Below are 72,089 nucleotides of genomic sequence, written 5' to 3'. Positions count from 1 at the left end.
GTTTCTGGTCGGACTGGTGGTTGTGACACCACAGTCACATGGGGTTTTTTGGGAGCCGCATGGGGTGGCGATAAATGTTGCAGAGGAAATTGGCAGGATTCGGTATGTTAGAATTACTAAAGGTGGAATGGTTATGATTGCGTGTATGTCTGAGAGTCAGAGGGAGAGAGCTTTGGAGATGAATGAGTATCAAGTGATCGTGTGAGTGTGAAATGCTGCCGACTTGGGCCGGTAACCAGGAAGAGACGAGTGGTGAGTGATGTTGATTTGCGGGTAGATGAAGAAGATTTTTTGGAAGTGGAAGGTGTGTGTGAGGTGAGGATGATGAGAGTTAGGGATGGGAGGAAGGAGAAGAGTAGGTGCATGTGTTTGACTTTTGAAGAAGTACGTGCCATCGAGAATATACAGTATATGGATCATGTGTGTTATAGAGTGAGACCTTTCGTAAGGAGCAAGCCATGTGCTTGCATTGCGAGGGTAATCATGATGTGGGGGATGTTCAGTGTCCGAGAAGAAAGAAAGGAGAAGTGAGTAGGATCAGAGAGGAACAGAGATTGTCGTATGCCGAGGCTGCTAAGAGAGGGGAAAGGAATGAGGAAAGGGTAGCTATGCCAAAGGATCCAGAGAAGGAAAAAAAGGACAGATCAAGAGAGAGTGACGTTTGTATGGACAAGAGACGATTCCTGGCCTTCATGGCAATGGTCCTAAACTGTGCTACTAGCATGACTGGGAGGACGGAGAGGATGGAAATGGTGGTTGATGCTGCTAAGAGGTTCCTGGATATGGTGGACGTAACTGGAGCAGAAATAGATAAAATGCTGCGGGACGCATTTGCGCAGACTCAGGCAACTGCATCTGAGTAATAGTATGGACAATGATTTTGAATTGGAGCACTTTGGGTAGACTTTTTTTTTCACTGAATTTTGAAAACTACGAAATTGCAGTTGGTGGCGGTATGCACCTTAATAGCTGGATTGCAATCTGCCAATAAACGCAAAGAAGAAGAAGAAGAAGAAGATCGGGGGTTCACGCTCCGGTCACGTGACGGTGTTGAGAAGAGGATGGATTGCATTTTCCGCGCTTCGGTGGTTTAGGTTTTCTTTTTGTATACAGATGTTACTATGTGTCCCCATGAACATTGATAGCATGTGCATCAGCACGGGACTCTTTCATATCAACCGGCTTGGGCTGGCGGAGAGAAGCCAGAGCGTCACCTGGGCCCTTGCACAGCAGCGAGCCAGGTAAGCTAGCCACTCCTCTCTCTCTCTCTCTGATGACAGCATTTTCCTTACTTTCTGTTCTCATGCTACAGATCATAATACCAGTCAACCCTAGACATGGTAAAATATGAGCTATAGAACATAGGACTGGACCGACCTTTAACATTTGGGCCGCTCATCTGGGATTGAGCTAACAAACACTGCGGCTAGCTTTGGGAGCTCACGTCTGGGATATGAGCAAACGTTAGCTGCGGCCTAGTGCTAACAGTAGCTGCGTCACGTAGCAGTGGTTTATCAATGTTGATCACCATTTAACCGAGTAGCTTGGAGGCTAAATGCGGTTTAGCTTCCCCCCCCCCCCTGCTATACCAAAGTAAGAGTACAGCGCAGGAGTCTGGCAGGTGAGAATATTTTCATGTTAGCTTGTCAGGAAGTGGGGTAAATAACACCCAAAACCTAGGCAAAATGTAAAGCTAGGCAAAATTTTGGCCAAGGAAAATCTATTGTAAAAGGGGTCCCTTGACCTCTCACATCAGGATAAAACTGTAATACAGTTCTGGACGGCTCGGCCTGGTGGCCAGGTTACTACTATAGTGATGTTATATATCACTGGTGATGTCACAGGATTCTTCGCAGCCATTGGAAAAGCCCAATTTTAGGAAAGTGTCTGCCCTGCACCGAGTTGACTTTTGAAAGCCGGAGCCAATCAAACTGCATGACATCGTCTCAATTTGTGGAATGCTGGAAAATTGTGGGAAACGCTGTGTGTAGTCCCGCAGAAAGCTGGTCACCCTAACGTCCAGGGCACTGGGGGTTCAATCATGGCAAGCTTGTGTGCACGCATGTGCTTAGGGGCCTCGGGAGCCTTGTACTGCACCGGGGTAAAGTCCACTACGCCGTATTTGGAGCGGTAGAAATCTTTGGTGAAGTCGTCACAGTCACAGATGACCACTCTCCGGCCCCACACATTCACCTCCCCGCCTATCACCAGATCACAGTCCTTATAAAACTCCTCGTGGACGGCGCCTGTTTTGAGGCTGTCCAGAATGTAGCGCTCCCCCTTCCCCGAGGAGCCGAACACATTGAGCACGGTGCGGTCCGTGATCTCTCCAGGCTGCTTCTTGGGGGTGGGGGCCCACTTAGGCAGTTTGCCGCGGGCAACGAACTTGGCCGGGCCATCGTGTCCCGGTTTCGGATGCATCGCCTCCCGGATCTCGATGGTGTCGTCGGCGAGGAAGTAGTGCAGAATGAGGTCGCGTAGTTCACCAAACATGTTCCCGGTGTCGTCCCAGTAGCAGTAGAAACGCAGGACTTGGGGGTCATGGTCCAGGAACTGCTTCAATGTGTCGTGCCTCTCATACGGCCGAAGCGGCTTCATACTTCTCTCCATCTGTTCCCGCAGGTTACTGTAGGGGTCATCAGGAATGGCGGTAGAGGAATTGAGGCGCACCCCAAGCTTTGTGAGAAAGTTCCTTGTGAAAGGGTCGCAGCTGGTTATAGTGAAGGTCCGTGTGTACAGCACTATCTTCTGGTTAATGTTGAAATGGTAAACGTTGTAGAACTGGTCATCATCTGGCGGAGGCAGTGGGATGCGATCGCGATGAATATGTGTTCCTTGAGGGATGCCGCTGTTCTTGTACTCTGGCTCCACCACCTTTATGGTATTATCCTCGAGGTAGAAGTAGATCTTACACTTCCTGATTCTGTATGTCTCCTCCCGTTTTTCAGGCACTGACTCCTGGAAGTACGCTTCAAAACACAGAGCAAGTTTGTCAAAGGCCACCCATGATGGTGGGAAGACAGAATATTTTGGTTGGATCTTCTGGCCGACTAACAACTCTCCGCCGATGCCTGGCTTCTCAGCCCCCACCATCATGGGGACCCTGTTGGCATAGCCAACATTGGGATAGCCAAAATGTTGGGACTTGTGGAATCTTTCCTTCCCCAAATGTTTGTTTCGAGAATTTCCAGGTAGAAATGGTAGAGTCATGAAATTGTACGCAATTGGATTATGTCTGCCAGTCCTATTTATAGTCTGAGCGACATCACTGATGACATCACAATTGCTTAAGTGACATGAATGATGATTGATATGCCGGTGCATCAGTGATGACATCACTCACTGGATAACATCACTCACTTTGACATCCCTGATGACATCACAATTGTTCGAGCGACATCACTCACTGTCACTGATTTGTGTTTATTGTTATTGTGATGATGTCATACAGTCCTTCACATTAAAAGACTAACACTTCACACAAGTGTATGTGTGAAGTGTGTGTTCGAAGTATACGGCTCATGTTTTTATGGCATGGCCACTAGGGGCCAAAGTGTCTAGAAGAAGGTCTTTCTGTCTGTCTGTCCCCATGAAAGAAAGAAAGAAAGGCCAGGTCACTGATGATGTCATACAGTTCTAGACGGCTCGGTCTAGTGGCCAGGTCACAAGTTATAGTGACATCATATGTCAGCACGTTGATGAATCACTGACCCACTGGCCACTCAACGATTGTGGGACATGACATCACTCGACGGGTATGACAAAATCAGTTGAGGGCATTGTCATGGGGGCGTTGTCCAGTGTTGGGCAAGTGACTTTCAAAATCCTTAAATGTTATCCTTTTCTTTGTTATTGTGATTTATATTGGTTATTTGCATAAAAACACACAATTTGATTAGGAAATTATTTGTGTATCTTATTTAAATCTCTTTAAATGATGTCACAATGTCTGTCACACATCATTTATGCAGAGAGCCATTGTGACAACATGACAATGCCAGTGTTGGGGGTAACCTCATTACAAAAGTAACATATCGCATGTAATATATTTGTTTTAGCAGTAACTCAGTAATATAACTTATTACCAATAGGATTTCAGTAATATTGTACCAGGCAGTTACTTTGTCAAGTAAAACAAGTTACGGAATGTAACTAAATCCGTAACTTGTTTTACTTGACAAAGTAACTGCCTGGTACAATATTACTGAAATCCTATTGGTAATAAGTTATATTACTGAGTTACTGCTAAAACAAATATATTACATGCGATATGTTACTTTTGTAATGAGGTTACCCCCAACACTGGCATTGTCATGTTGTCACAATGGCTCTCTGCATAAATGATGTGTGACAGACATTGTGACATCATCAATGTTGATGTCATCAATGACAATGTCTGATGTCACACGTGCCATAACGGATGGACAGACTGTCTCATAGAAATTGGGCATCATCATTGATGATGTCATCAGTTATGTCACTTGACTTGAGCAATATTCTCAATCACCACTGGAAAACAATAGAATGCCAAGTAATGTACTTGTGAGGTTGGGGCCTTGCATCAACTGATCATTTAGTGATGTCCCTTGGTAGGATGCCTTTTCTTGGGTGTCGAACACCATGGTGAGGAGGTAAGTAACACACTTTACCTTCTTCTTGAATTTGTTCATCATGTGGCATCTTCTGCATGCCCTTTAGCAATCACATTCTCCAGAAAAGCAGTATTCCCTTTGAAAGTTTCTTTTTACAGAAAGCACTTGTCCAGCTGCCGATTTGTCAGCCAGAACTGCAGAGAAAATCATGTGACAACCTGTCCTCCATCCAAGACTTGTACTCCAGAGTCAAGAAAAGGGCAGCAAAGATCATCGCTATCCCATCGCACCCTGGCTATGACCTGTTTGAACTCCTCCCCTCCGGCAGGCACTACAGAGCACTGTAGTGTATGCCAAAACCACCAGACACAAAAACTGTTTCTACCCAAAGGCCATCACTCTGATTCACACTTAAACCAGCCACTTGAACACTTGGCTTGTGCACGCACGCACGCACGCACGCACGCACACACACACACACACACACACACACACACACACACACACACACACACACACACACACACACACACACACACACACACACACACACACACACACTCCAGATATTGCACAGGTAAACCAGCTGGTCACGTGAACTGAACTCACATTCTACAGATACTTTATATGCTGTTCAATGTGAATCAAGGCTTTGAGTCATCAGATATTGCACAGTTATTCCCCAGTAAACATCAAATTGTGTGTGTGTGTGTGTGTGTGTGTGTGTGTGTGTGTGTGTGTATGTGGCCTTTGTTTACAATCCAGTGTGGCTTATTTACATATACTACATTCGTTCATATATATGTATTTAAAATAGACACTTTACACCACACTTATAGAGTACCGCACGGATGACGTATTTTTGTAGTCGGAAGGCGGAAGTCCCAGACTTCCTGGATCTTACGGGGAAAAGTCAATGGGGTTTTAGAATGAGGATTTCACTTCAATGCATAAAATAAGGTCTGTGCTTAACAAAGGTTTATAAGAGTGGTAATTTGGCTTCAGCAGGATAATCTCCACGAACGTGAATCACTTTTATGCCTTTTGAAGCCTTTTCTAAAAATCGCGTTAAAAAAACATTCATGTTTCAAAAGTCATCAAAGTGATTCGCGTTTGTGAAGATTACCCTGCTGGACCCAAATTCCTGCTCCCATAAACTGTTATTACCACAGACCTTATTTTATGCATTTGAGTGAAATCCCCATTCTAAAATCCCATTGACTTTTCCCAGTAAGATCCAGGAAGTCAGGGACTTCCACCTTCCATGCTACTTCCCAGACTCATTCCTGCGGTGCTCTATTGTATACTGCAGGGATACTCAACTTGCTTTCCCCGGGGGCACTTTTGCAAAATGGCAGGAGGCCAGGGGCCAGTTAATAAAAAAACATGAATGTTCATTTTTCTGTAGCGGATTGTAGGTTTTTGGGGTGTCAGCCGGAGTTTTAGTCTCACAATTTTTTGCACACAGATAGATAGTTATAGTTAAGTACATATACTTACTGTAAGTGCCCAGCCGGTGAGCAGATGTCCATATTTTACAATTTAGCTGGAGCTCAGTCAAACTTTATTTAACATTCGTTTTCAATGTGAATTAGAAAATGTCGGGGGGCCGCTCTGCACCCTTTCGAGGGCCGCATCTGGCCCCCGGGCCGCAAGTTGAGTATCATTGGTAGTATAGTACTGTAGTTAACTGTACATTTTTGCAAATGTTTAAAAGGTACCCGTGTCTTCCTTGTTTGTTTCAACTTGTATACCTTTTTCTGTGTGCGAGTACTTTGAGAGCAACGCAAAACTGAGTCAAATTCCTTGTATGCGTTCATACTTCGCCAATAAAGTTGATTCTGATTCTATAGGTTGAGGCCACGTCTCGTCTTAGACAGTCCGCTTGTCTGGGAACGCCCACAAAATGTTAAACGGCTGGCGCGCGAGTGGGGTAAAACCGCCCATATATCTCATGGGCTGACTCACCAAAAGACGTGCGTTGACGTGCGTTGACTCACCAAAAGATGTGCGTTTACTGCGGCGGTTAAATCCCCGATCATGTCTGCCTGGGCTGGGCTATCAGCTAAATTCTAACTTTGCTGAATGGATAGAACGGGGGAATTTACCCCACCCTGACCCCGCCCCCAGGCTAACCCAGCGTCTATTGTGGGCGTTCCCAGAGCCTGTATGGGCGTTCCCAGACATGCGGACTGTCTCTATACCCAATGATATTCAACTCTACTCTGTCTCTCTATGCAGCCAGCAGATGGAGCTGTTTTCTCACAATTCTCAACACCTCTGAGCATCATTTTCATCTAACAGCATTCAGCAGGTCAGTAGAATAGAACAGAACATTAGGTCTCAGCAGATGCTGTTGAAAGTGTCGCGCCTCCTGCTGTTTATCGACTACTGAAAATAAAACGTATAAAAAAGTCAACGTTTTTAGTTTTGGCCAGAGTGAAATGTTGGTCTCTCCTGGTTCAAAATATAGTTTATTGACTCATTGATGTGCGAGTGTGTGTTTAAGAGAGAATAAAGCCGGTTGTGAGACTGCGTTTGTGGACTTGCAGGGTCCAGGGATTCTCCTGGTGAAATATCTTGAAATGTGTGATCCCCTGTCATAGTTCAGCCATAGTGTGAAAACCAAAACGACTCAAAGACTCCCGATTACAAGACAGACAGTTGTAGAGTGTGAAAGGAAGAGAGACTGACGACTGACGAGGATCTTGTAGTCAGTACGTGCCATTAATCGTCCAAATTGCTAATAGTCGTACGCAGTGGCAACACGGTCATATATTTTAACATAGACTATATACTGTAAATATGAATTGACTTGTCCAACTCCAAGCCCCTGGTCATTGGTGTAATCCATCCCTGGTCATTGGTGTAATCAGTCACATTTCAGCGTGTCATTTTTCAAAACAGGAAGACATTTTCAAGTTATGAAACTATTCATTAACCATAACCATAAATATTCAAAAAGAGTCAGACATTTGCCACAAGGGACAACTCCAGACTTAAATCCATGCTACATGTAGGATCAAGAATTATAGTCTGTCCCATAGTTAGGCTACTTAAGTCAGTAAATTATTGGTACATTATTCAATTTGCCATTGCCATCCTATACCCCCTCCCCTCAGTTTTTTTTCTCTCTCTCTTTCTCTCTCTATCTCTCTCTCTCTCCCTCTCTCTCGTGTGGGTGATGGATGGTCTGTTGAGCAGGGCAGGACTTTGAGTTAAATCAGCCAGTGGCAGCACCAAGTGTTGCTGGAGAGATGGGCTTAAATAGAACCACCTGAGCAAACAGTTAGCTAATGCCTGCCTCCCTTTCTCTCTACTCCGACTGTCTGCAGTTTATTCAAAGATCCTCTCTGAATGGAAGTGATGAGCACATTCGGCCGTCGCTGGTGGCAAATGAGGACAAAACTCCAACCAGCAAGATGGAGAGTGAGTCAGTAAGACAATGTCTAAATAAGTAAAAAAACAAAAACAAAAAAAACACAAATACGCAATAGCTGCGACCAGATATGTGATTTTTTGTAGACCAATTCCAAACAGATAAACCAACAACAAGGAGTGAATTTAGACTGTAACTAGAGGGTAACAAGATCTGTACTTATAGTATAACTACGGGGTACCACACTGTAGTTATAGTATAACTACGGGGTACACGGAGTGAATTCACTCCTTGTACCCCATAGTTATACTATAACTACAGTCCTTGTACCCCGTAGTTACACTATAACTACAGTCCTTGTACCCCGTAGTTATACTATAACTACACTCCTTGTACCCCATAGTTATACTATAACTACAGTCCTTAAACCCCGTAGTTATACTATAACTACAGTCCTTGTACCCCGTAGTTATACTATAAGTACAGATCTTGTTGCCCTCTAGTTAAAGTCTAAATTCACTCCTTGTACCCCGTAGTTATACTATAACTACACTCCTTAAACCCCATAGTTATACTATAACTACACTCCTTGTACCCCGTAGTTATACTATAACTACACTCCTTAAACCCCATAGTTATACTATAACTACACTCCTTGTACCCCGTAGTTATACTATAACTACAGTCCTTGTACCCCGTAGTTATACTATACAGTGTGGTACCCCGTAGTTATACTATAAGTACAGATCTTGTTCCCCTGTAGTTGCAGTCTAAATTCACTCCTTGTACCCCGTAGTTACACTATAAGTACAGTGTGGTACCCCGTAATTAGCCTATAAGTACAGAATTGGTCCCCTGCTTTAGAATACAGCCCGCGACCCCGTAGTTACCCTGTAAGTACAGTGTGGTACCCCATAGTTATACAGTACAGATCTTGTTACCCTCTAGTTACAGTCTAAATTCACTCCTTGTACCCCATAGTTATACTATAACTACAGTGTGGTACCCCGTAGTTATACTATAAGTACAGATCTTGTTGCCCTCTAGTTAAAGTCTAAATTCACTCCTTGTACCCCGTAGTTATACTATAACTACACTCCTTGTACCCCGTAGTTATACTATAAGTACAGATCTTGTTGCCCTCTAGTTAAAGTCTAAATTCACTCCTTGTACCCCGTAGTTATACTATAACTACACTCCTTGTACCCCGTAGTTATACTATAAGTACAGATCTTGTTACCCTCTAGTTAAAGTTTAAATTCACTCCTTGTACCCCGTAGTTATACTATAACTACACTCCTTGTACCCCGTAGTTATACTATAAGTACACTCCTTGTACCCCATAGTTATACTATAACTACCGTACATGCTTATTTGCGGGCTGTATTCTAAAGCGTTACCCAAGTGCTTATTCACTATAATGCCAGGCAGCATGTGTGCTAGTGATGACATCACTGATGACGTCATTCATCTGGCTGACTGGCAAAAATATTGCCAGGCAGTTTGGCTGCCGGCCACTGATGAAGTCATTTGTCCTCATGGTTGTGAGTCTGTCAGCCTTCCGAGTGATGTCACTCGAGCAACCGTGATGTCATCAGTGAGTGATGTAATCAGCGATATCACTGCCTGACAATAGGCAGCCAGATGATAGATGACATCATTTGTAAAGCACTTTAAATTCCCTCTGTGTATGACATGTGCTATACAAATAAACTTCCCTTAATTCCCTTGCCTTGCTTAGAAGAACGAACCTGAGCAAGTATCCGATTAGATACTGGTTCAGCTTGATCATCTTCAGACATAGCCAGATGTAGGCCAGCAGTAAGCTCGCAAAACGTGCGCACATGGCGCATCGTCTCCACCCTAGAAATGAGCAACTCATGCGCTTAGCACGCCGTTGCTTTCGCGACGCCGTGCCCCTTCTGCGGTCTTCTGCATGTGCAGCAGCCCAGGCATCATTTGAACTAATCCCATTTTCAAATGGACATTTTGCTCACACTCTGATGACATATAGACGGTTTTCAACAGCTAAGACGGCTTTATGGCACATTGCGTTGCAGCGTGCTGTAAAGCCCTCTTAACTGTTTTAAAATCACTGTAAACCATTGGCCTCTTGGGGCTTATTGCTTCATTTGAAACCTAGCTTATTTCCTGTCACTGCAACAGGAAGTAAGCTAGGGTCCATTTAGAATGTCTATGTTGTCAAGCAGGGGCGGACTGGGATCATAATTCAGGCCGGGCATTAGATACCAAGCAGGCCAGGCCGATACGGGCCGACGCGCGTCCCGGCGACCTTTGGCGAAAAATTTGGCCCGTTTGAAGCCCGATTTGGGCCGTTTGAAGCCAAATTTGGGTCGTTTGAAGCCAGATTTGGGCCGTTTGAAGCCCAATTTGGTGCAGAGATTATACAGTCCGCGCCTGTTGTCAAGTTAAAACCGTCTATATGTGTCTAAGCATCTCATCCAGTGCACTGTGCAGATTGTGCCTGGCGTCCTGCCTGCAGTCAGACAGACACCCAAACACTGGCCCTGCCGAGGCTCCCACTGCAGCCTCTGGATCAGGCGGGACTCAGCCAATGGCGCGGGCCCGCCTTCCCCCCCCCCATGAGCTGCTGCGGGCCTCAGCCAATAGGGAGTGCCCTTCCTCTCCACATGACCCAGTTTGCCGCTGTCTGTCAACTGGGTCATATATAGTTCAACTCAAGTGGGGCAAAGCCGGGCTGGGTGGACAGCGTGGAGAGTCTAGCCTGGGAGAGAGAGAGTGTGTGTGTGGGCGCGCGGCAGTTTTGTGTGTGTTCCCTCTCTTGAGCTGGAGCTTTAATCCGTGGATACGACATCCTGACCGGGAAGCAAAGGGGGAGGGGAGGGGGGGGGGGGCATGTGAAGCGGAGACAGAAGCACATCCTCCATTCTCACTGTGGCTCTCTCTCTCTCTCTCTCTCTCTCTCTCTCTCCTCTTCCTCCCTTGCCTCTTTCCCCCTATTCCGCCTTCCTATTTTAGTGCATTTCCTTCCACTTGCCTGATATTGACTTGTTTGACAGCCCCCCCCCCCCCCCTCCAAGAAGACCTCCCACCCAGCTACCCTCCCTCACCCCCTATGACACGGGGGAAGAAGTTTCACGGGACCTTCCTCTTGTCGGTAAGCAGAAAACATTCTCTTTACCTCTAAATCTCTTTTGTCTGTCGCTGTGTTGGTTCAGACATGTGTGCGTGTGTGCGTAATAGTAATGTGTCATGATTTCCCTGACACGTGTCCTCTTCTATGTTTCTGCACATCTACACTTTTCGCCTTTGTTGCCACACTAGTTTTCATTTGATTTGCAGACCGGCGTAGTCTCCGCATCACCGGGGGCTTTGGCTGCCATGGAGAGAGACACGCTGTACTCTCCATCGCCTGCAGGCAGCAGGGTGAGGTCGCTTGAAAGCCCCCATGGCACACCAATGAAACATTGTAGAACAAACACAGATGTTTCTTTGGTGTGTGTGTGCCATGGCTGTCCACATGTTCAATCCTTTAGCATGGCACGTCAATGAAACATCCAACAACTATCGCTGTGGCTCCACTGGAACTAAGAAGCTATGCTGCACAGGTGGACCGATTTTTGCAAATGGATGAGCCGTCTTTCTAACTCGTTGTTTTGCAAAGGTTGAGACGAGAGAAGTTGGTGATACGGAACGGAGGGAGGTGCAGACAGAGAGCGTGCAGCCAGCTTAGCTTTCGGCGCTTCTAGTTAAGGAGGGGGGGAGGAGTGTCACCGGGCTAGACAGCGGACAACAACAGAAGGGCCCCCCTCTCTCTCTGCTGCAGCCAGACAGAGTACTATAGGTCATTAAAAGGCTGACTGAGGCAGGACAGCCAGCTGTTGAGGTGGGGGGATGTTGGGAGAAATGGGACCTGGTGCAAGGGTCAGGGGTCAGGGGGCAGGGGGGAGGTGGGGGGTGTGGAGGGGTAGCGGTGCATCGCTCAAAATTTGGGAAAGAAGCAAGTCACGCCTCAGGCTTTTTGGAAGAGGTTCGAAAGTGTCAAATGCAGAAAAACACCATTTTGTCTCATGCAGTGTGGTTGTTTTATTTATCCAGGGAAAGGGGCTGCTGGAATGTGGCGAGCGATAGGCAATGTAGTATTTCTGAACTTATGCTTGGAGACGTTGACAGCTGAAAGAATGATGGCAACGATAAATTAGACATCCTAAATATTAAGGAAAGAGCGAGGCAGTGGAAACGACCTTAAATCATTTACAGATTCAATTTACTCTGAAGAGGAAAAACAGGAGAGAAAAAATACTGAAATAGCTTAATCTAAACCAGTGGTTCTCAACGTGGGGCCCGGAGACCACCAGCGGTCCTCGAGAGAGTTCCAGGAGGTCTCCAGCAAATTGAATGTTAAACTTCACGATTACTTAATTTACAAGACGTTAAAACAATGATAGAATGTAGAAGAATGACTTGATCATAGTTTTGATCATAGTTTCACTGTTATCTCTCTACAATACAATACAATAAAAGTCGATATCAAGTCATTTTTAATTACCTGTTTGTATTCATTTAAAAAACCTCTATCGCGACATATATTGCTATCGTTTTATCACCCAGCCCTAGGACGTTATGTCAATAACCGATAAATCTATGGTTCAAGTTTTGTTTTTGTTGTAGTTTCATGTTCATTTGGCCGACCTGAACGTAGCATTAATGTAGCACGACTCCTCACGACTGACGCTGCTTTCCGGACACTGTTGGGTTTAGCCTGGATGCAACCACAGGTAGGCTCGCTGTTAGCCATCTGGAAGTAGCATGTAGCTTGAGCTTGTTGGCCTCGGTCATTAGCTTATAGCTTCGAGCTAGGGTGGGCATGTTTGTCAGCTCGGGACGGAGGCTCACCCCATAGGCTACGCTCATCTCATGCACCTCCCCAGCTCCATCCCGCTCAGGCCTCTCAACCCATTCCCTCCCACTCTGCTGACGAAATACCAAGATGGTGACACCCACCACTTCAACTCAAGACGGGAGCTCAAAATCAATGGGATAGCTCTGTCCATATTTTTATACAGTCAATGGTCAAAGCCCTCGACGAATGCGCCGAGGGGTGTGGCGGAGCTGGCGTGCAGCTCCTCAAAAATGTGACTCGACGCAGCTGACGCAAACAGCGCAAGTATAATATAATGTAGATGGGGAGATAACGGGGGAGACTGAAATATATTACCAAGTATAATGCAGTGCATTCTCTCCTTGGGCTAACTTCTAGTCATTGAAATCCTAGTGAAATCACACAATTGACTCATTTTGCTGGGGACTCCCCTGCGACCCCTCATCAAGCTGACGTTCATGTATATGCAGTATATGGGTCTAGTTGCCACCGGCAAGGCTCCAAGTCAAGGCTATCGCACAAGCATGTTTTCCACTTTACAGCACCGCGCTGCCAACTGCATGTGGAAGACCAAACCTTGTCTGTAGCATAGCTGTGTAGATTGGAAAAAAAATACAGAAAACGATCAACTGCACCAAAGACGGGATCTATCCCAACAGATCATGTTATCATCTTATCTGATCTTAAACAGCACATAATAGTTAGTGAGGGGAGAGACAGAGCACATAGAGAAGTCCCACAGAGGCTGGAATTAAAGATTTTTTTTGCAACATAATTCATAACCTTGTTATAAAGGTTTTGCAACAGAATTCATAACCTTATTTGAAAGACCCATGAGACATGTTTTAAACAGTTAAACATAGCATGGAATGGGACTTTTAACAGTTAGAGTGAGAGTTATAGGGGGGAAAGCTCTCCATATGGCCCGAGGGTTGCCTCGTTCCCAAGCTTTAAATATCCCTTACACCGTGGTTTGGCCAACCTATCTTTGTCCACTCCCCCACCCCACCCGCCCTCGTTCCTGCACGGTCACAGTCCCTAGCCTGCTAGCCTGGCCTGGCCTAGCCTCCATCACTGCCACTGCCTGGATTTGAATAGAAACCAGACAGGGCAATTCACCGGGCCCATCCACCATGTAAGCCCCCCCCCCCCCCCCTTCTCTTCGGCTGGACAATTGGGATCTGTTAGCACGCAGCGGTCAGACCATGCTAACACACAGGAGCAGCGAGGGCGAGGGGGTGGGGCAGAGAGGGTAGGATTAGAGAGGGCTTGGGTACAGAGGGAGGGGGTGTTTTGTTTTGGAAGAGCGGGGGGTGAACGAGGGGATACCAGCGAGCAGGAAATGACTGCCTTTGATGGAGGGCTCGCATTTTGGCGGTTTTTACCCCGTCTGCCCCCGCCAGCGATGAGAGAAAACGAGGGACAGAGAGACAGAGAGAGCGAGATAGAACAGGCCGTGGCAACATGCTGTCTGGTGTGAACCTTTACCCCCTGAGGGCCTCTTCTGCTCAGCCAATCTGCTGTGGCGAAAAATGTGAGAGGAGGAGAAGAGACAAAGTCAGAGAGAGAGAGACCTACAGCCTTAAGAATACATAAGAATACCAGAGAGAGACCTACAGCCTTAAGAATACATAAGAATACCAGAGAGAGACATACAGCCTTAAGAATACATAAGAATACCAGAGAGAGACCTACAGCCTTAAGAATACATAAGAATACCAGAGAGAGACCTACAGCCTTAAGAATACATAAGAATACCAGAGAGAGACCTACAGCCTTAAGAATACATAAGAATACCAGAGAGAGACCTACAGCCTTAAGAATACATAAGAATACCAGAGAGAGACCTACAGCCTTAAGAATACATAAGAATACCGGAGAGAGACCTACAGCCTTAAGAATACATAAGAATACCGGAGAGAGACCTACAGCCTTAAGAATACATAAGAATACCGGAGAGAGACCTACAGCCTTAAGAATACATAAGAATACCGGAGAGAGACCTACAGCCTTAAGAATACATAAGAATACCAGAGAGAGACCTACAGCCTTAAGAATACATAAGAATACCGGAGAGAGACCTACAGCCTTAAGAATACATAAGAATACCGGAGAGAGACCTACAGCCTTAAGAATACATAAGAATACCAGAGAGAGACCTACAGTCTTAAGAATACATAAGAATACCGGAGAGAGACCTACAGCCTTAAGAATACATAAGAATACCAGAGAGAGACCTACAGCCTTAAGAATACATAAGAATACCAGAGAGAGACCTACATCCTTAAGAATACATAAGAATACCACTCCAACCCAGTCTCACAAAGAATTGTGACATAGTAACGATCCACAACCCAAAGACAATATAGTTTGACACACACACACACACACACACAAATCTATAAAATTGTTAGAACATAACGTTTGTTTGGCCACTAGAGGTGACTGCAACGGGCGTTTTTAACCCTAACCCAAACCCTAACCTTAACCCTGGCCCAAACCATAACCCTAACCATAAACTTAACCTTAACCCAAACCCTAACCTTAACCCTGGCCCAAACCATAACCCTAACCATAAACTTAACCTTAACCCAAACCCTAACTTTAACCCTGGCCCAAACCATAACCCTAACCATAAACTTAACCATAACCGTGGCCCAAACCATAACCCTAACCATAAACTTAACCCTAACCTTAACCCTGGCCCAAACCATAAACCTACCCTTAACCCAAACCATAAACCTAACCATAAACTTGGCATTGGAACAGTACTTGGGCTGCGACTGATGACGTTTCAGAGGGACACAAGAACACAAGAACAAACAAGAACCCATATTGAGAAAGGGCCACAGACTTGGCATAGCGCCACCTACTGGCAAACACAAAAAGCGGTTTATCTCGAGAACCCATCAACTTCAAACTTGAGGAGTGCGCTTAGGGGGACCTGATGGAGTGCAGTGCCGAATTTCGTGCAATTTGGCATAGCGCCACCTACTGGCAAACACAAAAAGTGGTTTATCTCGAGGAGCGTGTGTCCGATCGACTTCAATCTTGGGGAGTGCGCTTAGGGGGACCTGATGGAATGCAGTGCAGAATTTCATTTAATTTCGTGTACCTTTTACTGAGAGCAAGACAACAGGAGCGCCCTGTTCACATTCACACCTGGAAGCTGAGCAGTACAACCACAGTCTGATCTGCTGGCCAATGAGCAGCTCCACTGGAGCGGTTGGAGTTAAGGGCCTTGCTCAAGGGCATCTGAGCAAGCAGCTATTTATCTTATGGCGCATTAAGAACTGTAAAAAAAAGAAAAAAGTTGTCAACTGCAGAGAACCACACTGCAGGACCGGTTTAGCACAATCAAAAAAAAGGGGGTGGGAGTATTAAAATATTTGACTCAGATGTCAAGAACTGTCTGCAATTAATGAGGCTTGTACTCACTTGTAGCCAGTCTTTATAGTTTGTATTATCTTGTAATTTTATACAATACGTGATGTTAAGTTTGACTGATTACGCTGTAAAACAGCCGGTTGAATGTGCACTTCTGAGTCTCTTGTTTGTCTTGTCGTATGTATTACGTGTGTACATTGTGTGATGTTGTGTAATTGTGATGATATGCAGGGTATTTATCCCCTCTACTTTGTATTAGCCTATATACCCCTAACCCTAACCCCTATAACCCTAACCCTATATACACAACACATTTGAGATAGTTGTCATCTATTTAAGAGCCTAACTTGGCACGAGGGTTAGAAATGATAGGAGCAGCAGCTAAAGTCCATGTGCACACTTTGAAATTTCAATTGCCAAGTGTAATTTTGACAGTCTGGTGAAAAGGGGTAAAAAGTAGACAACCGTGAAATCGCACAAATCACGTTAAAAGGTTGGTTTTTGGAGATAAATGTTTTACACTTTTTTTTTTAAATGACACAAGTTTAGATATCAAACACACTCAATACAACAAACACCAGTTTTAGGATCACTAAATTAAATTCCTATAATTTATTAGCAAACCAAGCTTGTTCTCCAAACCTTCAGGGCAATTTTCTCTGAAAGTTTCTTTTAGGAGTAACATTCAAATAAGCATCATCTTCTATCTATCTACTTTCAGATTTCAATGTATGACACATCATTTCTGCACTTTGATCATCTATATACAAAAAAGTACACAGCTAGGTGTTGAAGTAGGCGGTGCAGTTTTGCGCATGTCGATCTGGGCGTCCATCCATGCGTGTTTCACCGGCTTGGAGCCGCGGCGCCACAACTGTCTCCACTCTCACTTCCTTGTATGAACCGGGGGAGGGGCTAAATCTCATCCACACACATCCTGTGCTCACATCGTGCTGCACCGCCAACTATAAAAACACCTTTGCCTGCCTACTAACCCAAAACACCAGACCCTGTCACAATACTGTTAACTGTACTGTCCCTATCAAATCAACTGCTAAATAACAATACAATGAAAACAAAAGCACATCTTACACTGTAGTTATCAGTTTGGACAAAATGCACGTTGGGGGAAAAAATGGCGGGCACTTCTCCTCAGTCCTCGTAGCTAGCACCGTAGAAGAGGATTTTTTTCCTGCTCACTGAATATCAGGGTCAATTAGGCGGGCGTGTCTGGCAGCCATCGGCTGTGCATCAGTGCAGAAACGGGCAGGCCTGGCTGGAGGGTAGGACCCCCACTGGCTCATCTGCCTGTTCTGACCACAGACTGCTGCTCACTCCTCATATCTGCCCACCATCACCCCAAGTATGGAGAGAGCCACAGATCTGCCAACTAAATGTGGCCGTGAAGAGTAAGGGCATTGCTGTCAGGGTGGTGGATGGGCATAAGAATGTGCCTACTAATCTGATGAACTGGGTCTGAGTCACAAGTCATACCAAGACATCTAAGTTACCATGAGTGGTATAGTTTTCATTTTTATCTAGAGTTCTTTTTTTCCTCCGATTTGCTGAAGCCAGTTGCCTAAACCTACAGTAACCTACAGTAACCTACAGAACTGATTAGTATCAGTGATTGGTGTTGGTCATGTTAAATCTCATCCCACACACCCGCCTGTGAACCATTGGGGACAGAGCTTTCAGTGTGGCGGACCCCACCCTCTGGAACTCTCTCCCACACTGAGATCTGCAGCGCCCCATACTTCGACACTTTCAAGAAGACCCTCAAAACTCACCTGTTTAACAAAGCCTTTGGCCTATAGTCTACTCTGTTCCCTCTGTTCTGTTTTATTTGTTTGGGCCCTATATAAATCCAAGTTATTATTATTATTATTATTATTATAATCATAATTATTATCATTATTATATGGTTGAAGTTCTGCTGGGGCGTTTTTGTTTTTACCCATGGTGCTGGGCCAGCAGGCCCCGCTGGGGTCAGAGGATGGCAAAGTTAGGACACTCAGTCACTCACTGAGGAAGGTGGTAGAGAGTTGGGATTCGAGGGGTGGGTGGGGGGGGGTTAGTGGCTAGGGGGATGTGGGTGGGGGGATGTGGGTGGTGGGGACATGGTGCCATGAAGCTGATTGGCCACACCACTGCACTGTGGGATTAAAGGTTTGCACTTGTTTTCACAGAAGCTTATCAGTTAATTTAAGTCATCAAATAGTTTATTCATAAATCAATGTTCTGTGTCAAATTATTATTGCCTTTGGTAAGCAGCTGTGTAGCAAGCTTCAGGTCAGGTCTGGAATCAGGCTGTTTCTTTTTCACCGTCTGGCTGTATTTCCCTCATTTACTGTGTGCTTGCTCAACACCAAGCTTCTCTTTCTTCCAGCTTCTCGTTGTTTTATTTGAAATAAATTATGTGATGCTAACTTGCTTTAGCAAAGGAGCATCTTTGTCATTTTTGGTCTCCTTTGATTTCCAGGTCGTTCCTGCCGGTGATGTACCCTTCCAATGGCGTGAGAGGTCCATTTTCCCCAACCCAGAGGGTGAGACCTAAGCCTCCAGGAACAGCTCTGGGCTGTGAAGCAATTCTTGCGATGCTTGTGGCCAAGCTCGGTATTGCAAGTTACGTGATGCACTGGACCCCCGAAAGCTGTTCCCTCCATACACACATAAGGGGAAAGAAGCAGCTGTAAAATTCAAAAGTCTAAAATGACTCTTTGAATTATCAGGTTTTAAATTATTGGCCCATTTTTGGTCACCAACAGCCATTTTCTGGAGCAAATAACACTACTGTGCAGACTATATATATATATATACGGTATATATATATATATATATATATATATATATATATATATATATATATATATATATATATACGGTATATATATATATATATATATATATATATATATTTGTGAACAGAAGAAAGACAGACGAGGGGAGAAACAGCCATGTTGATGATGTGTAATAAACAGGGAGGTGAGCCAGCTGTCCTCTGGTGCCCTCAGGAAACATTCAACGCTGTCGGTGAGTTTGAGGCTCTGACAGAAACCATCGGCCGTTGACTGTACCCCGAGGCTGCTCTGTACCCCGAGGCTGCTCTGTACCCCGAGGCTGCTCTTCACATTCATGCAGAGGAGAGCCGGAAGAAACCCACCACCACCAATTCTCAGCTATATAGCTTGTTTTGATACGACGGTAAATCTCAATGATCTAACATGCTCGTTTGATGGCTGCCTAAAGTATGACACATGAAATCAAAGAAATCATTAGTCCAACCAGCAATGGAGCTAATTGCATCCTTATCAGGCTCAGATGCTCTATCAATTAAACTATAACTTGACAAATAATGCACAGAAAAGCTACGTAGGCTGATATTAGGGGAGGGCAGGTTCAGCTGAAGCAGGGGGAAGGTTGAGCGCACCACAATCCTCGTGTTGCGCAGAGTAAGATTCCTTTTGGATATGGGTTAGGGTTAGGGTTCATTACGCACAGCCTTGCCACGCCAGGAAAGACATCAAATTCTGCTGCTAAAATGGGGTATTAGCAGATAATTCAGTGAGGCAATCAACTATAACTCACTGAGAAACTTATCACATCGCAAAGAGGGAAATGAATTGAGAAAACGTATTGGACAATGGACATAGGCTATTCACCTTCACCTATCCCATAACCCGGAGGGTCGTTGGCACCACAGACGATCTGTCAACAAGCTCTCTCCCTCTGTCCTCGACACGACTGAGTCCACTCTATTACGCATGGAGAGAATTACAGCAGGTTGCATGCCTCGCGCAAACAGTGATTCTGAGACGGGAATCCGATTAGGTTTTATTGATGTAACGCCCATGCATTGCCTGGCCATATCTGTGAATAATTCTGGTACTTAAGACCGCGCAAATCCCGTTTGCGCTGGCATTTTGGGGGCGCACATGATTTGGCACGGCTCTAATTTGTGCCTGCGGCACGTGCCGTGAACGTTTCCGCATCCCCACCGAGCATTGCATCCCCACCATATTTTGGGGCTGTTTTAACTTAGAAAACAGGGAGGTCACGTCTACCCAGACAATGATATCACTTTTAAACAGTTACATTTCTGTATAAATCATTACAATATGCCCCCGCGAGGTTGGGATGCGTTTAGCTGCTGCCAGGCGGGGGTACAAAACTCGGCATAACACCACTAGCGCAAGGCGGACTGCTATCTTCCCTGCCTTAAGGCACACGCAAACAGGTGCGCAAGTGCAAATAGGGGATATCGCCTGTACCAAGATAGGGCCCACTGTCTCCCTGTTCCTGCGCACCCCACAGATGCAAGGTTGACTATATATGTATCCGATAACACAGTAAATTGTATTCATAACACCTACACTTACTTGGATGGCTAATTGGTGAAGGAATGAGAAGAAAAATGCATTAGCCTACCTGACTGTTTTTGTGCCACTCTGACGACCGCTTCAATCGCCCCCCCCCCGTCTGTGCTTCAATTGTCCCTCCAGTGTGGAGCGATTGAAGCGTTGCACAGCTTCTCTTTGTAGTCTGATTACATTCAAAATTATTGATCTGCGGGACAAAAGTGCAGTTGGGATTGGTTGGTGGGTTGGCAGAGTCGGTTGCTTACATAAAAATACTGTACCTGGACACGATCTTTACTCAATGAGAAAAAAAAAACTTAAAAAGTGCTTCAATTGCCCCCTCCTCCCCTACCTCTTGATACTTTTTGTGTATTGGTTGATGGTTAACTTCAATAACTTTTATTAATTAAGCTAATAAGAAATCAGTAGAGAAGATAGGCAAGAATGGCAAGCCAAATAATTGCAAATAAATAAGTAAATGGGAGATTCCCAGATATGAGAGAATGAGTGCAGAGTTAGACCTTCACAAGTGTGTTATTAGCTTGCTGGCTAACAAAGAGTCTAAAGCTAGTGTGCTAAGCAGTTGCTGGGGTTTGGAAGATGCTGGTGTGATTGGCTTAACTACGAAGGGCGGAGTGAAAGAAACATGCTTTATAAAAAAAGAGTCTAGATGAACCTTCAACACCTCTTTCGTCTAATGGCTGCAATCAACATTCATTGCTGTCGGTGGGTTTGCTGTAAAGATAACTCGCTGAACGATGAGTGCAAACTGCGGTGCAAACACCTTGAGGACCAAGACATGGAGAAGAGTCGAGATGAAAAGGAGGCTGGTGGTCAGTAAGGAGCAGAGGAGTCAAAGCACAGATCATCGCCTGACACCTGCACATGCATGTACACCAGTGGCAATCTCACTACTAGGCCAGCTGCTTCTCGCATCATATGGGTTATAAAAATAAAAAATAACATACAATACAATTGTACTCTAAGGATTTTGTTTACCATCTGAAAACACTAGTTCTGCCTGTGTTGCTTGCTCCTATTGGTGCTTGTCTACAAACTGTATAATAGTGCTGTCATCATTAGGTGAATGGGAAAAAATGCTAACTAGAACTTGCTTGATTAACCAATACATATTGTAACGTATCGGTGATACGTCAAGGAACGGAGAGTTGTAGTTGGTACAGGTTCTTTATTCACAGGCTTCTTTAGCTCCTAGCAGCTAGCTTCACAGAGCTAGCTCTACACACAACACCCGGTCTCGCTCACTCCATAGCTTGACTGCCTCCGGCACCCCGGCCGCTGGTCCTATATACCCCGTTTCCCCTAGGAACACACCCGCACACATTAGTTCCTAGCTACAATCCAGACACTTATGTTGCACATCACATTACAGGTAATACTTGGATTACCTGAAACGCTACATACTCCTCACCCAACATTTGTTAACGCCCACGTTAACACCCACACATATCCCCCTGTACCAAAACACACCACCCCACAACATTTTGTATTCCCCCAATTTGTCTCTTATTATTTCACTACTTCTTAATTTTCGTTCCACCACCACCATTTGCATTTCTTTTCATTTCTTCCCTCTTTTCCCATTCCTTTAAATTCAACCCACATTTCAATTCACATTCCCATTCCAATAGCCCTTCTCTTTAACACCACTTAATTTGCATTCACTCCCACCATCATTTAGTTACTTCCCATTAGCACCCTTTTCCCCAACATTTTCACTTAACACAAGCCCCAACATTTACATTCCCTCTTTTCTCTTTACAACCCATCACATTGACATCATTCTTTTTTCCATTACCTTCATTTAAACCTTTTTTTTCTTATTCACATTATCCCACTTCACTTCAACCACTATTTCCATCCCCCCTTTTAAAGCTTATGTCCCACCTAAAGCATGCTAGTCCCGCTCAACCCCCAGTGGGGTTAGTCCTCTGCAGTGTAACTCTTTTCGGTCCCCCCTTTGTGCCCCACAGACCTCACACTCCCTGCAGTATCTCCGCACGTCCTCCTTTTGTTTGCCCCAATAGAAATGTCCACGGATGAGGCTGAGTGTCTCTTCGGGCCCACGATCACCGTATGGGCCCTTGTGCATCCACTTCAGTGCCAATTCTCGCAGGCAACCGGGTACCACCCACTGGGTCCCGCTTTTCCCGTGCCCCTTTCTCTCTAAAACCCCAGCTCCACCCAGTTGCAGGTCCGAAAACATGTTCCACAATCCTTTCGTGGCACCGGAAAACATGTGAATCTCCTCCACAGGGGGCCGGCGTCCGGCCGCCACCCACGCATACACCGGACCGATATCCGCATCCTCCATCTGTCTGCGTCTCCGCTCATGCCCGTCGACCTCCCAGATGGCCCTGTCTTCGTCTGTCTGCTCCACCTCTTGCACTCGCTCGTCCTCCCGTCCCGCTCCCCCAGGGTGCGGCGTGTTGAGGACAGCAGGGCGGACACCATCGGCGTCGATCTCCACCTCGACTTTCTGCAGTGCGGCCGTGGGGGCTGTGTAGCGGCTTGGTTGGGCCGTCTCCTCCGGCCTTGACCCCTCTCGCTCCCCCGGGGACACGAGTGCCGCTCCCCCGACTGTAACAGCTCTGCAGATGATGTCGCTCACTTCCCTCTGGCTGTTCAAAACGATCCCCGCTCTCCTGATGGTCTCGTCGCTGATGATGATGTCCCCCTCTACCGGCTGGTATGCAGAGCAGCTAGCCTGGGCCGGCTCAACAGTCACTCTCCTGCCCAGAACAATCGGCTCTGCACTGCTCCGCTGCTCCGCCGCTTGTTGCTCAGGCTGCTCCACTGCTCCGCTACTCCGCTGCTCCTCTGCCTGTTGCTCCGGCTGCTCCCCCGGCTGTGTGTCTCTTCCAGCGTTCACACTCTTAGTGCAGTCTCTAGCTAAATGTTCAGGCGACTGGCAAGCCCAACAAAGCCTCACCTGTCTCTCCTCTCTCGCTGTCCTCCAATCCCCGACAGCTTCTTGACATTCTCTGGCTAAATGTCCGATCGCGCCGCATGCCCAGCAGGCTCCCTGCTGTCCATGTCGTTGTCCCGCATACCCGGTCCGTCTCCCGGGTCCGCCTCGGCACCACCTCGCCACATGGCCCGGTTCTCCACAGCTCCAACACAGTCTATTTTGTGGTTCCTCCAGCCGTTCTCCACACTGCGCTCCCTCTGCGCTCATCAAATCCACCCGCTGCATGACTTCTCGCAGCGTCCGCATCACCTCTACTGCCCAGGCAGGAGTTTCTTCCACCAGCCGTCTGACTTCTTTCAACACACGGGCTTCCATGCCCGCCAGCATCGAGCTGATCTCTGTCGTCAGCCCCTCTTTTCTCCCGTTCGCCGACAGGCTTTCTTCTAGGCGCACCATCACACGTGGCGCTCGTAGCAGCTAGCTCACACAGCTAGCTCGCTACCGCTAGGTCGCTCGAGCCTTTGATCTCCAACTTTTCCTCCGCCGTTCCTCCTCACTCTCTCCCCTCTCGACCGAAATCAGGCGTTACCGCTTTACTGTCTGACACCAATGTAACGTATCGGTGATACGTCAAGGAACGGAGAGTTGTAGTTGGTACAGGTTCTTTATTCACAGGCTTCTTTAGCTCCTAGCAGCTAGCTTCACAGAGCTAGCTCTACACACAACACCCGGTCTCGCTCACTCCATAGCTTGACTGCCTCCGGCACCCCGGCCGCTGGTCCTATATACCCCGTTTCCCCTAGGAACACACCCGCACACATTAGTTCCTAGCTACAATCCAGACACTTATGTTGCACATCACATTACAGGTAATACTTGGATTACCTGAAACGCTACAATATAGTATATTTTGCCGGACTTTGGACATGCATGACATACGGTATCTCGTCAAAACAAAGCAATATTAATAATTTACAACACATCACCAACCTAGGGATAAAAAGACTGAATTCAAAACATGATAAAATATGTATTTACACAAATCAACATTTCTACTGGCAAGTATTCTGATATTTATACTGACAACATTTCAGTATGAATAAAACGCGTGCACTTCAGTGTAAACCTTTGTGGGGCAGAAACACCTGTGGGGGAAAAAAACGCCTTTATCCACCATCGAGTGTTTTTAATGGTTTTTATGCACCAGACACATGGCACCCCCTAGTGCTCTAGTCCATGTATTACTACACCATCGAAAGTGCATGATGCCATTCGGCCCTCCAATGAAAAATACCCAGTGGTTAGTTGCTGGCTGCTGAAATTTGGAGTCCCCGGAACTTTGTATTGGAGGGGGATCAATGTGGCACTAGAAATCCAACACGCTCCTTTCTAGCATCCCTCGCCCGCTCAACTGGCCCCGCTTACCGTGCCTCGTTGGTTTGCCCTCGCCTCTTCCTTTCTTTCTCCATGCTTCACGCATGCCAGTTGAGCAGCTGAACCAGGTGTCATGCCGAGTTTTGCACCCCCGCCGAGAATTGCATCCCCACCTTCCGGAACCCCCTTATTATACGAGGGATCAGCCGTGCGGCATTTTTGTAAACAAACAGCGAACCCTATGATGGAGCGAGCCTTGAGTGCTCACTCTAGCCCCACCAGTGCGGTGTCAAATTGAACAACGGCGACAGTTCACACAACTTTAACACGGTAGGCTATTGAACGTTACAATTACAACTCGTATAGTAATTGAGTTATTTAGGCCTACTTAGCCTATTGCACAGATCATGAATGTGTATTTTTTCTTGTCATTCTAAATTTCATCACCTTGTTTCTTCTGATTAATATTTCAATTCAAATATACATGTTGCTCGTGTTACAATGAGCTGATTTAAAGTCCACTGTAATACAGTGGCGTGTTTCATGCCAGCAAGCGAAACTGCTGTCTGTCCCACAGACTGTAGAAAGAGATGCAGGATAGCCAAGCGAATGTGATTGGATGAACATTTGACGCTAGGCCAATCAGAGGCAGAGAGGGGCGGGTCATGCCGTCGCCATCATGGGGAAAAAATATCGCCCACAGGAAGACCACCCACCCCGGAAGTAAACATTAGACTGTGTTGCAACGACACTAGCTTGACACTAGAGGATGCAAGAGAGCCTTTCATTTCATTTGTATTACCTATGTAAAAAGTACCGTTATGTAAACGTGGATACAAGGTTTAAAAATAAAAAAAAAGGTTAGCTCATTCACAAAGATATATACACACATATAGCATACAGGTCGATTAACAATGATCAAGGTCTTTATTTCCCTTTTACATATACAGTATGTAATTGATAGAAGAAGAAAAAAATCCATCTTGGTTTAAGCTTAGCAGATGTGAACCAGAGACCCAACAAGAACATTCATTAAATATATGAAACTTATATAATTGTAAATAAAGTGTATACAGTCCTTTCAGATGCCTCAGTCTTTTTTGTTGTTGTTTAAGGTAAAAATGGAGTTGGGAGAAACTCAATGGTGCATTTTTAATGTTCTGAAGCTGGAACCTGAAGTTGGCGACTGAGCTCCTCAATCTGTTTGACCAAGAACTGCTTGTCAGGCCCCTCCTGTCAGCCAAAGTAAAACTATTAGTAAAACTGCATGTACCTCAGTACTTAGTACGTCATAGAATTAAATGCCTACAACTTATTAGTTTAAGCTGAGCTCTTAGCAGATCAACACTTTTACCATAGACAGATGCCAAGGCTATGAAATAACACATCACCACACTGTGGGAGAGAGAGGAGCTGTGATTATATATCATAAAGGACCATGTACAGTAATATGCAGGTGCAATATAGGCTGTATTCTATACCACTGACCTCTATACATAACAGAATATGATTGTACAGAAAGCAGTCAGTCACTCACCAAGCTAAAACAAACAGAGGAATGGAGAATGCCTGGGAGCCGAGAAAGAAGAGGAAGTCCTGTGTAGATTGAGAGAGGTTGTAGAAAGAGGTTGGAACTATTTCCCACATGGTAGAGAAGGAACGAAACGGTCCACAGCTCATAGAGGGACGGATCCTGGTGGGATGAGGTAAGTAGACTTCAAAACCATAACATAACATAGCATAGCATAACAACATAACATAACCTCAGTGAGAATTAAACCTCTACCAATTTTGGTGCGATGCTCTCTACATATTGAGCTGCAGAACCAGCAACAATTTGAGATAAACCAACTACCATCATTACTATTTCACCCAAATGATTAGCTTTTTCAAATACTATACCACAAAGCACATCTGTGACTGTTACAGGTGAGGAGGTGGCAATCAACACTCACTCAGCGACACCATAGATCATGACAACCAAGGACAGGCCCCAGCCGAACAGAAGCACGGCCAGGAAGAAGAAGTTGGAGGTGGTGGAGCGAAATGTCTTTAGTGCTGGACGACAGTTATTGAACAGCGTGATCTGGAGACGAAAGAAGATGATGATGAGGAACAGGGTTAGGGCAAAAAAGAGGGGGGGAAAACAATCTAGAATGGAATGGGTGCCATGTGATGTCGGAACTGTTTGGATGAAGTTATGAGTATATTTTTGTCTGAGCATAAAGGTAAAGTAAAGGTAAAGTCCCACTGATTGTCACACAATGTGTGAAATTTGTTCTCCGCATTTGACCCATCCCCTGGGGGAGCGGTGAGCAGCGGCGTGCGCCGCGCTCGGGAATCATATGGTGATCTAACCCCCTAATTCCAACCCTTTAATGCTGAGTGCCAAGCAGGGAGGCAATGGGTCCCATTTTTATAGTCTTTGGTATGACGGGGAGTATGCCGGGGATTGAACTCACGACCTCCCAGTCTCAGGGCGGACACTCCACCACAAGGCCACTGATCATTGTGTGCAGTGTGAGAGATGTCTTATTCTACCTTCTTGCAGTAGAAGATAATGACAAATTTGATGGTGTTGATGACCGGCAGCAGAGGGCAAAACAGAGCCCCAGTCCAAACCACGGTCTGACCGTACACCAGACCGAGCACGTTGGGGGGAACGAGGAACTCCTGGCGACCGAGCCACTGAGCCAGCTTACTGGACCAGTTGTCCACCACCATCCTGCCGCACACATGCACATGCATGCACACACACACACACACACACACACACACACACACACACACACACACACACACACACACACACACACACACACACAGCTGGATCACAGGTCTGAACGTCTCAGTGTCAACATGTTCCAGTGTATCTCTGTATAAATATGTTTCTGTACCCAATTTCCAACTGATTTAGTACTGCCTCATTTGTTCAATGGTGAATAAACAATAAGAAACTGGGCAACTACAGGCCAAGGCTACATACAGGCTAACCCTAACCCTATTTACACAGTAATGATCGGAAATAAGTTAACTAATATATAAGTAATATTGATGTAATAACTAGTTATAACTATAAGTTATAGTTATAACTTGTCTTGGACAAGCTTTCAACGGAGGCGGTCGCATTTCCTCTCTCTCCAGTCCTCCCTCCCTTTCCCTCTCCCCCTCATCCCTCTGCTTCTGCTACCTGGAGCCAATCTTGCATTTGTCTCTTCGAAACTACAAATATGGATTATATGGCTGGTCTCTCAACGAATTCGACAAAATCATTGTGGGGTCCGGTGAACCCCCCCTCTGCCCAGACGGGACCGCCGCGGGATACGGGAAGACAGCAGTCATTGACCCAAGGCTGCACGTCACGATAAACGAGATGAGCGGGGCAGTGAGTACTTGGACTATTGCGATTTCTGATCTGAATCGTAAAAATGGATTACTTCTTGGAGATATCACTGCCGCTGCGCCGAAGTGTTTTAAAACCGAGGATCAGGACTGACTCGTGTGAGGAATGTTGTTGATCCTACACCCACCGGGGAAAACCAAAACAAACTGATTTAATCTGGCCACCTGCTAAGCACACTAGCAGCAAAACTCTCCTGAAGCCCTGAGTGCAATCTGCGTCTCCAACGTCACCCCCCCGCCCCGACATCTGACGCCTGAACTCTGGTCTGAATTGACGAGGCCATCTCCACAGCAACGCTGTGTTCAGCCGAAGGAGGCTCAGACTACACACACACACAAACACCCATGGACTCTAAGGACTCACAGGCCTACACACGGTCACGCACGCACTCCCCCTAACCCCCCCCCTCCCGCCCCCCTCCCCTAAACCCCACCCCCCGCCTCCAGCAACTTCCCCCCGCTTTGCAACACCCCCCCCCCCACCCCCCCTTCCCTTCCACGATGAACCAAACCGGCGCTGTAATGGCAGCCTCCCTGGTGTCGTGGTGTGGGTTGTCTTTGCTGGTAACCCTGTACATTTACAACAAATGTATCTGTATTGTATAATATTGAAGTGTGCCTTTATTACTTTTTCTAACTAGTAATAATGTGAATTCTGAGTTATTTATATGCTTTGTCCAATCCAAATTGCTGGCGCTGTTCAATGGCGACCTGGTTTTGCTCTCCGACTCTGAGAGCGAACCAAGCAGAATTTCGCTCGTGATACTTGTACCATGAAGTGACAATAAAGTTAATCTCTCTCTCTCTCTCTCTCTCTCTCTCTCTCTCTCTTATAGCATTAGACTGACCAGCAATTTTTTTTGCTTTTGCCAGTAATTGTGTTAGATAACACACTTTTTAAAATTTGAAAGGTGCTGGAGGCAAAGGATATACTAGTTAAAAATTGAAGAAACAAACTATATTCTACAGAGCGGAAGGACAACAGGAAGTGACAATAATACAACAATAATACTGACAATACTACTTTATATATTTTAGGAAAGACAAGCCAGTACTGACTACGGTATGTACAATATTCACATATAAACATACTCCATACCAATTCTACACAAAATAACAGAAACCCCAGAACAGTCCTGGCCTGGTAAAAACCACCTGTTTTATTTGCATATTCAGTAATGACCAATTAATCAAATGGTATACATAGTTATTTTTTTATAAAAGATTTTGTACCTGCGTGGGAACTCCACCAGGACAAGCACAGCGATGGTGATGAGGAGGTCAAACAGCGCTAGCTTGTACATCTCCTGTCCCACACGTGTCTCCCAGCACTGCATTAAGACCGACACAGTTGGTCATATGCCGGTTAAAGTCTTATTCAGTTAAAGTTTAGTGACTTACGGCTTTTGACTTATTATACACACATACTGTATTTATAGGCTACTCTGTGTCATAAATTATCTTAATCTGAGAACACATTTGACATTTTACCTTTGCCTGAGTATTGACTTACAGTAACACCTGTAGTTCAGTACTGGTTGAACTCTGCCTGTGGCCTTCAGAGTCTGATACAGCTCCACACCTTAGAGCTTAATGTTTGTCTCTACAATGCTTAGACCCAAAACTAAACTAGTTACAAATGGAACTCTTTGTGCGTGTAAAAAAACCCCACACATCTTATGTCATCTACTAGCTGCAAAATTGCATTACATTTTTCATTTCAAGCATTCTCTCTGTAGCTCGATTTATTCCTGCTATGAGCTGATGAAACCCTCCATCCTGCTAGAATGAAAAGAAGAGGCCACTTATGGACCGCCAAGTAGTGTAGTTACCGGATAATCCTTATAGTTGTACTGGCATGATTCACATTTTTCAGCGTTGCTGCCATCACAGGTGATCTGACTCCACAGGGTGAAGAGGAGAACACCCAGACTGACTAGGCGCAGGAAGACTGACCTGGAGAGGAAACATTACCAAACCATTTTTATGCCTCCGCCAGCGATAGCCAGGCCGGAGGCCATTATGGATTCGGGTTGTCCATCCGTCCATACGTCCGATGTTCGTTAGCGCGATATCTGAGGAACGCCTTGACGGAATTTAATCAAATTTGCCTCAAATGTCAACTTGGACTCAAGGACGAACGAATTAGATTTTGGTGGTCAAAGGTCAAAGTTAAGGTCACTGTGACCTCACGAACGCCATTTTCAAGCTTGGTAACACCATATCTCAGTAACACCTTAACGGAATTTCTTCACATTTGGCCCAAACGTCAAAGTCTGGACAGACATGAATGTCGACTGCTCACTTGTTGGCGGAGGCATATATCCGCGGTGTGGGCGTTCTAGTTTATTCTAAGATTTGGTTTAGGTTTAGGTGTTTAAACACAGATTAGGGATTATTTAGTTTCTCCATAAATCACAGACGATCTTGACTGTGGGATAGTTCAATTCACACTACCATTGAAAGTAGCCTACATTGGACCTCAGTTAAACAGATATGTTTTCTTACCCTTCTTTCTCTCTCTTTATTTGAACACTCACATACTTCCATTCACTACCAGTCTCACTTCCTCTATCATTTCATTTCCAACAATGGGGCTGGAGGTTGCCTGAGTTTCAACTGATCATTTACTGTTAATTATGCAGGTTGTCTTTTTTTCTACTTTTAATTTGTTAAGTATAGTTTCTGTTAGACACCAGCTGATCCAATTTAAAGTCACTCACCGTCTTCATTACTAGGTTGCACAAGATCTACCCCTCTGTCTCGCCACTATGTGATAGGTGTCAGGTGTTGGAGGGTACACACTATCCCATGCTTTTTGTTTTTGCCCTTCGCTATCTGGATTCTGGGCCAAAATATTTGATTGGTACTCTAAGGCTTATAAAACAACTCTTCAGCCTGAGGCAGAACTCGCCATCTTTGGCTGCTCGGAATCCTCTCTGCTCCTCCCTACGGCTGTGCAACAGTCTCTGACACAGGGGATGACTGTCGCCAAGAGACTAATTCTGAAGGAGTGGAAGTCCTCCTCTCCACCTTGTTTTCAGCTGTGGCTGATGGACATGGTCTCGGTTATACGTATGGAGAGACTCCGGTTCTTGAGGACCGATTCGCTTAAGAAATTCTCAATCATTTGGGACCCGTTTCTTGCCTACTTAGGAGAGGTTAGGAGTGATGAGTGATTCGCCTGGCTGACTTTTTATGGACCCCTTCCGTGGGATCCCACACACAACTCTTACAAGCACACGAGCACGTGACATGGCTGGTTAGTGCTAACATTGGAATGTTGATGATGTATGTATGTTTCTGTTTTTTGTCTGAGCCTGTTTGTTCCCTATGTTCTGAAAATTGTAAAAAAACAGAAACTATATATATATATATATATATATAGTTTCTGTTTTTTAGTTAAGCTTAGTTTAACTGTAGTTACGTTTTTCTCACTTTAGTTAAGTTTTCCCATTTAGTTCAATTTCCCCACTTTCAGTTATTAAAAAAAACTCAGCAGTGCAATTCAGATTCCCCATCCCCCCCACAATTCTCTCTTTTAGAACTTAAACTTGCAAATGAACTAAATGCACTCACAAGTCAAGTCAATACACACTCACAGAAACACACACAAACACTGACACTAACCGTAACAGTGCCACTATGATGGTGGTGCTGGGGGTGTATCTCTCCAGCAAGGCAATCTGGTCACACAGCAGAGGCACCACAAAGTTTCCAGCGGTGATGACAATAGAAGGCAGATACTCAAAAATCAAACCCAGGAACCCTTCCTCACTCTGATTCTGTTTGGCAGACACAGACAAAAATATCAAGCAGACAAGACACAGGACTTGACCGAGGACAGATGGGCATCACTATTCTTCTACATCGTCACCCACCTGGCTGAAGATGGTGGCCTGGAAGATGCCATAGAAGGCCGCTATAATGAGCCCAAACGCCACCACAGAAAGAAGAATGCGGAGCGAGTAGAGAACTATTCTTTGACCCAAGGTCAGAGAAGCTGCCTTTTTTATCATCTCCTCCTCCAGGTCCACCTGGCAGGGAGAGGGAGACAGATAAAGAGAGGCAGGGTTTGGGAGTATGTATTTAAAATACAAAATATGAGTAACTGTATTCCATTATAGTTACAGTTTTAATTGGCGGTCGGTATTCTGAATACAGTTAAGGGATTACTTTGTTTAATGTTTTATTTGCTCTAAAATTAATATGACGCATGCATTTCCCATAAACAGATTTAAAAGATTTGCAACAATGTATGCGTGCATGCCACACGCCACAAGACAATGGCAATGTCGGAGGAGACGCACAGCCAGGACACTCTCAGGAATGCGTTTTTGACATCACAAAGCAGATTACGGTCGCAAACGCATTGCCCTCGCATTTGCGTACATTCAGTGACTCAGACAAATGGGCTCAGCAAGACGATTCTTAAGTATTCCAAAAGTAATCCGAAGTATTTAGAATACGTTCCTTAACTTGAGTAGCTAATCTAATGGAATACATTATAAATACAATTTGAGGGCATGTATTCAGTAATCTGTAGTGGAATACGTTTTAAAAGTAACCCTCCCAACACTGGAGAGAGGGGAATTGGAGTAGAAGGACTGAACTCAACATGTCACTTCTTAGTCCATGGGCCAAACACCAAAATTTCACATATCGGTACCACTCAAGTGGGCAAATTCTAATCATGATTTTTGAACATGTATATATCCATAGATGATATTTTAGTATGATAACCTTTCCAGAATGGTAGCTTTCTCACGGTTATCAGCTCATGAAGTTAGCCAGCCCCTACAATAATTTGGATTCTAGGTGCTGCTGCATATCCTATTCTAGGCTCTTTTTAGGACCTTTACTTATGTTTGATGAGAATATATTTGATAGAATTTTAAAGGGTAGCTTCCTAGCTTTCATTTAAGCTCAGTTGTGTGTCTCTCTGACAAATACAGAGGTCACAGGAGCTCCTCAAACTGTCAGTGACATTCGTTTTTTCACAATTTTCGTCTAAACTATAGTTTTATTTCAGCACTGTGGCATCTAGGAACATCAGAGATACAAACAACAAACACTAGAATACTCACAGGACTATAAGGATTCAGAAAAGGTATCATGTGCCCATACTATCCCATCGTGAGGGGTGAATATGGCCCTTAAGGTAGAAGAATGACTTCTCAAGGGAAATGAGCCAGAGCCCTAAATTTAACAAATCGGTACCAGCCAGGTGGGCAAATTTTACTTGTGATTTTTTTTAATTCATATACCGTACATCCCTAGATTACGTTTTTATATGATAGACCTTGATGACTGGTAGCTTATTAGTGCTTATCCCCTCTTAAATTATGGACTGCTGTCGTTCAAAACTAGGAAAGTGCCCTCCCTGGAAATCATCTTTCTTTCATTATCCGTTGCCTAGGGTGTGTCTGGACTACTGTTAATATTACATAGATATAGGCAAACTATCCTATGATATTGTACATACTATACTATACTAGATATACTATGCTTGTTTACTAAAGTGGCACATTTCTCAGTCAAAAACAGAGTAAATTGACACGTTTCTCAGTCAAAAATAGTTTTATTTGTGTTACATTATATGAACAGCCACATTCAAAATGTTTCCAGTCTTTCAGGACAATATTAGGACAATCTACCCTTCCTGAGACACCATGCCACCCACGAGGGCAACACCATCATCGTCATTCACATCTGAGTGTGCAGGGGCCGGTTGCACCAACTGGTCTTAACTATGCCTGGTCGTGACTCCTACGTCGGTCTTAGTTAAGACCATGGATTTACACCTGTTGCACCAACACGGCTTATGTCTGGTCTTAACTATGCTGGTCGTAGCAATGCGCGTCCATGTGAATTGCCAGGGAATGCACCCTGATTGGATGATGTTGCAAAAAATGTGCCTCGCGACCTGCTTGGAGCGTCACTGTGCCACTACGCTCTCTCAGCCACTACTGTAAAACACCCTCCCTCCTCTCACCCTCCCTCGCTCTGGGGGAAAAATGGCGGCGATTGAGCCAGAAAGACAGTCTGAATGAAATTGAATGTAACGTTCCCAATTCTATGTATTACATTCTAAAAAATTAACGGCAACATTTTGGAAGGCTAAGCCACACAACTAGTTAGTTATAATCTAACGTCGTGCTTTCAAAGACGGCGAACTGGCGGTGTTACGACGATGACGGTCAAAAAGGTCTCCGCGGAGATCTCTGTTACAGGCAGGCTCTACGCCTCCTCCTGACCAGGCGTAGGAGTTACGCCTGGTCGTAGTGAAAATAAGGCTTAAGCCGTCTTGGTGCAACCGGCGTAGCTGTTAGGTCGTAAAGTTACGACCAACTTAGCTTAAGACCAGTGTAAGACCAGTTGGTGCAACCGGCCCCTGGTTGGCACATTTTTGTAGTTGTAGACACTTCAGACCATTATTGAGACCTGTGCACTCTGGTGTTTTGTACGACCTCACACACTTGCAGGTGAGCAACTGCAAAACGGTCTGGTGCTGGGGAACCGCACATCCACTGGATTTCAAGCTGCCCCTCATCGTCTGTGGTCCACCCATGGTCCTTGGGGCTTGGTACAGATGGCTGGGTTTGAAGAGACCGTCTAGAGATTGCAGTCTGATCTTTTGCATGAATGGAATGCATTAATAGCCAATCCTCAAATGGTGGAAGCTGGCTGGACTCGACCTCCCCACGTCTGGTGCAGAAAAGTTGGTATCGGAGGAGGTTGACCTCTGTAATGTGTGTAGAGGGTACATATAGCCTACATAATACATGTGGCACATGATTTCCAGCAGCTTCTTGAAGAGCTCATTAGAGACATCCCAAGCACGGCCGAGCTCAAGGAAGGCTTCTTGATATGTCCTGTCTGTTCAGGGTGCCCACTTTTCCGTGTCCTGCAAATACGCTGACAGTGTTGCAGCCAGTGAACGTGTGCATGCCAGTCAAGGCGCCAGCAATACTATCGCCGCGTGATTTGCATAGTTTGGTGATGTCCTGGAACATTGTCTTGTTCTGTCAGTGTTCCACATTTTTGGTACATTGGACATGGGATGTCCTTGCTCCAACCCAGAGTCAGTAGCAGGACATCTGTGTCTGCCATGATGATCATTGCCTTGAAGCCAGACTCTGCTACATGGAGAGCATGCATTAGCATGCAGGTGTCAGCTTCTTCCTGAGAGGATTTGAGCTGTGTTACCTCCTCCCATTGGTTCTTGTTGATTTTGAAGCAGACTACTTCACAGGTAACATATAAGGCCTTGTCTTGTAGTTTCTATCTGTGTTTGGGTCCTTTCCATTCCTCAAACAAGAATTTGATCAGACTGACTTTGCTGGCAGCGCGGTAGAGCAGTTTCCTCCACTGCTGGATGTTGTGGCTGGAATCATGCAGGTTGGCTACATCTGGCGGGGCAACAGTTGCAGTTGACAAGCTGACAAACTCATATCGATCTGGACTGAGTGGATTCACAAAGGAGTTTCCCATGATATCAACAATGGACTGTACTTTAAGGACCATAGGTGGACCACAGATGATGAGGGGCAGCTTGAAATCCAGTGGATGCACGGTTCCCCAGCACCAGGTGCCGTCTTGCAGTTGCTCTCCTGCAAGTGTGTGAGGTCGTGCAAACCACCAGAGTGCACAGGTCTCAATAACGGTCTGAAATGCACAAACCTGTGCAAACTACAAACATGTGCCAACCAACACAGTGAAGAAGAGCTTGCTGCACAGCTGACAGACTCAGATGTGAATGACGATGATGGTGTTGCCCTCGTGGATGACATGGTCTCAGGAAGGGTAGATTGTCCTAATATTGTGTTGAAAGACTGGAAACATTTTGAATGTAGCTGTACATATACCGTAACACAAATAAAACAATTTCTGACTGAAAAGCGTGCCAATTTACCCTCTTTTTGACTGGGAAATGTGCCAATTTAGTATAGTATAGTATGGTATGGTATGTATAGTATCATAGGATAGCATGCCTATATCTAGACATGTAATATTAACAGTTAGTAGTCCAGACACCCCAGGGAGAGGATATAATGAAAGAAAGATGATTTCCCATAATTCCCATAAGTCCATAATTTAAGAGGGGTGGTTAAGCACTAATAAGCTACCATGGTCATAGGAATTAAAAAAAATCACAAGTAGAATTTCTCCACCCGGATGGTACCGATATCTTACATTTTGGGTTCTGGCCCATTTCCCTCGAGAAGGCATTCTTCTACCAAATTCAAAGGGCAAAATTCACCCCTCACGATGGGATAGTATGGGTTCATTATACCTTTTCTGAATCCTTATAGTCCTATATGAGTATTCCAGTGTTTGTTGTTTGTGTCTCTGATGTTCCTAGATGCCACAGTGCTGAAATAAAGACTATAATTTAGGCGAAAACTGTGGAAAAATGAATGTCACTGACACTTTAAAGAGCCCATGTGAGCTCTTTATTTGTGAGACAGACTCACAACTGAGCTCAAATGAAAGCTAAGAAGCTACCCTTTCAAATGTTGTCAAACATGTTCTCATAGAACATGGTTAAAGGTCCTGAGCCTAAAATAGGTTATGGATCAGCACCTAGAATCAAATTTATTGTAGGGGTTTGCTAACTTCATGAGCTGATAACTGTGACAAAGCTGCCATTCTGCAAAGGCTATCATACTAAAATATCATCTATGGATATATACCTGTTCAAAAATCATGATTAGAATTTGTTCACTTGAGTGGTACCGATATGTGCAATTTTTGTGTTTGGCCCATGGACTAAATAGGGGAAAATAAGAAAATGTCCAATAAATATGAAAAGCTACTCCTGTGGAAAGGCTATCATATATTAATTTACTTATATTGACCCTATAAACAATTTAGTATAGGTAAAGTTTTGCCCACCCATATGGTACCGATATCTGGTCTGGCCCATGGACTATCTAGGGAAAGTGTAGAACTGCCACATGTCTGTCACCCATCTTTTCCCCCCGTCGCCCTCCATCCTGCTAACTGACTGGGACAAATGCCCTCTGACCTGCAGCCGGTAGCGGATGTTTTTCTGCTTCAGTTTAGTAGCTTTGTCTCCCAGGCAACCGTAGTCCCAGCCGGTGAACACTATCTTGCTGTAGCTGCCCACGGTGCTGCCTCCTGTTGCCACGGCAACGCGGGCTGCAGTCCCCATGCTTGTGTGAGCAACCAGTCAGGGGAAGATAATACAGATGCAAGTGAGCTGGCTGAAACCCCCAAGTTCAGTTGTGGTTTTGAAATGTCAGTTTAAAACAAACACGCGTACCATTGTGTGTTGTTCTGGGACTCACCGTATAATGATACAGAAGAGACAGAAGGCAAAGTAGAAGACTGCAGTGAAGAGGTAGGCCAGGGAGATGTTGTAGAAGTATCTGCTTTCTAACATTGTGCTGTTGTAGCCATAAAACAGGTAGGAATACTCCATGAAGCCCTGAACACAGGGGAGAGGACAGTGGCTGGGCATGTCTGATGTGCAAATGTACTATGGGACGTGGTGTGTATTTACTTGAGTCAGGAGAGGATGTACTGTAGTAAGAGTACGTGGAAGATGGTAAATGGTAAATGGCCTGCATTTATATAGCGCTTTTATCCAAAGCGCTTTACAGTCAGTAGGTACATTCACCCATTCACACACCGATGGCGGCAGGTTACCACGCAGGGTGCTGGCACACCAACGGGAGCAATTTGGGGTTCAGTATCTTGCCCAAGGACACTTCGACATGCAGACTGGAGGAGCCGGGAATCGAACCACCGAACTCTTTTATCCAAAGCGATTAGTAGACGAGCCGCTCTACCTCCTGAGCTACAGCCGCCCTAAGGCGCCCTAAGAGTTCAGAGACACATTAAACATGAGGCCTAATGGGTTTAATTAAATAGGGAATAATCCAAATGTAGGTTTACAAAGGAATAACATCAATATTTTTTCTGCCTATATGTTGTGTAAGTCTCATATGTTCATTGCGGCATCTTACCGTTCCAGAAAGTAAGTCAAGGAAGTAATTATAGAACACCACTAGGCCTTGAGGATTAGGGTCATAAACCATGCATTCCTCTGGACCTGGAAAACAGCACAGGCAGAGCTTTACAATCCACACACGTCTGTTATTTGCCCCTTTGTGAACTTGAAGGTCATGTTGTTGTCCTTAGATTTTCTGAACTTCGGGTTTGTTCAATCAACTTGTATAATGGGAGCTACAGTGTGCGGACCTTCTCTGTGCCTTGTATGTTTTTATTTTTTATACCATTTTCTCCCCAACTGTACTTTGCCAATTATTCCCCCTGCTGCCCCGGTTGCTGCTCCACCCTCTGTCGATCTGGGGAGAGCCGAAACTAGCACCATGCTTCCTCCGAGACATGAGCAGTAGCCAGCCGCTTCTTTTCACATGACAGCTGGAGCCTCGTCGGTAGGATGTAGCCCTTCCCTCTGAACAGGCGCCCCGACCGACCAGAGGAGGCGCTAGTGCAGCGACCATGACAAATACCCTCAAACCAGCTTCCCTCCCGCAGACACGACCCAATTGTGCCTGTATGGACGCCCGACCAAGCCGGAGGTAACGCGAGGATGCGAACCTGTGCCCCTCGCATTGGTAGGCAGGGACTTTACCGCTACACTACCCAGACGCCACTCTGTTCCTTGTATGCTGACCTCCTCTGGCCCTGAGGAGCACCATATGTACCATTTAAAAAGAAGGCGAGACTTTCTTTTACAAAATGACTGGTGGGGGCAGGTAGAGCACGTGCCATAGCTTACTCTTTCCCATGGTCGGCCCAGATTTGGATCCGCCCTCTGGCCCTTTACCACGTCATCCATTCTCTCTCTCTATCTTTCCTGTTTACTGTCCTGTTAAATAAAGGCGGAAACATGCCCAAAAAATAATCTAGAAAAAGAAAAAGAATTACTGGTGTCAAAAATTATGGTGCGAATTACATTTAGAGGATAGTAGGTAAAGATAGCAGATTAAGCCCTTGGTTATAACTTATAAGTGATAAAACTAAAGCATTTGTATCTTTGTAATTCATATATTCACATATTGAATGAGATGAGTTTCGGGTAATCACTTTCTCCCCCCCTGAAATGGATCTACAAATGCACTGCTGAGCCTTTCTTCAGTTCATATCTGAGGGGAATAGCACAGATGCCACCTTTCTTTTTATATATTTTTTATCAAATGTTTTATTTTATTAAAAATTAAAAATTACAATGCTGTACAATGATCATGTACCATAACATAACAAAACCTGACCAGGTAAGACGGCTAGATCCTTCCCTGTCACGGGAATGCCCGCGACATATATATATTACATATATACATATATATTCCTGTATATTTACAGGATGGGGTGTAAATGTAAGGGTCAGGGTGACTTAAAAATCATATTTAAAGCTGGAAATAACGTCCAGGTTGTAAAAAAACAACTGAATTCTCCTTTACCACAGAAAACAGAAACAACAATGTAATTAGAAAGAACAAAAACAAGAACGAGAACGAGAAAAAAGAATGGGAACGATAACAAGTCTTTTTTGCTCTCCTCCTACTCTGCATCCCGACAGAGCAGGACTGAGAGAGGACAGCACAGGAGTAGAGCAGAGGGAGTGAAGGACAGAGTAGCTGGTCACAGCAGTCTTCCTCTGCATTCGGTGGATCCGCAGCAGCACAGCAGCTCCTTGCCCTCCACACTGCCCACCTCATAGTTGTAGTCCCAGGTCAGCTCGTTCCCGGCCTTGATATGTCTGCACAAAGACACCAGCAGGCCAGTCAGTGGAGAACAAGAGCCTGATCACATTTACAGTAGGGATGAATGATTCCACATTCTGACTCCTTGTGGAATGGAATTGATGGAATCGATTCTAAGTTGATTCGATCTATTCCCATTCCGATTCCAAATTAAAGGAGAATTTCGTTTTTTTTTAACCTGGACCCATCTCCTGGCATTAATTATGATTTGACCACTCACCCAGTGATGTCCGCGGCGTTTCTGGCCGTCCTAGCGTTGTTTTGAGATCAATAGCGTCCAAGTCAGTTGTAAAATGGAGCTTATTTGGGGCCAAGTGTGAGCCTGTCTTTCCTGCATCTAAATAGCTATTTTTATTCCCGTTTTCCCCAAATATCGTCATAATCTGATCCCTCAACATCCACCACAGTGATATTTCGCCCCAGGCCATTTCCTGGAGTCGCACAGGGATCAAATTACCTCAAACGTGATCTCGGTCACCAAGTCTCGTGAAGTCCCGCGATACTTTCCTGCCGACTGGCCAACGACAGGTAGGACGCTTTGCGGTGGTGGTTTTAGCGTAACCTATGTGGGGTTTGGCGTAACCTATGTGGGATTCGAAATAACGAAGCTGCATGTTGAAAATTAGAACAGAAGCTGAAAGTATCGCTGCAGCGTGGCTTCAGCGTGGCAGCAGCAGCATACCAGACGGTGATGGGGGAGGTGACGATGGACTCGACGGTGGAGGTGTAGAAAAGTACCAACGCTGCATTTGGCACCTTGAACTTCCTCAGCCGCCGAAGAAAGTACATCTTCGGTGGTGCCTTCTTGGTGAGAACTCTGATTTTCAGCTCCCATTTCAGGTCCCGGCTGATGATTGAATCCAGGAAGTGAAAGGTCTCCACAGTATTGACTGGGGAGTCACCGAGGGTGATCGGGGGAGGTGGGGCTGTGTTCTTCTTGTAGTCCACAACCATCTCCATTGTCTCCACTGCCTGTACGTAGACTCATCACCAGCAGAGGTTAGCCCTATGAGGGTGGTCTCATCTGTGAATTTCAGGAGCTTGACATACTGATGGCTGGAGGTGCAGCTGTTGGTGTGCAGGGAGAAGAAGCATAGAGAGAGGACGCCGCCCTGGGCAGCTCCAGTGCTGATGGTCCGGGAGTCGGTGACATGCTTCCCCAGCCTTACGTGCTGCTTCCTGGAAGTCTGTGGACCATCTGCAGATGGAGTCGGGCATGCCCAGCTAGGGGAGCTTCTCGTGCATCAGGGCTGGGATGATCGTATCGTAGGGCGAGCTAAAGTCCATAAACACAGCCCTGGCATAGGTTCCTGCAGTGTCCAGGTGAGCGAGAATGTAGTGGAGGGCCATGTTTATGGCATCATCCACAGACCTGTTGGCTCTGTAGGTGAACTGCAGGGGGTCAAGGAATGGGTCCATGATGGATTTTAGGTAGGACTGGAGTCAAGATTTCAACAGTTAAATTTATTCGTAGAATCGATGGAATTGAGAATTGACTATTTTGGAGTCCACTAGTTACTAGTACCAGTCATAAGTAGTGTAAGCAATGCATTTATTTTGGCACACTGCTTGCTATTGCTAGATTGATAGTTTGATCTGCTAGTATGGAAGGAGGACCTGGTACTACAGTACTAAAGAAATTGGGTTGCTTTTTTAATTCATTAACATATTTGGTATAGAGGCCATGCAGAAGTGTTTATTTTGTTGTTTTGGTCCAGTACCAGTAAATGGTCCTCTTTGTGTCACAGGAAGAAATAAGTATTTTAATTTCTACTGCCAGGGCCTGATATTAAAACAAACACCTAGTATATACAGTAAAATAATAGAGAAAATCCCATTTCTAACACCGGTTAGCTGGCAACTGGGAACAAAGTACGCCTCCCAAAGCCCAGCAGTGATCCCTGGCCTTTGAGGTTGATGAAAATTGTCATCAAGGTAATACGTTCTATAATGAATTTAAGATGTGTTTCAACACTCACTTGCTGGCAAAGTATGCCACCCAGGGGAAGCGAAGGTCATGTGTGTCCACAAACACATTCTGGACAAACAGGTTAGGACTACAGCTATGCTGCAATGTAGCGAGGAGACAAAGACAACAATTTAAGAGATAAAAAAGATAGTAATAATAGAATGTGCTTCAATGACAGCAAATGGTTATAGGCAGTTTCACACTGGTGCAGATCTCCGTGCGAATAATCGGCACGGACATTCGCAGAAAAATGTTTTAATTAGTTGTAATTTGAAGCTTGCACACCGCGGCCAAACATTCGTGCAGCATTTTAATTTTCCGGATGGACATTGACGTCTGCGAATTTCTGCCTGCGGAAAATACGTTTGACAAATGAAATCCTTTGTTTAGAGCTGATGTCATACCTCCACTACTCTTGCCAAACCCGACTCATCAATTTGGTTTCTCAACATCCAATTTTATATGACAAACACCATGACGATCAACACCGAAATCAAGGCCAATAGATCTTCAGATCGCCTTTCTGAGAAATATCCAAACAACAAGGGAGGGGGTGGTGGATGGGGAGAAACAGGAGCAGCAGATCCGTTCACAGCGCTAGCTGATATGCAACCCGAGGCTCTATCAGGCCACTTTATGGATAGTTGTGGCTCTTATAAATACTGTAATTATAATAATTATATTAATATAATTATTATATATTATAATATAATTGCGGAAGTATGCGGTGCTGTCCTACTAGACGGGAGCCCGGGAGGGACACCAACTACTAGTTACACTGAAGACAGTTTTTCCGCTGACGGAAAATGAACATGGGACTGCAAATAATTTGCACCGGATCTGTGTGTATAGGTTGCAATGCGGAAAATTCTGACGAAATTTCGTACCGCATTCCGCCTCCGCACCGCATCTGTATGAAACGGCCTTAAATGAGAGACACGTTAAAACACGTACATTAAGGTATCGTCCGAGGTTGCCCTCCAGCTTGGCATCGATGATGTAGCAGAACTCTTCACCATCAAAGAACAGCCGAGTGTTTTTGTGAGCATTGTCTCCCCCTCCAGGCTGTTTCTGCTGCCCGGCTTTGCGCCCTCCCCCGGCTCCAGGCGTACCTTTCTTTCTTTTGTGGCCGGACTTGAGGGCGATGCCATGTGTTGACTTTACCGCTACATGCCTTTTAGGCACACCTTAGCGAGAATGGCACAGACAGATCACAGGATCAGAAGAGGACAACGGAAAAGTGAAAACCGTGTGGTCAGGGATAATCAGTGCACTGTACATTCGAGTGAGCAGTATTTTTTACATTTCTACCTCTACCTCCCCCCCTCTATTCACCGTGGGTGAGTTTCTCTCTGTCTTTGTTGTCCTTAGATCCCGAGCTGATGGTCTGACCGTCATCGCTGTCAGAACTCTTGCTGTCTCCAGATGCCTGTGATGGTAGACACAAGAGGAAGGTTATCGATCAGCTTACAAGGCATAATATAAAATCTTCCAACACTTGCTCCATACTCACCTTCTTGAGCCCTTGGGTGGTAAGCCAGGAAGCCACTTTGCTCTTCCCCGTCTCCTCCGGCATGGATGGTGGGTTCTGGTCATCTGTCGCCTGTGCTGATACACTCAACCCATCTTTACTGTCTTGACTCCCTGGCGCAGGATGGAAAGAGGCGTGTTGAGAGACAAAACAGAAATATCTTCCAAACCCACACAAGAAACATTGTAAATGTTTTAAAGACAGGTTAAGGGAGAAAGGCTCATAAAGTTTCCCCATAATGTGACAAGTGTTTGGCATAGAAAGATAACCCATACAATTTTTAAATGTCATGATATCTTTTTAAATTGTACACTCACACTCAAAGCCACAAACTTTAACACTCTGATTCAAACTCAGTTTAACACAATGTTCGAGTTGGGGGCATAGAGCTGTAACAAACACAGCAACGGAGGGAAGGAGGATGTTAGCTGTGGTCAACTTCCAGTGTTTGATTTTATTCATCAGTGAAATAACAAGAAGAGATCAAGGTGAGGAAAACAAAAATTAAATTCAAACCAGGTCTAATAACTGCCTTGGTCTCTCACCTTTGCCCATGGCACTGTTGGAGCCCTCAGGCTTCTTGGGTCGGGCTCCAGGGTTACGCCTAACTGATGCTAAGGCAGATGGTTGGATTTTCATCCTGGAAACGTTCACACCACAGTGGGCCTCACTCTCATAGCCCTCCTTGAACTTTTCCACGCTCTCTATATAGTCCAGGTTAGCAAAGTACTCATCGCCTATCTCTTTTCCCTCCTTGTCTGCAAAGTCGTCTGTCAAGATCTTACCTGGTAAAGCGGGGGAAAGGAGAAGAGAAAGTGCTTGAATCTAGTTGTCAGGCTATAAGCTTATCATGAATACACAATAAGGTCTAAGTGTGCATGTTTTATACCACCCCTCCCCCCACGCCCAACCATTCTGCAAGTCTCTTCCTCGCCCTCACCAGTGTAGATGCAGACAAAGGAGCCCTTGGCCACATCATCCAGACAGCGGATGCCCCAGCCTGTGTTCTGGGTCTTGAAGAGCTGGAGACGTACCTGCAGGCCGTGCTGCACCAGCCGGTTAGTGCACATCTGAACAGATGAGTGATCATCTGAGCATTTGCACTGCTTATTACACTCATAGATCCTGAGTGAGAGGGAGAAGACAAGAGAGAGAAACAGGCAGAGACAGAGAGATAATGACTTCTTAGACAAGACATCTGCAGAATAAGCTTCTTCATGTTCAACACTAATACTTTTTTCAGGGGTGACAGCAGGTAGAGCAGACAGGAGTGGGATATGCTTTGGTGTGTGTGTGTGTGTGTGTGTGTGTGTGTGTGTGTGTGTGTGTGTGTGTGTGTGTGTGTGTGTGTGTGTGTGAGACTGCTCATGTTGCACAGGCATAAATGTCTGACCCTGTGGGCAGCCACTCCTCTAGTCGTTTGTGCAAATATCCAGCATTTGTGTTGATCGGTGCTCCTGGAGTACAACATGTAGCCTGAAAGGTCAGCTGGTGGCAAGAGCATTTGGACCTGTAATGAAAACAGAGAAATGTCTTCATAGAATTAACACTGGGAGAGAGGTGAATGTTGAGGGGTTAAAGGTGATCAACCCGACTAACTTGTCTCTACAGCCATCAGTGCAGTCACATCCAACCAGGAAGTCTGCACTAGTGTTGATGTATACTCCATCCTCAGGGGTGCGCTCCTTACCTGGGAAGATGAGAGGAGACACAAATGAATCAGTCCCCTACAGTGATGGCTGCATTTATTGTGATAACTATGTCATAATATGAATAGGTTGAGTGATTGTACAGGGCAGCAAATATTGCATTATTTGTGTAGGTTTATTCTAAAGTTTTTAACTTGTTTATTGTGTGTTTCTATGGTGACAATTCAATTTGTATGAATGGAGTGATGTATGAATGGACATAGATGGACTAGTGTCCAAATGGATCTTTCCTTTATTAACATCTCTGTGTGATCCTTACTGTAGGCTCGATGATCTCTATGTGATCTCTATAGCTGTTTCTAAACATGCAGTGAACTCCTGATCATAATCAGACCTTACTGGAATGGGCTGCATGTTTAGCACCAATTCTCCGTTGTGGGCGCGCTCCTGTGAGAGCGGATCATAGAGACATTGCAAAACGCGTCATCATTCAGAAGCCACGCCCAAGACAGGGGAAAATACAAGGAAGCACTGCCTGACGACTGCAGCCATGGATGTAGACTGCAGCTAGCAAAACAAACCGTGGCTAACCGGGGCGAATGGAGGAACTCTCGTCAGATAGAAACAGTTTTGCGGGGTTTTACAGGGATTTGGACAGTTTTCTTTTTAGATAATGTCAAAAGATTATTTCAGTACACTTCCTCCAACGGAGAGGGAAAGGTACATCGAGAAAATGAACTCAGTTGGCCTGGAGCAGTGTCCCTTTTCATTGCCCAAACAACGCTGGATAAACGATCCCACACAGTGGCCTGAAGTGAAATATTATGAGATGAGCTTTTAGGCATGTTTAAATTAATGAAAATAACGCTGGTGTAACATCAGACAGATGCCATCACACGCGCTGGCGTTCTCCTATGTCACGTAGTTGCACACCAAGATCATATATATGGAAGATGAACACTCCAACTTACTTCCTTGACAGCTAAATCCACATTTTCCATTATTTCCACCATTAATGTCCCTGTGCTATTTAATAATTTCATGAACCGATGTAGTTACGTGGCTGGATTATTTGGAATAGAGCCAAATTGGTGAGTAAACAAGTAGCCTAAAAGTTTAATAGTTTATTTTCCTCTGCCAGTTTAAAATTTTTACGAGATGATACTGCACATTAGGCTATTGGGTGATAAGTGCCCGTTATTAACGTTCACGTATATTAATTAATCTTTCACGCATTTCAATGAATTAAACGAGCAAACTCACGAACAGCGTTTAGTAGGCTATATTTGCTTTGATCATCAGCCTGACACAGCGGTGCAGGTGGGAGAGATCAGATGAGAGAAGCCGCTCACATACTCGTCTCTCCACTGTCCTGTTATTATTGCCCAATGCCCACACATGTTTTAAGCAGCATTGGTTTCTCATCAAGGCAATGTCGAGGCAATATTGGCTCATATTTGTGTCCGCAAATGCAGATAGGAGCGTGCATGTTGTCTGTGTTTCAATAACGAATGCGTCACAAGCTTGCCCAGAATGACGTGCCGAACAAATAGGCTATAGGCGTATTCCCGCTGCAAAGTCGATCTCTGAGAACATTGGAATAAAGATCGACTATAGAGTTATGAGTAGAATACTACAAGAATAAATGCATTCGAAACATTTATTTAGATCCAGAGCAGAGAACTGTAGCCTATATTCTGTTCCTTTTGCGCCCTCCTCTGCAGCAGGCAGCAGCACTGTGCCCCGCCCCCAAACCACGCAGAGCTTTTCCTCATGTTTAGAAACAGATGAACTGGTTTATTGAGTCATGTCTAGCAGGGTAACTCCAGGGAATAACCAGACTTGATTCAACGGTTATAGGCCAGAGTTCATGTTAAGAAGGGGCTTAAGTGATCCTTAAGGTCCTTGCACATAGAGTCAGTTTTTTCGTCCGAAATTGACGCACGAAAAAAATAAAAATACGACCTCATTTGTGTCAATCATCATTGACACACCGAGTCCGACAATTACGTCCGTCATTTAAGTTTTCGGACGAGGTTCGATTTTCTGCGTTTTTCCGCATCCATGAAATCGTTTTGACAGGTGTTTGACCACCCAGAGCTGCCGTAGTGTTGCTATTCACAATGAAAAATGGCGTCTGAGAAGTTAATTCAGTTCGTCTCCCAGCACAAAGCATTTTATGGCAAAGCAGGAATACAGAGATTCGGAATTAAAAGACAGAATGTGCCGGGTGATTGCAGACCAGCTTGGAATGCGGGACGCGGTGTGTGTGTGTGTGTATGGGGAAGAGGGGGGGGGAGAGAGACAGAGAGCCACACAGACACACTGCCAGTTGTGGATCAATAGGATCGCGGTAGTTTTCTTTTCGTTGCGAATCTTCGCAACGAATATTGGATAATTAACGCATCGGACTCAGTGGGCAAGGTATCTGTGCGTGACGTTTTTTTCCCGGATGACGGATTTAAAAAACGGAGCGAACAATTCGGACTCTGTGTGCAAGGACCTTTACTGTAGGCTCTATGGTCTCTATGTGATCTCTATGTGATCGTTACTGTAGGCTCTATGATCTCTATTACCTTTTTTACATCAAAAGTCCCACTAGTACAGTGTTTTTGTTACCCAGGAAAGCAGCAGGGGGTAGCAGCAGCAGCATCGCCTTTTAAACTTTTATATCCCACTCTCAACCCGTGTTCTCCACCGCTGCGGGCTGTCTCTCCCCCCTCCCTTTTCCCTTCTTCTCTCACGGCGCTGTGTCAGGCCACCCAAAATAAAATGGAAACTTGCGGGTAAAAATTTCAAACTAATGTCATTTAAACAAGTAAATAGCCTGACTGATGCACGTTGGAGGAGAAAAAGGTGTTTCAACAAACGAAGCAGTAAACATTGTATCAAAAATACTGTTTGTGATGTTAAGATTACATAAAGTGGCTGTAAAGCATGACTCAAAACGTCTAACGTTACAACGAGGGTTTTATTTTTGAGAGAGCTAAAGCGGACGATCTACTTACAGTACTGTACATTCTGGCTGACTTGATGCTGTCTGCGCCTGGACTGTGTGGGGTGCACTCGTGCATGAGAGATGCTTTTTTTTCTCTGCATATTCCGTCAATGTAAAATAATTAACCGTTAAGAAAGTCGAATTTCAGGCTGTGGCAATCACTGAATCTCACTGACTCACGCTGCAAAAGGGGCGGCAACTCAGGAGGATGAGAAGCAGGGTCGGAAAATCATGGGTTGGACCACCGGCAAGATTTATATCGCCAGCCGGAGCAGAGCCGCCGCGTAAAAACCCACCTCACTTGCAGGGTTGCTTTATCTGCTAAACGGCCCGGCTTGGAAACTTTTGGACTGAAGAAAATGCCACTAGTTCAGTGGGATTTTTTGGCCCGTCTAAAAGGGGTTTATGTGATCTCTATGTGATCCTTACTGTAGGCTACGTTAGGAGGTGGGGTGCCATCGATCTCGTTAACACAGGACAGTGGGATATCCTCCTTTCCCTCAGTGATGTCTGGAATGTAGGAGTAGTGCCTCTGTTGCTGGAAGGGCCCGTCCACCAGCACATAGGGGTCCATACAGAACATCTCTAGGAAAATAAAATCACAGCGCGTCTGGAAAAGGTAGTGTTGGATCTCTGCCATGTTACGTAGGCAAAGCCCGCATGGAGCTTTGTAGATCACGTGGAAGGATATCTGAGGAGGGGGGAAAAACAGAAAAGGGCTGCATATGTTGTTGTTATGGGAAAATAAACTTAAAGTGAAAGTTGAAAACTCTACACTTCTATTTCAAAGCGAATATAACCAACACCTTTAGTATGAGGTAAGGAAGCTACATTGACCTACATGTAAATCCTGAGTCCTAAACCCACTCCTCCTGTCTCCATCCCGCCACAGAGAGCAGTCCTCTGCTGTTGGTGAGGCCTACCTTTTGGTTGAATTTGCGCTGTGCCGTCATGCGTCTGAAGTCGTACAGTAACGGGATAAGGAGAGGGTTCTTTCCTCTGTGTTTGTCTGACCTTGTGGGCCGGATGTGATTCAGACAGGCCGGCTGGCAGGTGTGTCCCATGTAGAGGATGCGGTCAGTCGGGGCTTTGTAGGAGTGATGTGGGATGCTGGCGACTTCATGGGTCATTGGAGGAGGGGCAGGAGGGGCAGGAGGGACAGGAGGCATCATCAGCAGCGGTTTCACGAGCGGTTTCACGGGCTGTGTGAAAGTGGGGGTCACACCAATGGGGAGAGGGAACGTTCTTCCACTTTGGATTGATGAACAAAAGATGGGGAAGAAAGACAGAGCGAGAGAGTTAAGATTCAAGATACAATAACTCAAATATCTAAGATGAGATCAGCACTCTCTTATTAATAATAATAATAATAATAATTGATTGGATTTATATGGTGCCTTTCAGCAGCATTACTCACTCAACATGTGGAAGCTTAGTGGAGGGCGCCAGGAGAGGAGGCGACCAGCTGCGCGAGCTCCGTGCCCTTCTTAGAAAATAGGTATTTTCATGCTTAGGATTAGGTATATAAGGAGGAACCACTGAAACATTGAGGAGAAACAGAAAAAGGACAGATAATTACCTAAAGGTTTTAATGGCAGTGAATGGCAACTTTTCTCATCACAAAGGAGCACAACTTACAGCAGCCAACAAAAATGACATCATCGTCGTCGTCGTCTTCGTCGTCGTCTTCGTCGTCGTCGTCTTCGTCGTCGTCGTCGTCGTCTATCTCGATGACCTCAGAGGACAAGGCCCCTCCTCTGCCCCCCTCGTCCTCTGAGCTGCCATTCTGATGGTAACAGGCCTTCAGTGAGTTCTCGAACTCCATCAGCTCTCTGAGGAACAGTGGTGAGGAAGCACATTAGCATACAATGCCCTCTATCGTTGCAACAGCCTAAAAACTGCGCTTAATGCCAGGCGCAGCGCAGATTAGTGGGTGTGGACCAGCGCACTCGATATTTTGGTGTCGGCGCTACAGGTGGCCTTAAGCATTATAACCACGCCTTTTAAGCGTAAAATTATGCACAATCTGCTCATTGGTGAACTGCAGTTACTCAATGACATTCTTCCTTTCGAAGCTCCGATCCACTCGATCCATGTCCGGGTTTCTCTTCATGCCAATTTGGATATCTCAGCACATCACAGATCATAACCTGAATAAAACAATTCAACCTACAGCCAGGCAAATACAGATCTGTTCAGCAGGGCTGATGCGGTCTCCCTGTAGCCTACAATATAGAATGTTAACTATCGGTGACATTCCTGATATGCATCCAATTCCATGACCGTTATGTTGTAAACATAACTTTCACAATAGTGAACAAGCACCCCTACTCGTCTCATTCAGGGCAGTGTGTGTGTGTGTGTGTGTGTGTGTGTGTGTGTGTGTGTTTGTAGCTGTTTCTCGATATGAAGCGGCGAAAGGTTCCCCTGGCAGGAGAAGGTGAGCCGAGCTTCCTAGGCTTCAGAAGGAAGCCCAACAACAAGATGGACTCTCACTCTGCTGGGTTTGGGGTCTCGTCGGACTGGCCCGACCTCAATGACCTTTGTGTGCGAACTGGAGTGTCCCTGGACTGGGTGAAGTCTGACTCAGACACTGTAATCGTGTCTGAGGATGTTATATCTGACTGTACAGTTTCAGTAAGGGTAACTGTTAATGATACTCAACATCATGTATCACCAGCCAACACACGCAGGTACCTGGTAGGGCTGCAACAACAGAGGCAGCAACAACACTGGACCGGTTTAAAGTTACAGGGAAAGCTAGCATGTATTCCCACTGCAGACCATACAGTTTCCCATACAATATTCAAGAACTATGCAGTTAATGAGGATATTCTTACATTTGCAGTTAAAGCCAGATTACAGGTCCTCCCAACCAGACTCAATCTCTCTCTGTGGTACCCCAATACATTTTCTCCTCATTGCCTGCACCATCACAACACCCCAACCATAGAGTCACTGTCACATATTCTGAATGGCTGCCATGTATACAAAGGTATGTATATTTCCAGACATGACAGGATTGTTGACTTACTGGTTAAGGACATGCTTCTATACATCCCACCTTCTTCTGTTGAAGTTTATACTCACACAAGGGTTTCATCTGACATGTTCATACTATGCAATAACGAAACTGAGATCTTTTCAAATGTGACAGCCAATACACCAGATGTTGTTGTTGTTGACGAAGAAAGCAGAGAAGTCACCATCTTAGAAGTAGGCTGTACGTTTGACTATAGTCTGGAGGAGACATTCCTTGCTAAGGTTTTAAAATACCAACCTCTCAAAAATGAGATTGAACAACTCGGGTACAAGTGCAAACTACTTGTGTTTATATTTGGAAGCCTTGGCAACGTCCACAGACTAGTTGTAAGGGGTTTGCAGATGGCAGGAATTCCAAAGCCAAAAGCTAAAGCATTAGCAAAATTCTGCTCGATATCTGTGATAATAGGCAGCCGCCACATATGGAGGAGACGCTGCTTCCTGTATCCATAGACAGATCAGACATGTCAATGAGATTCTGAGCTTGTATGTGCATCTACCACTATTTGTGTTCAAGAATTTCTCTTGTAAAATGTGAACATAAATAAATATATTAAATGTGTGTGTGTGTGTGTGTGTGTGTGTGTGTGTGTGTGTGTGTGTGTGTGTGTGTGTGTGTGTGTGTGTGTGTGTGTGTGTGTGTTGTAGCTAGCCTATATCTTCATAATGGGAGCGGATCAGAATCCGACCGGATGATCAATGTTGATCATGTGTTTTCAGGATCGACACGCATGATGCCTAATTAAAAAGACCGCGACCCGCTGTAATACACACAAGGCCTAGTAGGCATATAGGCTACGATGTTCATTCCAGCCTGTTCTGGAGTGCGTTTCCATATTGTCATAACTAATAACGGCTTTAGCTCAGGAGGTAGAGCGGGTCGGCCAATGACGCAAGGGCTGGCGGTTCGATCCCCGCTCCCTCCCAGCTGCTGTCGTTGTGTCCTTGGGCAAGACACTTAACCCCAAATTGCTCCCGATGGTGTGTAGGCACCCTGCGTGGCAGCCTGCCGCCATTGGTGTATGAATGGGTGAATGTAGACTATCTACTCATTGTAAAGCGCTTTGGATAAAAGCGCTATATAAATGCAGACCATTTACCATTTACCATTTAATAATAACGCACGTCTGATCATAAATTAGACCTCCGTGTCATCAGGCCATAATAGCCATGCAGTGTCATAGCCTGGAACTATTGGATGATCAAAAACATAATTATGTTCATTAGGGAGAGGGGGAGGAGAGGGAGGAGGAGGAGGGGGTGAGAGAGAAAGGAGAGAAAACCAGCAGAACAATTTGCCGTTTTGTACACAGTCTCGACTGAATGAGAACTCATGCGCTGCAATCAGAGCGCATTATTTTCGGACTAACGAGCGGTCGATTAGTGAGATTTTAGTTGTCGGGTTAACGAGCTGTTGGACTAATGAGACGTCTGTCCAATGCCTCTACTCACTGTTTGGCATCGACGAAGAGCATCCACAACCAGCATGAACACAATGGACCACATTGCACTTGTTTATACTCAATTGACTGTTGTAACACAGATGTGTAAAATTACTCCTGGTACCTCCTCATTGCAGCTAAAAGAGGCCTTGCAATAGAATAACAGGCTATGTAATAAGTTATATTACATACATACACATCGTCGAAGTTCCTCAAAGCATCTTGCCAGAATAGTTCACCACCCGGTCTCTCTCGCTTCCACATAGCTCTCTCCCGCTGCAGCACACGGAACGCCAGCAGAGCCATCTTTCTTCGGCAGACTCTTTGTGCGTGAAGCGTTATATCTTCTTGGCATCTTCTTCTGCTTGCACGTAGATTCGCTTCAAATTCCTCCCATTCATTGAAGCGTTGCTGATAACGTGCGCGTCGTGCGACTAAGAACTGGTGGATGATCAATAATATTGCAGCAGTGGGTATCGCCATCTTTGCTGTTTGTTGATATTCTGGCTGTGACGAATTCCGCAGCACAATATATACGTCACCCCCCACTCCCAGCATGTCCCCGCCTCCCCCCCGCCCTCTCCACCCAGGCTGGTCAAACTTCTTCTTCTTCTTCTTCTGTTTGGTTTTACGGCGGTTGGCATCCAAAATGTTGCATTACCGCCATCTACTGAACTAAACCTAAACTGATCTTAATTGAACTAAAATAAACAAAATAACCCCATATCCATATCCACCCAAAGTACTCAAATTCATAATTACTTTCCAGATGCAGACGCCTGAGTTTGCACAAATGCATCTCTCAGTATTTTATCTATCTCTGCTCCAGATACATCAACCACATCCAGAAATCTCTTTGCAGCTTCAACCACCATTTCAGTCCTCTCTGTCTTCCCAGTCATACTAGCAGCACAGTTTATCACCATGGCGATGAATGCCAGGAATCGCTTCTTGTCCATACAGATATTACTGTGACTTGCTCTTTCCTTTTCCGGCTCCCTTTGTACAATCACCCTGCCCTCGTTTCTTTCCCCTTTCCACCTTTTAACAGCCTCAGCATATGACGTCCCCCGTTCTTCTCTGATTTTATTTACCTCCCTTTCCTTCTTTCTTCGTGGACAATCCACAGAACCTGCATCATGATTCCCCTCACAATGCAAACACCTGAGCTGTTCCTTCCCCACACTGCAACTTTCAATATCACTTCCATTAAGTACTACTCCACAATCCTCCTTCCCACATCTCCTACATATTCTCTCCCTATTACACACTGATGCCACATGTCCATACTCCTGACAGCAATAGCACCTGATAGGCGCTCTCTCAAAGGGCCTCACCCTGTAACAAACATAATCACTATACACTAGCGATGGCAATTCCCCTTCAAAGGTTAAACACACACAATTACTCTCTTCTCTCTTTCCTTCCCGAAATCTCGACATTCTCCTTGCTTCATACACACCTTCCACCTCCAAAAAAGTATTAGCATCCACTGACAACGGCACTTGACTTACCACACCTTTTCTTCTCTTTTCTACTCCCAACGGGAAACACTTCACACGTTCATTCTGTTCCAGCTCATCACCCTTAACAATCTCCAACACTTTTCTCCTCTGACTCTCAGACATACACTCAATCACCACCATACCACTTTTAGTAATCTTAACTGATCTCACAACTCCAACTTTCTTTTCAATAAACCTTCCTACAACATGTGGATCCTTAAAGATCCCGTCTGCCCATGTCACAGACACCATTCCCACAAGAAAAGAATCCTTTCTCCTCACAGACTCATCGCTCAATTCCTTCTGTTTTATTTCCTTTATCTTTCCCTCCAACCCTTCACTCTCAGCTTCTACCACCGCCATTTCCTCGCTCTCGTTGTCGCTACCACTACCTCTCTCTCCTCCATTCGACTCTTCCTCCTCACTACTAACAGGGGCATAACGAAGAACCCCACCACTATCATTCAGAGAACCACTATCATTCAGAGAACAGGCTTCCATTCCTTTCCCTCCACCTTTGTTTCCCAACTTGTGCTTTTTGTGCTTCTTGCCCATTACTGTCCTCTCTTTTCCCCAAAACAAGATTCTCCGCTTTCTCTTTCAACCGCTCGGTCAAACTCTACGCAGGTGCTACTCATGTGTGTGAATGCAACATGCCTCATGTGTGAAAGGATACACTTAACCTATCATCCGGGGCAGGCTCAGTGGGGGGCAACCCTCACCTGGTCCAATCTTCATCTGTGAAAGTGGCTTCTGTCTTGGCCTTCTCCTCCACTTTCTGCTCCACCCATTCCTGGGGCTCAGCCAGCTGAGCCTTTCTCCTCTGCACTGGCTCGCTGTTCTCCACCGCTTCCTCAACACACTTCCTCGGTTCTTCCAGAGACATGCCCACCTCCTCCTCCAGATCGGAGTCCCAGTCCTCCACCTCCATTCTGAGGGGGCCTGGGGGTCCCCCGCCAATAACATTTTAGTTACAAAGACTTCATTTCCTGCATCCACAATTCACATGCACAATTTAGGGGGGGGGGATAACTTTTCCTCCAGGGCATAATAAGGGAACCCAGTAGCCTACAGTGCATGTACATGTAGGCATAGGTTTTGTTTGAACATGGGTGGGGGGCACATTTAAGCAGGGGATTTTTGCCCAGGCAAATTTGAGTGTCCAACACTTCATTTACTGCATTCTGGTGGAAAACAAGTCAGGCACCGGGTGATAATTCAAAATATAATGGCATATTATATAGGCCTACAGTCCATATAATGCAGTGGAAGGCTCTCAAGCATTCTTCAAGTTCAAGTTCAAGTTCAAGTAGTTTATTAATGTCCCAAAGGGCAAATTGGATTACAGCAAGGCGTAGAGGCTTGAAACATAAAAACATAAAGTGCAAACCATACATACAATGTCATAAATAATCAGAATGTAACAACATTTAGACATACGATGGGCCAATATAAAAGAGCATACGTCTGGTGCGGCTGATAAATAAAATAAGACAACACTAATAACTTAAGAACGAGATGAGCCAGCGGCTGGTACGGCCGATAAGACAGTATAAAACAAATTTAAAAATAAATTAAAAACAAATTAAAAAAAACATAAGAAGAGCTAAGAACATAAAAGAGCCGACTGCTGGTATAGCAGATTGATGAAACGTTAATTCCTCAGTAATCTTTTCCTTCCTCCAGCAGCATTCACAGCACGGATGGAGGAGGGGACAAAGGAATACCAAGCGAAGGCCGGATGGCAGTAGCATATAGTCTGAACTGAGTGGGTGGGCACTGTCTGAGCGGATGGACAGAGCTTTTTTGAGCATCTGTCTGTTATAGCTAAGATCAAGGCTCTCCAGTTGGATGCCGGCTACTTTAGAAGCTGTTTTCACAATTCTCCAGAGGGAATTTTTATCCTTGATACAGAGGTTACCGTACCAACAGATAAAGGAAAAGCAGATCACAGATTCAATATAAGCACTGTAAAACAGTTTCATCAGGCTCTTGTCTACTTGGAACTTGGCTAGTTTCCTCAAGCAGTAAAGGCGTTGCTGGCCCTTTTTGCACAGCATGTCGGTGTTTAAGTCAAATTTCAGTTTGTCATCAATAATCGTGCCCAGGTATTTGTAGTTGGTTACAATGTCCACTGACTGACCATGGACGACACTATTCTGGGTAGTACGGGGGGGACGTCTGAAATCGATACAGATCTCTGTAGATCTCTGTATCTCTGTATGTACAGATTCTGTATTGCTTTGTCATGTTGATAAACTTTTCGCATTATCCCTGCTGAGTCAACACACACGCACGCGTGCGGCGCGAGCGATATTAATTTATAATACAAATACATTCTAATTGATTAGCATTAAATTCAAGTTGTCCGATGCTGTCAACAAATCACAATCAATCCCAATCGTTGTTGGACATCTGCTGCACAGCTAACGTTAATACTGGATTACGTTATCTTTTGCCATTTTAGCTAGCTAGCAAGCTCCCCTCATTGTAATTAATAATAGTTCATCTGAATATAGGCGAGTAAACTAATTTCAAAAGTGCGATTAGTTAGCAAACTAGCAAACACGACTTCTGAAATTACACTCGAAAAACATCACCTTGTGGCTCCTTAGCTGCCGCCATCACAACTTACGGTAGGCTACGTGGTTTTAATTAAAACTTTTTGAGGAAAATATTTACAAATATACCCCTATACAGCTTGTCAACATTGAGCTGCGCGCGCATCGTGTAGGCAAAAGCCTGGTCAGCCCCGCATTGACAGACAGTAGGCGGGAACCAGTAGGGTGACAAAATCAATTGTGGGCGGGAGCCAGGCTCTTTCTCGCCGAGAAGAGCCTGGTGACGCGAGGTTAGACAGACAGTGAAAACTGTGTGAAAGCCCCGCTGTCGGGACTGCTCTATGCCCATCTGCAACACACAGTTATATTTTAGTTTTAAAATGCAGTTCTCGGCTTACTACCACAGCTTATCGCCTAGTGATAAGCAATGTTATGCATCGAAATTAACGTTGTTTAATGGGATATGTCACCTGACCGACCACGGCCGGACCATGATCAGAGCGTCTGTACGCTGACTGATGCATTAAGAGGAGAAGGAACAGACTAGATGCCTTCAAGGACTGCTTTCACAGTCCTTGCCTGATTCTCAGTGGGATTCAGCAGGCTCTTCATTGATACAGTCTTTGTGCCCAGGCTTAATACAGCAGCATACATCCTTTTTCACATGCTCATTGACTGACACACCATCATTAAACGTCCAGTGTACTCTTCCCCTTTTGCATATAGCTAGTATACAATATACAGTATATTGTTATATAGCCTCAACGCGAGACTAACTATACAATATATTAACATGTACATATCTCAAAACCATTCCATTTACTACTATCAGTGGCCAGTGTACTCTACCCGTTTGCACATAATACAGTATACCTGCACATATAAACATGCACTAACATCTCACAATCCACATTCATAATCAAACTCCTCGTGTTCTCAGTGATATGGTAAAGGGTACAACCAGTGAAACCTTTTGGGGTTCCTGGCACAACCACTAGGGGTGCTGTTGCAGGGAATTGCAAAGTGCCTTATCGCAAAACCTTCCTTGGAGAAACAGCTTTCTCTGTACAGGGGGTTAAAATATGGAATTCATTGCCCACAGATCTTAAAGATCATAATAGGGATAATTTTAAATGAAAACAAACCGTTTCTGGAGAGCAATCAGCCAGACTCATGAGTGACTATTTGTGTGTGTACTGTACACTAGCCGTTCTGTTGACACTATCCATGTTTTCTATTTCTGTAGGCCTATATTTGTTTTTACAAAAACCCATCTAGGGACAGATATTGTAAATTAGGTAGGCTATAAATCTTATGATTTATGACAAACCTTTTGTTTAAATATTCTGTCCCTATTCAAATAAACATTGAATTAACATTTTCTCATTTACTACTCAAAACCCATGATGGAGGCTTTATCAGCCAGCAGTGATTCCAGAGGTAGCTTGCAATTACAGCAACCATTTCAGGTAAAACAAGGGCAACTTCGGCCCAGGACCACGTCAGCCATGTTGCAATTCAAGCCCATTTGAGGAAAACTACATCTTTCAAACGCCCAAGTTTGGCACTGATGACGTCACCATTTCAACAGCCCAAGTTTGGCACTATTGACCCTACCGTTATCCATTCCTTACTGAATGCCAGACTCACCCCAAAACACCTTCTCTTGACCACATGCTGCACACATGGTTAAAATAAATAAATGAAGACTATTCTCTGGTCAAACCAAATCATTTTTATTGAAAACGTAACAGGAAGTATCAGAACACTCCCCAGACAACCCCCTTCTTAATCCTCCTCTTCGTCGTCAGCTCCTCCAGCTCCACCCTGGCCCTTTTTGGCATTCTTTCTCTTGACGCGGCCTGGGGGTCCACCGCCGTATGGAGACCTCAGGGAGAAGTCGATGTGTTTCTGGCTGTCCAGGCGAACCACAAAGGAGGGGATGTTCACCACCTGCTTGCGCACGCTGCAAGACACACGGACAGATGAAGGACACTTTAGAAGTCAGGTTCAATTAGTATATTTCATGTTATAATTTCAAAAGCCACCATGATAGTGTAAAATGCAACTGTAAGGGGCTTAAGTAAAGGACGGACAAGCACACTTTGCCTTTAAAAAATAGGTCGGGTTGTGATTGGTCCAAATTTGTTTGTCTACAATCCATATTGACAGGCTAGTTTGATCAATTTACAGCAGGCTTCATTGACGAGGAATTTGTGACACCACAGAGAGTCTGAGTAGATGGATTTAAATCATCAGCCTGAGTAAATGGTAGATTGCTTTATGCAAAGTGAGGCAGTAGTTATTTTTTAATGTACTGTGAGTTACACTTGCCCGAGGTGCAATCCCCCATACCTTACCTGACAGCCACAAAGCCACAGTGGCACAGTCTAGAGCCCTCTTGCTGGCAGGATTGGCCCTGGGCAGTTTCTATTGACAAGGTATACGGCTTTGAAACCGAATTGACCTTGCTGAAATGTTTAATTGCTCTCAGCGGAGAGTGATACAAGTGGGCGGCCCTCTGATGGAAGAGTAAGCATTGAGAGTTTCTCATGAGTTGGTGATGTGTCAACCCTCCAAAGACTTTAAATTATGACCCCTCAATCGAGATCGTCATTCCCCAAGATCTTACCGAATGTGCCTCTGGCGGATAAGGACACGGGCATGGTGGATGCTCTTGGCGAGACCAAGCTTGAAGACCTGAGTCTGCAGCCTCCTCTCCAAGAAGTCTTCAACCTTGAGACCCAGGATGTAATCGAGCTTCATCTTACCCTCGTCCAGCACACCAATCCTCACCAGACGCCTAAGCAGAGCGTTACCTGAGAAACGAAACCGGCGCCACTTATAAAATAATAATTCAAACAATAGTACAGGTATATACAAGTTGTTTTTTTAATAAGACCTGTGCACTTGCTTCAGGTTTACTAACTTGGCCTCATTGACGAGGAATTCTTGACACCACAGAAAATCTGAAAATCATCGGCCACACAACAGCAGTTAATTTCTCTACTACCAAATACTGATTACCTTCAAAGAGACGTTTGGGATCCTTCTCATCCAGAGTGAGCAGTTCTCTGGCAGCCTTGCGAATCTTGGCCAGGGTGAACTTTACCCTCCACACCTCACGCTTGTTTCTCAGTCCATACTCGCCTGAAAGAACAATGCCAGAAATTAGTCAAACTGCAAGTTCAATAAGTTCTTCAAGTCCTTTATTTTAAGGCTTATGTTAATTACATCAAAGCATACCAATCAGTTTCAACTCCTGGTCGAGACGGGACTTCTCGAAGGGGTGGCGGGGGGTGACATAAGTCTTGCGACAAACCCAACTCCTGGCAACGGGCATGGTGGCCTAGTACCTGTGGGGTCAAGACAAAACTGACTTAGCCAACCAGCAGTAATAAGTGACAGACTGATGGCTCATTGATTTCAGAGACACCTCATAGGTCCATGTTCGTTTAGTCTGTTTAATAGTCAAGTTAAGATGTCTACTTGGTGTGCCAATAACTGACATTAAAAGGATAACAATTGTCATTTCCCCCCATATTGTTGCCAATTATACAGCAAACTCTTGAGCTACTTCTGCTCTCAGAATGTCAAAATATAAGCAATGTCATGTATAGTTTTTGAGATATTAACGTTTGTTTGGCACAAGCACAAGCACAACTCATAGGCCTACTATTAACTGCCGTGGGGCACCGCATTTCGGGGTGGCAAGGGACGTCAAGTTTATGACACACAGATTGGATGAGAGGAGGGAACTATATTTTGAGTTTATGGACTTTAAGTGCTCACTGCTAAATATTGTCTCTTGAAGAGAGGGGAGACCTTCATACAAATGAAATGACACTTTCTGTAAAAAGCTATATTTCATATGACATTTAATAGCCCATTTTGTAAAGCAATGAGAAATTCATGTTTCACATTTCCAAATAAAGTAACCTTCTAACTTCTATACATACAAGTTGCATAATGGTGTTGCATTCAGAACGCTGCTGCCCGTCTGGTATTCAACCAACCCAAATTCTCTCGTCACTCCCCTCTTCCGGGACCTCCACTGGCTTCCCATCTCAGCTCGCATCAAATTCAAGACACTGGCCTACAGGGCAGTACACCAGTCAGCTCCCCTGTACCTGCAATCTATGGTCAGGTTCCAAACCTCTCACCGCTCCCCTCGCTCCTCCTTCGCTACGGGCGCTCAAAAGTAGGGGTGGGAATCGCTGAGTAGCTCACGATACGATATCGTCACGATACTTGGCCCTCGATAACGATATTATCACGATACAGCGATACTGCGATAATCGATATATTGGAAGACGATACATCACGATACCTGTGTAACTGAAGAGAAAAAAATACCCCTAAAAGGCAAGCAGGTATTATGTATTTATTAGCAGAATTGACATGAACTCTCTCAGAGTTCACTCACTCACTCATACCATTTTCGATACCACGGAGGAAAAGTTACACATTAAGTCTTTTTATTATTATTATTAAAACAAGAAAACCTATATAACCTACCTACCTATATAATTTCTAAAAGTAGATATTAATAATGATCAAACATTTCCATTCATGTAGCCTACAGTATTTATGTTTTTGTTTCAACTACAAACATAAATAAACGTCAACTTGAAACTATGTTTGAACTACCACACACAGCATAATATTTTAGCCTATTTATTAAATTTTTTTTTTTTTTTTAATAAACATATCGATACTTGGTGCCAGTGTATCGATAACGTATCGCAAGTGGAAATATCGCGATACCGTGAGTATCGATATTTTGTCCCACCCCTACTCAAAAGTCGCTCATCCCGATCTCGACTCTTCTCGTCCCTGGCACCCCAATGGTGGAACGAGCTGCCACCTTCGGTCAGGACTGCTGAATCACTGCCGATCTTTCGGAAAAGACTAAAGACTCACCTTTTCAGGCTCCATCTGGGCCCTTCTTGATCTAACTTCTTTCTCTCTTTATAAAAAATAAATAAATCCTAAACTAAACTCGAACCACTGTTCCTTCAGGATTTGTAGTTGTCATAGACTGTGCTCCATAGTTGATTGCTCTATTACTGACAAAAAGTGTGTTATTGTAAGTCGCTTTGGATAAAAGCGTCTGCCAAATGACGAAATGTAATGTGTTGCATTTTAGTAACAGTTACAATTAATTTAGAATGAGCTTTGGTGTGAAACAGCTGAGATTTTAGGCTCAGGGTGTTCCAGAGGCCTAGGCCAGAGATTCTCAACCTTTTTCATATCAAAGACCCCTAATGTAGTCCACATTAAACCCCCAGACCGCCATTTGATCAGATTTTGTCTCTCGGACCAAACATCTCTGAATATTTTTATTGTCAGATGTGATTTACACCAGAATTCCATAAGAATCTTTATTGTAGGTATAGAGATAACAGAGAAACTATGATCAAAACAGTCACTCTACATTCTCGAATTGTGTTAGCTTGAAATGATTAAATAACGGTGAAGTGTAACGATTTGTACAAGAACCCCTGGTGGTCCCCCGACATCACATTGAGAACCACTGGCCCAGAATCCATCCTAACAACTTAAATTAAGTTATTTCTGAAACATTTTCCATCATCCATCCATACCCATACAAACGGATATAAACGAAAGTAGACAAAACAACCTTACAGAACAAACACAGGCAAACGCTGTCCAGGGTGGCCTGTTGGTGGAAACCTCTTCTTCAGCCCAGTTCTAAATGCTTAGATAATTTCCAAGATTGAAGAAATCTGGACAAAGTCTCCATTCAAGAGAGCGCCATGAGTAAACACCTCAGTAACTTTCCTTTACAGTATGTTATAGGCTAGAAGAGGACCAAGAACCTGGACCCTCTTTATCAATGTTGCATAGAAAAGTTCCTACAAGCACGGTTAACAAATATAATTTAGAGTGTCCGTACTTTACAATAAAACTGATAATGGTATTCATGTATGTATACTTGCTCTATGTAAACCGGTCTTGATAAATACCAACATGTGTAAACCAGCATGCTTGTGCAGAACCATCCTCTTCAATAGGGTTGCAAAGGGGCGGTACATGAGATTTTCCATGGGAAGTTAAGTTCAGGGATTTTTGATTTTCTTTTTTTACTTTGAGTAGAACTTTAATGGGTTCTTTCATTGGAGAAAAAACATGAATGTTGAATCAAATATATTCACCGACTCCCCCCCCCCCCCCCCAAACAAACAAACTCAAAAATGTTGGATGCTAGGAATTATCTGTGCATTTGATGGAGGAAATGGACCATTTTCGTTTTTTGACCATTAAAGTTCTTAAAGTTGTTTTTAAAATTCGTATTAGAAATGTTTACATGCATGACTGCTTATGACAAAACAAAATGTTTATATTTATGTCTGAATATTACAAGGTAAATACAGTTAGTATAAATTACCCCAAAATGTCCAGTTAATTCCCATTAATTCCCATATACTTCCGTTAATTTCCAACTTTGAATACTCCCAGAATTTTGCAACCCAATACTCTTTAACATAAAACAACGATCATACACAATAAATACACTGTGAAAGCCGTTCTGTTCAAAAATGGCAAGCAGTCAGAAAATAAGAAATGTCCCTTACCTGAATGCTTCTTGAAAAGAAGCATTCAGGTAAAGCGGCTCACTTTTCCACCTGATTCTTAAATGTATCTGTTAGGTTCCCTGAGGTAAACTCCATGGCACAACTGGTAGTCGGCATATGACCAAGCAGCCAATCACAGTGAAAGACGACGGAGGAAACAAACACCAATCAGAACACTGGCATTTCATTCTTAGCAACACTCACACCCCATATCATTATAGTATTGAATCGTGGATGCAGAGAGACTTATAAAACGGAGCGCTTACTCAATGAACAACATACCATTGAATTGAAGGGGGGAACCCTGGTGCATAAGGGTGGTTTCACATCAGGCACCCGGGACCGTTTCCGAGCACACTTGACCCCAAACTGACCAGAGGTCCGGTTCGTTTGATCAGTGTAAACATTGGGACAGAACGCATCAAGTGTGAACACAACTGTACCAAAACGCACAGTGGACTGCTATTTCTTTACAGTGTGATGACCAGTTATCCTATGGTTTGAGGTAAATAGGAGTTTGTGTATTGTTTTGTTTATTGTGACTGGTGTTATAGTCAGTGTAAAAGCGAGTTGTTTTGCCTTTAGCATTAGCTTTGCTTTCATACCGTTAGCTTTGCAGTTAACTCGGTCTAATTGGTCAAGACAAGTTATTGCTAGCTCGCCATGAAATAGTTAGCCGATATCAGACTGTATTGTAACTCGTAAGCTGTCGACTGGTGGAGTGGGTTGATTCAAAGGTCTGGACGCAGGCAGTAACGTTAACATTATGGACTTGTTGCATAACCTACTATTTAGTAATGTTACTGATATCTGATTCTGTAGCAAACGCTAATGTCTATTATATGAATTTTAACTACTCGCTATTACCAAGACAACTCGCTTTTACACTATACATTTTAAGTTCATCACAGTATAGAAAACAATACACAAAATTCTATTTACGTCTTGGAGGGCACAAAACTCCACTCCAAAGGATAACGTTGGTCGTCCACTTGGCAAGTAAACTACTCTTCTTTGTGTTTATTGGTGGATCGCAAACCAACTAGGCGCATAGCATTACCTACTGTACTGTATGGGAGTTTGTAGATACGCAAGTGTGCCCGGGAATGGAACAACATAGTGTGAAAGCTGACTGGCGGGGGAAAGGGGAGGGGGCGCAATCGTTCTCGGGCACGGAACGAAAGCAATCATTCATTCATTAGTGTGGAAACGCCCTAAATAGAGCTCAATAGTGACCGCCCACATTTTCGCAGCTCCGGTTCCAATAGAGAACTCCCCATTAATTTTCTCCAAAGACGTCTAGAAAAATCCTTATATAAAGACTAAAGGCATATTCACAGCTGTAGCTCATTTGCTTTGTTCCGATTCAGGGGCTTAACTGATACAAATGTTGCATTTGTGCCTTGGTTCGTTTGTGTTCACACAGTCACAAATCAAACGGTCCAAATGTGTGTGCGTTGAGTAGGCCTACATTGTATGTCGGGTGTGCGAGTGGAGAGAAAGAGAAGGGGGAGGGGTTTATTTATTTATCTAACCGCCCCCAATTAAAAAAATATCTGGTAATTTGGTAAAGATAAAACAATGACCCTCACAACTTGGTAAAATGGTAAATGGCCTGCATTTATATAGCGCTTTTATCCAAAGCGCTTTACAATCAGTAGGTACATTCACCCATTCATACACTGATGGCACGCAGGTTGCTGGCACACCACACCATCGGGAGCAATTTGGGGTTCAGTATCTTGGCCCAAGGACACTTCGACATTCAGACTGGAGGAGGCGGGAATCGAACCATCGACCTCTTTTATCCAAAGTGATTAGTGGACGACCCGCTCTACCTCATGAGCTACAGCTGCCAAACTTCTGCTATTACTATCACGGAGACTACAAAGGATTGAACATGTGTACTGTCAAGAATAAAATATTAATAATTTAATAAAAGCCTACAGACATTTTAGGAAGACACTGCAATCAGTCTGCCAGACAATCTTATTATCACAGAAGAAGGCTGGCTCTGATGAGCCTGTAACCAAGCCGGTCGTCCGGGTAGTGGAGCGGTAGATTCCCTGCTTACCAACACAAGGGTCGCAGGTTCGCACCCCTGTTCGCACCTCCAGCTTCCATACAGGCATGCTTGGCTGTGCCTGCGGGTGGGAAGCCGGATTGGGGGTATGTGTCCTGGTCGCTGCACTAGCGCCTCCTCTGGTCGGCCGGGGCACTGGTCGGGACGGAAGGAAACTGGTGGGAATAGCGTGATCCTCCCAGGTGCTACGTCCTGCCGGTGAAGCTCCCCGTGTCACGTGAAAAGAAGGAGCTGGCAACTGAGCACGTGTTCGAAAGAAGCATGGTGCTAATCTCGGCTCTCCCCAGATCGGCAGAGGGTGGAGCAGCAACCGGGGCAGAAATTGGCCAAGTACAATTGGGGGGAAAATAATAAGAAAAAAAAAGTCTGTAACCAAGCCAACCAGCCACAGGTCAGCAGCCACGCTACTGAATCGTGCGTGAATATAAAACATTTTCACTTGGAGCAAAACAGGGCGGGGGATAAATCTAATCGCACTTTTTAGTTTGAGCTCAGAGTCAAATGTGTTATGGTCACTCATGATTCAGTAACTGGCTGGTTGGCATGCTTCCAAGCTTAAAACTATTTAATATTTTTCGAAAACATCTATGGAGAAAATTAAAGGGGAATTCTCTTATGGAACCAGAGCTGCAAAGAAGTGGGCGGGGCACTGTTGAACTCTACGAGCGTAATGGAACGGAGTATTCCTCTGCGTTTCCCCTCCACCTCCACCTGCACTTCCCTCCGTGTCTATCTGAGGGCCAGTGTGTGCACTTGGTAGATTTCCTTTGGGAAGTCCATTTGTTGCTCCTGGTGGACGATGCGCAGGCCAGCCCGGTCCACCAGGCTGTGGACGATGTCCAGATCTCTGCAGACGCTGCTGTCCACGTCGTCGGGCACCACCCCCTCGTAAGACACATTGTCCTTGATAACCACAAGGCCGTCTGGCCGCAGGGCGCTCCTGCAGCGCCGCAGGAACTCCACCAGGTGCTCGTCTGTCAGGTGGCCTGAAGGGGGCAGGGGGACAAGAGCTGTCACATGACTCACATCCACAACATCCAGAGCCATTTGGTCTTAAAGCCTCCCTCCTGTGTATTTTGTCATTTTTAAGATATCCCAAGTGTTGGTGAGTCATGATCAGGTCTGTTGATTAGCAGAGCTATTCGCCACTGTTTTTTTGACAAATCACCTTATTTTGTGCTCAAAGTCCAAAAGATAAGCTGTTAGTAAAAACAGGTGATGACGTCAGACATAATAATGGTACGTACGTACGGAGAACCCAAATCCATAATGCCTCCGCATAAAAAGACGCAAAGCTGTTCTGCCTTGGGACCTTAGATTCTTATCAATGTAAGTTCTTTGGCGCAAATGGTGATGTGCGTTTATACAGTGCGCGCTCATGTACGTTTTCATAGAGACACTGCGTAACGCATCATCATTCAGAAACCACGCCCAAGACGGGGGAAAACAGAAAGCCCCCCTCCAATCCTGGCGTTCTCCTATGTCACGTGCATGGTTGCGTGTTGCACAAAAGATCGTATATACGGAAGATGAACACTCCAACTTACTTCCTTGACAGCTAGATCCACATTTTTCTTCTCACCAATTTTCAATGGCTTCCTTGTTTTGCTCAGGAGTACAAAAAAACTTTAACTGGCGATTTTTTACATTTGTTGTGTGCGCAGCCCACCACACAACAGCTTTTAGCTATGTTTAATTCATGGGAAATGACGCTGGTGTGTGGAAATGAACGGAGCGTTTCCCCCGTGATGGGCGTGGCCTATTACATGCAGTGTCTCTATTCACCTTATGTAGCCACGCCCATTTGACCCGGTTGTGTGGCCGTATCAAAACTTCCGGCTAAAAATAATAATAAAATAAAATAAAAAAATGGCTGCGCTGCTCCAATATCATCTAACTCTGGATTAACTAATAATTTAGCCAATTGTATGTAACATACCAAATAAAAGCAAACGGCAATGTCTAAGAATGCAACGCCATGTAACTGGCTCGTTAAGTCTTGCATTCCAGGGAATTACGTTAACGTCTGCGGGTCTTATTGACGTTAGTGGCTCGCGCTGCCTCGGAGGAGAGAAAACCATCTGAAGCTTTCTTTGTTGGAGTTCAGGTATGTTTTACAAGAAAGTGCTCGTCATTGTCGACGATAACGTTATCTGACCTGGCTGGCTAACAGTGGATACTCGCTTGCTTGCTGTGTACCGGGTCAAAGTAGTAGGCTACGTTCTTTATTTTACCCCTTCACTGTCCGCTCCAAAAACAACTCTCTTATTTTACGCAGTGACCGCCGGAAGTGTTAAAAGGACCCGGAAGAATTTGTCCCACTGTAAGGTCTGAACATAAGGTGAATAGAACACCAACAGTTTATACAGTTATAAAAACTGACAGGAGGGCCTTTAAGCCCCAGACACATGACGTAACCAGACACATGATGCAACCAGAACATAACATAACCAGACACATGACGTAACCAGACACATGACATAACTAGACACATGACATAACCAGACACATGACGTAACCAGACACATGACGTAACCAGACACATGATGGACGTAACCAGACACATGACGTAACCAGACACATGACGTAACCAGACACATGACGTAACCAGACACATGACGTAACCAGACACATGACGTAACCAGACACATGACGTAAGCAGACACATGACGTAACCAGACACATGACGTAACCAGACACATGACATAACCAGACACATGACATAACCAGACACATGACGTAACCAGACACATCACATGACGTAACTAGACACATGACGTAACCAGACACATGACGTAACCAGACACATGACGTAACTAGACACATGACATAACCAGACACATGACGTAACTAGACACATGACGTAACCAGACACATGACGTAACCAGACACATGACGTAACCAGACACATGACGTAACTAGACACATGACGTAACCAGACACATGACGTAACCAGACACATGACGTAACCAGACACATGACCTAACTAGACACATGACGTAACCAGACACATGACGTAACCAGACACATGACGTAACCAGACACATGACGTAACTAGACACATGACATAACCAGACACATGACGTAACTAGACACATGACGTAACCAGACACATGACGTAACCAGACACATGACGTAACCAGACACATGACGTAACCAGACACATGACCTAACTAGACACATGACGTAACCAGACACATGACGTAACCAGACACATGACGTAACCAGACACATGACGTAACTAGACACATGATGTAACCAGACACATGACGTAACCAGACACATGACGTAACCAGACACATGGCGTAACTAGACACATGACGTAACCAGACACATGACGTAACCAGACACATGACGTAACTAGACACATGACGGCAAAGAACTAGCAGCAATGAAGGCCGATTGTTCGCCTCATGTCTCCTGTGTCGTCGGAGTGACAAAGCTGCACTTGAACACACCACAGAGACAGCTGACAGTCAACTAGCACATATGTTCTGCCATTGGGTAAATGCTGGAGACGAGTAGAGCAGTGACATACATCACTCCCTCAAGTTTCATCAAAACGGCCACTGAGCCAGACTCACCGATGACCCACTGGATCCAGATGACGTCGTAGCGTCCGTCCTCTGGTACAAAGTCCTGCAGGCCGCTGCAGAAGTAGTTGCCCACGCGCTTGCTGTCCTCGCCCAGGTAGCTTTTGGCCTTGTCCAGGAACTCCTGGGTCACATCCACCAGGTCCACCGTGCGGAACAGAGGCAGCAGCAAGCGCTTGGTGATCCGCCCGATGCCCGCGCCACAGTCCAGAGCGCAGCCGGTGCCCGTCTTCCCCTCACCCTCCTTTAGTGTAAAGACCATGAACATGAAAAGAGTTCACTTGTCAGAAAAGCTGCAGAAATAGATGTTAGATTGAAGCAACTCCTAATTGAAGCATCGTCTTCCACACACAACTGAGGTATAAGGCCATTAAGGTTAAACCACTAAGGGCTTTTGGCGGCTGATACCGATATTTTGTCATCTTTAAATTTGAGATTTCTTCATGCAAAATGTGGCAAGGCGAAGGACCGAGCCTCCGTCGTACTATGCATGCTACCAGGTGATTGAGCTGGCTGCCTCTCAGAGACAGAGTTTCTTATTGAGCTGGCTGCCTCTCAGAGACAGAGTTTCTTATTGAGCTGGCTGCCTCTCAGACACAGAGTTTCTGAGCTGGCTGCCTCTCAAACAGAGTATCTTACCCCGAGGAACTTCTGTAGGAAAGCCTTGGAGCCATTCAGGTCGATGTTGGAGATGGTGCCGTAGCCTCCCAGCATGCCGTCCACAGTGGGGGTCACCTCCCTCCAGTAGCCCTCCGCATTGGAGTAGAAGCTGGCCTCACTCATCCTGTCACACCAGAGACAACATTTACATCAAGGGAACATTCAATCCAAAATTACTATTCACAGTCAGGCAGGCCCTATGCTTGTTTTCTTTCATTAGGGGTTCAAGCGCCGAAGGGGCTCAAACTAGGCTTGGGCGGGATCTATTTTTTCATACCTTTCGGTCTTCATACCCCGGTATACGGTATTGGTTTCATAAGGGGGGGGGGGGGGGGTATTTATCATCCAAACCAATTTTTCAATAATACGTGTGAGCAAACTTGCATGAGTGAAGCGTTCCTTTCGCCTTGTTGTGAACGTACAGTTGCAGTTATTCTGTAAGCTGAATATGAAAGGATGTGTAATCAAAGATGCAGCGATGACGCGAGAGGACTGGAGCTCCCCCATATCATGACATCACCTGCTCAGCATGTAAGGCACGCACGCACACACACACGCACGCACGCACGCACGCACGCACACACACACACACACACACACACACACACACACACACACACACACACACACACACACACACACACACACACACACACACACACACACACACACACACACACACACACACACACACACACACACACGAGCCAAATGTGGCTTGACTTGGCTGAAGGGCAGCTGTCAGAGCCGGTCTTGTGACCAGGGCAGGGGGCATAGCTTTCTCTGGGCTCGGACTCCATCTCAGTTCTCGCAGAGCCAAATGAAATGTGAGTTCACGTGATGGGCTGGTTTACCAGGCTACATCTCTGCAGCAGAATGAAGATGATCTTATCTTAGGCTTGAAAATGCACATTTAAAAATAATAGCAAATTAATAGCTCGATAAGTTAGTGATCGGGTATAGCCCAGTCTCTGCCATGATTCCACTGCAACCAACAATATTGAGCAAATGAGTATTATTGCATCTCCACTTATCAACATGTAAGAACATGGAATAGAGAGCCAAAGTGAACATCACTTCCTGCTTCAGCATGTGTACAAAGTGATTTCATCCGCCATTTTATTTTCCATAGACATTGTGTAAAATGCTTATAAAAATAGTTTTACTTGGTCAAACCAAGTGATTCAGCTATATTTAGAATCCGAAGAGACCATAGAACATTCCGTCGCGTAAGTGACGTCTCTCCCACCAGACCATCTTGTTGATGGTGTGACGTACATGATAGATGTAGTCGATTGACAAAACTAAGGGTGCTTTCTCACTGGGAACGATTGCTTTCGTTCCGCTCAATTCCGCAAAGCACATTATAACATTTCTTCTGCGCTCGGGAATGGAACAGAGTGCACTTGCATCATCAACTACGCCTGGAGTTTATCCTCGCCCGTGTGTTGTCTATGTGGTTCGGAACGGTTGGCGTTCACATTCGCAAGTGTTCCGTTCCCGGGCACGTTAAAGCGTTCCCCAGAGCACCCTTTCAAGTGGATCATGTCATTGTTCCGCGTTGCGCGCACGGGCGCGGAATGGAACGCGACGTTCACACTCATCAAACATTCTGAAACTGCGGTCAATTTGGGGACAAGTGTGCTCTGGAACGGTACCAGGGAGCCAGTGAGAAAGGACACTAAACCTTATGTTTCAGTTTCAGGACAAACTGCAACTTTCTTGACATGCATAGTTATCTTTTAAATTGACAAAATGTACACATGTACCTCATGGCACAATTCAAACGGGATAAAAACAAGTAGGCCTAAAAAACGTATCGCTCCGTTCACCACCATTCATATTTTTTCAGACGCTGGTACACAAAAAGCAGGAAGAGATGTTCACTTTGGCTTTATATAGGATTATGTTACAAGATAATTGTAAGAAGCAACTGCCACAAACTTGGGAGATTTTAGAATTGCCTTAAAGTTATTATATATGAATAGTATAGACTAGCTAATGTCTTTTACAGAAGCAACTGATTACACAGTTTGTTTGTCTGCACAGTATAAAAATGGTAACCTTACAGACAGTTTAGCTAATTTTAGACTTCCAAGGGAACAGGGAACCTATTGGCCATTTAATACAATGCACTTAAATTAAATAGTGGAAGCAATATCTTATAATAACGTTTAGCCATTCAATCTTTAACTTGCCATTAACGTTACACCATTAACCGACCAGACAACTTCAACTCTGAAATGTCAACTTAGTGGAATTGTAATGGTGTGGTTATATTTGCACTACTAGCCTACATACCGTATTGTTAGTGCTAATAATAAGTAACACTATGGCCTCGTGACCACGTGTTACGTTCCATGCTTTAGTTTGAGCTAAGCTGCTGCCATGTGCCTGTTTCCAGGTAAAA

General features: G+C 44.9%; 4 protein-coding genes and 1 pseudogene across 5 annotated transcripts in view; all 5 read right to left on the bottom strand.

The window, feature by feature from the left end:
* Nucleotides 1-2,007: 2,007 nt before the first annotated feature.
* On the bottom strand, nt 2,008-3,210 carry LOC310780496 (EF-hand domain-containing family member C2 pseudogene; annotated as a pseudogene). Its single transcript has one exon. The product of its transcript is annotated as an EF-hand domain-containing family member C2 pseudogene (transcript).
* A 22,828-nt stretch (nt 3,211-26,038) lies between these two features.
* Nucleotides 26,039-38,982, bottom strand: LOC310780495 (voltage-gated chloride channel TMC4-like; the record flags this gene model as incomplete). The annotated part of the gene is made up of 13 exons (XM_083641070.1): nt 26,039-26,119; nt 26,203-26,281; nt 26,424-26,579; nt 26,842-26,972; nt 27,428-27,611; nt 29,522-29,619; nt 30,121-30,244; nt 31,919-32,073; nt 32,170-32,325; nt 37,320-37,467; nt 37,603-37,742; nt 38,284-38,369; nt 38,958-38,982. The coding sequence occupies 13 exons, from the start codon at nt 38,980-38,982 to the stop codon at nt 26,039-26,041; spliced, it is 1,563 nt and encodes a 520-aa protein (XP_083497196.1).
* A 599-nt stretch (nt 38,983-39,581) lies between these two features.
* On the bottom strand, nt 39,582-53,105 carry LOC310780983 (histone-lysine N-methyltransferase SETDB1-B-like). Its single transcript, XM_083641517.1, has 14 exons — nt 52,875-53,105; nt 49,833-50,026; nt 49,612-49,732; nt 49,118-49,445; nt 48,624-48,885; nt 45,147-45,237; nt 44,941-45,057; nt 44,488-44,672; nt 44,093-44,332; nt 43,530-43,660; nt 43,352-43,445; nt 42,971-43,203; nt 42,027-42,115; nt 39,582-40,043 (listed from the first exon to the last, which is right to left on the bottom strand). Exons 1-14 carry the CDS (start codon nt 52,982-52,984, stop codon nt 39,926-39,928), a joined length of 2,313 nt encoding a protein of 770 aa, XP_083497643.1. The 5' UTR covers nt 52,985-53,105; the 3' UTR covers nt 39,582-39,925.
* A 5,357-nt stretch (nt 53,106-58,462) lies between these two features.
* LOC310781144 (small ribosomal subunit protein uS4-like) lies at nt 58,463-60,104 on the bottom strand. Its single transcript, XM_083641689.1, has 4 exons — nt 59,991-60,104; nt 59,772-59,894; nt 59,377-59,563; nt 58,463-58,710 (listed from the first exon to the last, which is right to left on the bottom strand). The coding sequence occupies exons 1-4, from the start codon at nt 60,085-60,087 to the stop codon at nt 58,533-58,535; spliced, it is 585 nt and encodes a 194-aa protein (XP_083497815.1). The 5' UTR covers nt 60,088-60,104; the 3' UTR covers nt 58,463-58,532.
* Nucleotides 60,105-65,279: 5,175 nt separating this feature from the next.
* ntmt1 (N-terminal Xaa-Pro-Lys N-methyltransferase 1) overlaps nt 65,280-72,089 on the bottom strand; it is a 6,921-nt gene continuing 111 nt past the window's right edge. Inside the window, exons 2-4 of the mRNA XM_083641432.1 lie at nt 69,659-69,803; nt 69,011-69,263; nt 65,280-66,412 (exon numbers count right to left, since the gene is read on the bottom strand). Coding sequence (XP_083497558.1) covers nt 66,156-66,412; nt 69,011-69,263; nt 69,659-69,802 — 654 coding nt within the window. The 5' untranslated portion in view covers nt 69,803 and the 3' untranslated portion in view covers nt 65,280-66,155. The remainder of the gene's footprint in view (nt 66,413-69,010; nt 69,264-69,658; nt 69,804-72,089) is intronic.

Source organism: Poromitra crassiceps (assembly GCF_964638095.1).
Source record: "Poromitra crassiceps genome assembly, chromosome: 8".
Classification (NCBI taxonomy): Eukaryota; Metazoa; Chordata; class Actinopteri; order Beryciformes; family Melamphaidae; genus Poromitra; species Poromitra crassiceps.
The sequence above is the reverse complement of the archived record's forward strand: the minus strand, read 5'-3'. Positions and strand labels throughout refer to the sequence as shown.

What these genes read in the sequence shown, in the direction of transcription:
- LOC310780983 (XM_083641517.1), bottom strand. Translation starts at nt 52,984, where the DNA reads ATGGCTCTGCTGGCGTTCCGTGTGCTGCAGCGGGAGAGAGCTATGTGG. An exon ending in ACCTCCTAACGTAGCCTACA is followed by an intron (nt 45,238 to 48,623) that starts GTAAGGATCACA and finishes TCATCTTCCCAG; the next exon opens with GTAAGGAGCGCACCCCTGAG. An exon ending in GTGGCATACTTTGCCAGCAA is followed by an intron (nt 40,044 to 42,026) that starts GTGAGTGTTGAA and finishes GTCTTTGTGCAG; the next exon opens with ACATATCAAGGCCGGGAACG.
- LOC310781144 (XM_083641689.1), bottom strand. Translation starts at nt 60,087, where the DNA reads ATGCCCGTTGCCAGGAGTTGGGTTTGTCGCAAGACTTATGTCACCCCC. An exon ending in TCCCAAACGTCTCTTTGAAG is followed by an intron (nt 59,564 to 59,771) that starts GTAATCAGTATT and finishes TTCGTTTCTCAG; the next exon opens with GTAACGCTCTGCTTAGGCGT. An exon ending in ATCCGCCAGAGGCACATTCG is followed by an intron (nt 58,711 to 59,376) that starts GTAAGATCTTGG and finishes TGTGTCTTGCAG; the next exon opens with CGTGCGCAAGCAGGTGGTGA.